The sequence below is a fragment of the Carassius carassius genome, chromosome 25 (assembly GCF_963082965.1).
Source record: "Carassius carassius chromosome 25, fCarCar2.1, whole genome shotgun sequence".
In the NCBI taxonomy this organism is placed as follows: Eukaryota; Metazoa; Chordata; class Actinopteri; order Cypriniformes; family Cyprinidae; genus Carassius; species Carassius carassius.
In genome coordinates, this window is record NC_081779.1 from 2,749,308 (window position 1) to 2,821,396 (window position 72,089).

Sequence of the window (72,089 nt, forward strand, 5' to 3'; positions counted from 1 at the left end):
AGAAGTGCAAATAGCAATATGTATGTAAATAAATTTAATATATAAATATATACAAGTGTGCATATACAGTCATGGCCAAAAATGTTGGCAGTGACATAAATTTTGTGTTTTGCTAAATTTGCTGCTTCAGTATTGGTAGATCATTTCTCCATATCTTTCTATGGTATACTGAAAAACAATGATAATCATATAAGTTTTAAAAGCTTTTATTGGCAAAAAATATATGAGTGAATATTTGCAAAGTTTGAGGTACAGATGCAGAGACCATCGATGCAAGTGGTTCTAAATACAAGGTGCAAAAGAGGGAGGTATAAACAAAACAGATGCATTATACAGAGTAAGTAAAGAAATACTGAATATGCTATGTACATGATACATGTAGAGTGAAAATGGCATTATGAGGAAAAATGCTAATGAATATGCAAAACAGGAGGCACAATAATAATCATTGTTAACTTCCATGGGGACAGGTTACTTTTTTGTAATAGATATATATCACAGAGGATCACTGGAGATAAACATGTAGAGTTCTGAGGAATAACTTGGAGCTCACAGGGAATCAACAAGTAGGTCTGTTGTGTAGTTATAGAGAGACAATGCCAGAGGATGAGTGAAAGTGAGGTGTGTGCTTATATCAGGGGTTCTCAACTCTGGCCCTTGAGGTCCACTTTCACTGATCTATAATAGATTACAGGTGCATCTCAATAAATAAGAATGTTGTGGAAAATTTCATTTATTTCAGTAATTTAAATCAATTGTGAAACTTGTGTATTAATAAATTATATGCACACAGACTGAAGTAGTTTAAGTCTTTGGTTTAATTGTGATGATTTTGGCTCACATTTAACAAAACCCCACCAAATTAGAATATAGTGACATGCCAAACAGCTAATCAACTCAAAACAACTGCAAAGGTTTCCTGAGCCATCGAAATGGTCTCTCAGTTTGGTTCACTAGGCTACACAATCATGGGGAAGAGTGCTGATCTGACATCATTGACACCCTTCACAAGAAGGGAAAGCCACAAACATTCATTGCCAAAGAAGCTGGCTGTTCACAGAGTGCTGTATCCAAGCATATTAACAGAAAGTTGAGTGGAAGGAAAAAGTGTGGAAGAAAAAGATGCACAACCAACCCAGAGAACCGCAGCCTTATGAGCATTGTCAAGCAAAATTGATTCAAAAATTTGAGTGACCTTCACAAGGAATGGGAGGCTGGGCTAAAGGCATCAAGAGCCACCACACACAGACGTGTCAAGGAATTTACTAAACCACAGACAGCTTCAGAGGCGCCTTACCTGGGCTAAGGAGAAGAACTGGACTGTTGCCATTGGTTCAAAGTCCTCTTTTCAGATGAGAGCATGTTGCTTGAAGTCTAGTGTTAAGTTTCCACAATCTGTGATGACTTGGGATGCAATGTCATCTGCTGGTGTTGGTCCATTGTGTTTTTTGAAAACCAAAGTCACTGCATCCGTTTACCAAGAAATTTTGGAGAACTTCATGCTTCCGTCTGCTGACCAGCTTTTTGAAGATGCTGATTTCATTTTCCAGCAGGATTTGGCACCTACCCACACTGCCAAAAGCACCAGAAGTTAGTTAAATGAGCATGGTGTTGATGTGCTTGACTGGCCAGCAAACTCACCAGATCTGAACCCCAGACAGAATCTATGGGGTATTGTCAAGAGGAAGATGAGAAACAAGAGACTAAACAATCCAGATGAGTTGAAGGTCACTGTCAAAGAAACCTGGGCTTCCAGACCACCTCAGCAGTGCCACAAACTGATCACCTCCATGCCACACCAAATTGAGGCAGTAATTAAAGCAAAAGGAGCCCCTAACAAGTACTGAGTACATGTACAGTAAATGAACATACCTTTCAGATCAACAATTCACTAAAAAGTTTTTTTTTGTCTTATAAATTTTTTGTTGAGATGAATTTATTGAATACACGAATTTCACAGTTTGAGTTGAATTACTGAAATAAATTAACTTTTCCACGACATTCTAATTTATTGAGACCTTGATTAGCTCATTCAGGTGTGTTTGTTTAAGGGTCAGAGCTAAACTCTGCATTAAAATGAACCTGAATCTGGGTAGGGTTATATATCGCCACTTGTTGGATTGACATGCTCTTGACAGCGCTTCATATCATTTCAATTTTTGTTATTTTGTTATATTGTTATATTATTTAGGAAAATTTATATTTATAGAAATACTCTTGTACGTGTGGACTAAGCCATAGTGAGGTGCTGTGAGCAGTTGCGTTTGATGGCCAAGTGCATGGAGGTGAGAAACCAGGGGGATTATGGGTAGTGTAGACTGTGACAGGTGAGACAGTGACACCTTAAAAGTGACATTGTTTATTAATATTATTATTATTACATATTACATTTATTTATTTATTTTTGCATGTATCCCATTTGAGAAATTAAGACCACATTAAACTCAAGGGTGGGTGTTATGTCCCCAGCTTGTCTAGGGGTGTGAGACTAACAAATATATATACCCAGGATGGAAAAACCAAGGATAACTCAAAATATGTGTCAAGTTCATGTATTTATTTATTTATTTGTTTATTTATTTAATTAATTAATTAAGTCCTATATAAAGTAAACTACAAACACAGAAGCTCAATAAAAAAAAAACATACAACACAATATACGGTCTTCACGGCTCCCACTGCATTACTGAAACACACAGAGATTGTCCACCGCTCACCACGCCGACTTCCAGCTAATCAGGAACCTCGGTCCAACAGCTGCCTCCACAGAGTCCCTTGACCAACGGTACGGGGAGAAAACTAAGATCAACACCCAGCAGATCATGCTATAAACCACACAGTAATCCACACAGTAATCCACACAGTAAACCACACAGTAATCCACACAGTAATCCACACAGTAAACCACACAGTAAACCACACAGTAATCCACACAGTAAACCACACAGTAAACCACACAGTAATCCAAACAGTAAACCACACAGTAATCCACACAGTAAACCACACAGTAAACCACACAGTAAACCACACAGTAATCCACACAGTAAACCACACAGTAAACCACACAGTAATCCAAACAGTAAACCACACAGTAATCCACACAGTAAACCAAACAGTAAACCACACAGTAATCCACACAGTAATCCACACAGTAAACCACACAGTAATCCACACAGTAATCCACACAGTAATAACACAGTAATCCACACAGTAAACCACACAGTAAACCACACAGTAAACCACACAGTAATCCAAACAGTAAACCACACAGTAAACCACACAGTAATCCACACAGTAATCCACACAGTAATCCACACAGTAATCCACACAGTAAACCACACAGTAATCCACACAGTAATCCACACAGTAATAACACAGTAATCCACACAGTAAACCACACAGTAAACCACACAGTAATCCACACAGTAATCCACACAGTAATCCACACAGTAAACCACACAGTAATCCACACAGTAATCCACACAGTAAATCACACAGTAATTCACACAGTAAACCACACAGTAAACCACACAGTAAACCACACAGTAATCCAAACAGTAAACCACACAGTAATCCACACAGTAATCCACACAGTAATCCACACAGTAAACCACACAGTAAACCACACAGTAATCCACACAGTAATCCACACAGTAAACCACACAGTAATCCACACAGTAATCCACACAGTAAACCACACAGTAAACCACACAGTAATCCACACAGTAATCCACACAGTAATCCACACAGTAATCCACACAGTAAACCACACAGTAATCCACACAGTAATCCACACAGTAACCCACACAGTAACCCACACAGTAATCCACACAGTAAACCACACAGTAAACCACACAGTAATCCACACAGTAATCCACACAGTAAACCACACAGTAAACCACACAGTAAACCACACAGTAAACCACACAGTAATCCACACAGTAATCCACACAGTAAACCACACAGTAATCCACACAGTAAACCACACAGTAAACCACACAGTAATCCACACAGTAATAACACAGTAATAACACAGTAATCCACACAGTAAACCACACAGTAATCCACACAGTAATCCACACAGTCTGCCACGAGCTGCCCAGGGAAAAAGAACAACCACCCCAAGAGCACTTCACTGGCTCAATTTATACACCCTTACTAATTGCCACTGATCCGCTTCAGCTGTGGGATTCTCACCTCGTCAACCTCAAGATAAGGGACACCTGCTGAATAGAGACAGAAAACACCAACAACACACACACAGACCTCATCGGTCGTAACAGTGGGCATGTTTTTTGTGTGTTTTTAACGGGCAGGACGTGGTGGTGAATGAGCTTATCGAAGCAGGAGCTGATGTCAATCAGGTGAATTTTTGTGGGAAGTCGTGGCCTAATGGTTAGAGAGTCGGACTCTCAGTCGAAGGTTTGTGAGTTCGAGTCTCGGGCCGGCAGGAATTGTGGGTGGGGGGAGTGCATGTACAGTGCTCTCTCCACCCTCAATACCACGGCTTAGGTGCCCTTGAGAAAGGCACTGAACCCCCAACTGTGCCGCAGCATAAATGGCTGCCCACTGCTCTGGGTGTGTGTTCACAGTGTGTGTGTGTGTGTGTGTGTGTGTGTGTGTGTGTTCACTGCTCTGTGTGTGTGTGCACTTCGGATGGGTTAAATGCAGAGCACGAATTCTGAGTATGGGTCACCATACTTGGCTGAATGTCACGTCACTTTCACTTTTTAATGAGAAGGGCTTCTCCCCGCTGCACTTCACCGCTGCGTCCCGCCAGGGGGCGCTCTGTCTCCAGCTGCTCCTCATCAACAGAGCCAACATCAACAGCAAGGTCCAAACACACACCACCTCTCATCTTCTACATCACTATATGTCAGTTTATGACTTTAAATTGTATAATTCGATATGTAATGTACAGGCAAAACTAAAAATGTTAAATTAAATACCTTACACCAGCTACACAAAAACATTTGTAAAATTCAGATATTTGCCTTCACAGCCACTTTTGATAATTTTAATGCATCCTTGCTGAAAGAAAGTATTAATGTCTTTCAAAATGGAAAAATATCTTATTTACCCCAAGCATTTGATAAGTAATGTATTATATGTCAGATTTTGGATTTATTCAACCCATAAATGTAATGTGACCGGCTACAGTTTATTTATATATCAATCACATTCCTGTTTAAAAGTGGACTGTTTTTGCCCAAACTAAATTGCAATATGAAATGTTATAGTGCTACTATTTAGACTTAAAGTATCCTGACTGAAACTGATGCTACATTAACATGAAATATAAGGTCAGATGGGATGATTTTCTTTTTGTCTGGCCGTCAACATCCGTGATGGGAAGGGGCAGTGAGTTTCAGGACTTCTCTATCTCAGATGTATGGTTGAATGATCGTGGGATTGTTCATCTGATTGTGTGTGTGTGTGTGTTCAGGACTCCTCTGATGCTGGCCGGTGGACTCTCTCTCTCTCTCTCTCTCTATACATGTGTATATATAAAAAAAATTAAAAACAGTTAAAAACAATTTGTACTGGACTTAAAATGGAAGTAAACTGGGCAAGCATCAATGCAATAATGCAATTATTAAGAAATCAACTACTGTCATGATGGTTATGAAATTTAAAAATTAACAAATAATTTGAAATAATAAAAAGGTAAAAAAGTAACTGACTTACAGTTGAAGTAAAACAGGTGGTTTGACGGTTATCTTTTTATAATTTGCAGTTTGTATTTTGTTACAGTGTTGTTTTATTCTTTCTTATTTTTATTTGTAATACGTATTATGCCACACATGTTGTTTACAGACCTGTTCTGAACTTGGAACTGTATGGTGTTTATTGAATATTATATTTAGATATTTATTTGTAAATGTATTTTAAATTAAAATAAATAAAATTAATTTATTTGTTTGTTTGTTTGAACAAAATCTAAATTTAAAAATGAGTTTAAACGATCTCCTTTCGTAATCCATATTATGCCACAAATGCTGCTTACAGCATGATGTTCATTTGTTTGTTTATATTAGCTTATATATTTATTTATATTTATAATAAAATTTATATATTTTATTTATATTTTTTCTATTTCTATTTCTATTTTATATATATATATATATATATATATATATATATATATATATATATATATATAGTTTTCGTAGTTAATAAACAACAACAACACTGGGAGACGTCATACAATTTAGGGACTTCTTTGCTGTGGCTCAAGGTGGCGCTAGAGTTTCCTTCATATCTCTGTATATATATATATATATATATATATATATATATATATATATAAATATATATATATATATATATATATATATATATATATATATATATATATATATATATATATATATATATGAGATTTTACATCCCGGTAAAGGGATGAGTTTTGCATCCCGGTTAAATATAAGTATTTAATGCCAAAAAAAAAAAAAAAAAAAAAATATATATATATATATATATATATTTTTTTTTGGAGGGGGGGGGATACTTATATTTAACAGGGATGCATTAAAATTACCAAATGTGACAGTAAAGTCTTCCCATTAGAGGAGTAAATGACATTTAAAATATATAGAAATAATTATATAAAATGAGTAGTGTTTTTTTTTATGAGTGAATCATTTAAATATGAATTAAACTGATCTTTTAGAGACAATGAATGAAATGTTTTTCATGTTTTCAGTTTTTCCTGCTTAAACATTTATTTGAATAAATTGTGTTTGCCAGGTTTTGCCCCACACCGGTCCCTTTCAGACTGGTTTGACTTTACTCTTATCCCCGTTTGTGCAGGAAGATTTTATAGTTTTCCATCATCCTGGATTTTTTATTATGAAAGTGAAGAGACGTGATATATATATATATATCAATATATAATGAATAATTGATTAAGTCTATTTGTTAAAAAACAGTGAATCATTAAGGAAACCAAGCTGTGTGATCTTTGTATGGAACTATTATCAGAATCAGAATGAGTTTTATTGCCAGGTATATCAAGACATACGAGGAATTTGTTTTCGTGACAGAAGCTCCGCAGTGCAACAGAATGACAGCGACAGAACAAAAAACATATAACAAAAATAATAAAAAATACAAATAAGTAGGTAAGGAATAACAATATACAAATTGCCAATTGTATGTGCAGGTATATTACAGTAAGCAGTTATGTATGTACAGGTATATTATGTGCAAAATTTGAAGTGTACACTAAGTATGCGCGTTAGATAAATAAGTGTATGTGAATATAAATATAAATAGTGTAGTGTGTTCCACAGTTATTATCAGCTGTTCATAAGATGGATTGCCTGAGGGAAGAAACTGTTCCTGTGTCTGGTCGTTCTGGTGTTCAGAGCTCTGTAGCGTCGACCAGATGGCAACAGTCCAAAGAGGGAGTGTGCTGGATTTTTTACCAGTTTTTCAAATGACTTCATGACTACAGACGTTAAAGCCACAGGCCTGTAGTCATTTAGTCCTGTTATTTTGGATTTCTTTGGGATGGGGATGATGTTGGAGCTTTTGAAGCATGAAGGGACTGCACACAGTTCCAGCGATCTGTTGAAGATCTTTGTGAAGATGAGGGCCAGCTGGTCAGCACAGGATTTCAGACAGGCTGGTGTAACACAATCTGGGCCTGGTGCTATTTTCCTTTTCCTTTCTTATGGAATGGTATAAAATCGGTTTATATTTTATAAGTTTATAAGACGTTATATTTTAGTGTATTTCACTGAGACCTCACATAAGTCTGGATGTCCTGTACAGAGCACATTCAGGGCTTTTCAGAGATAGCAAATGTTTGGAAGTCTCCGCATGACAACCCCCTCTGCTTGGTCTTTTAAAAATGACTGACATTAATTTAGTGATAAAATTGTACATCCTTTTGGAAATATGATCGTATTTTGTAATGAACATTTAAATCTGATTAATTTTCAAATTTATTGCCATAAATCAACATCTCAGGAAAATGCTATGGAGTTTCAAACCAAAATATGACTTTCTCTTATGAAACATGATTTTGATTTCATACATGTCCATTGTAGAGGACGGCAGGACTAAAAACATGTTTATTATGCTTTAACATTAGACACAACAAATGAATAGGAAAATAAACTATATATATATATATATATATATCAATATTCTTATGAAATATTAGATATTATTATGGAAATTACACTTCTTGTTCAACATGCTGTCCCAACAGTACTTTCATATGCAAATTAGGTACAGTGTATTGATAACATCGTGTTTAATAGGAAACCAATTTTATGGAAATTTTACACACATATTGCATAAAGTAAAATGGTATATCAAATAATTTTGTTATATATTTTATAACATAGTTGAAAATCATCCTTAAAAACTCCTGAAACCTAAAAATTGATTGGTGATTTTAATAAAAAAATATTTTATTTTATTTTTAGAAATACTGAGCCTTGGTTCACATAGCATATAAATAAAATAAAAATTTTCAAAAATGTTATTTTCCCTTTTTTTATTCTTTTGCTCTAAACAATGTACAGTAATGGCATGACAAAATGCTAAATTCACAATTTTTTTTTCAGGAGGATATACACTTAAAGTAACAATAATTACAGTAATGAGAGGTGAGGCTCATCCATAGGCTGGTTGAGTCCTCAACGGAAATACAATGTTTAGCCTTTACAGTCTATGTATGTACAACTAACATAGAGCCAAGCTGTTAGTTGGATCTCTTGTTGACTCCAGTTTCGTAATAAACTGGACACAGTTTTACAGTAACAGGGATTTAAAGTAATCTAATAGTCAATAACATCAGAGAAAATCAGGATGAATTCAGATGTAGCAACTCATTAGTCCGGTAAAATTTATTATGCCAGGTACATAATCATTTCAAAGATAATCTACACAAGACATAAAATTCTCAAAGACAAATTTAAGAATAAAGGATGCATACCTTACTTCAGAAAATGCATGGGTCGCACCCTGGCCCTGTTTATTTCTATCTTCTAAGATAAAGTACAGTTGTATGTTCCTCTTAATGTATTTGCATGCATTTGTATAAACATATTTATAACAAACAAAAGCACATTGTTGTTAATGGGTTTTCAGGAGACATTGCGTCACTCGTAAACCACGATTCTTATGGTTGGCATGAGCTGCATCTGCACACATAATACATAATGCATCCTTTTTTTTTTAAGATGATTTACATTAGCCCTTTCCTCTCAATATGTTTGCATGCATTTGTATAAAAATAGTATTGGCTTTTATGCCACAACAGCATTAAACAGAACAGAGAGATATAGACAAAACCTCTACAGGAAAAAAAATGACATCAAATCTGCATGGAAAGTTTCAAAATTAATAAGTACTAAAATAAAATATCTATAAATATAAAATGAAAAAAGATAACATTAAATCACATTTTCTTGTTTTTAATTAACCTATGAGATTTAAGAAATGTAGAAAAGTGGGCCGCGAACTACAGAAAAGTAATTTCCTAAAGTTTTATTTTTGTAGTAACAGAAGAATCAAGGTGCTTACCTATATTAAAGGGATAGTTCACCCAAAAATGAAAATTATGTCATTAATAACTCATGTTGTTTCAAACCCGTAAGACCTCCGTTTGAACACAGTTTAAGATATTTTAGATTTAGTCCGAGAGCTCTCAGTCCCTCCATTGAAGCTGTGTGTACGGTCTACTGTCCATGTCCAGAAAGGTAAGAAAAACATCATCAAAGTAGTCCATGTGTCATCAGAGGGTCGGTTAGAATTTGTTGAAGCATCGAAAATACATTTTGGTCCAAAAATTACAAAAACTACGATTTTATTTTAGCATTGTCTTCTCTTCCGTGTCTGTTGTGAGAGAGTTCAAAACAAAGCAGTTTTTGATATCCGGTTCGCGAACGAATCATTCGATGTAACCCGATCTTTCGATGTAACCGGATCGTTTTAAACGGTTCGCGTCTCCAATACGCATTAATCCACAAATGACTTAAGCTGTTAACTTTTTTAATGTGGCTGACACTCCCTCTGAGTTCAAACAAACCAATATCCCGGAGTAATTCATTTACTCAAACAGTACACTGACCGATCTGCTGTGAAGAGAGAACTGAAGATGAACACCGAGCCGAGCCAGATAATGAACGAAAGATTGACTCGGTCACTTTTTTTTTGCAATTTTATCACGGTTTATAAAATCAAAGAAATCGCTTGTGAAGCTTCTCAGTGAAGTACGGCTCTGTGTAGTAAATGTTGTTCCATCTGAGAGCATGTGAAAATACAATATTTAATAGCATGTTTTTACTCCAAACTGACTTCATTCTTTTTTCTTGGTTTAGTCTTTGACTCTTTAGCAGAATTAATGAACAACCAAAAATCAACGAAACTCTGTGTGTTGACCTTCAAAAAATTGTATGGTTCTTATCATTCAACTGATATGCAAATTTTCTTATTTCTGGCATGTTTCACTTTGTCATAGATCATCCAGGTTAACAAACAACCCATGACTAACCAATTCCTATATCGACCGAACCTAAAGCTGATGCAAAACTTTACACCTTCTCAAATTTGCATGACTATTGAAGATCGTTTCCATCACTGAATAAAAAATTTAAGAAGTGGGGAAAAAAGGTGACTGCATCTCAGAATTCAGATTTTATCCCCCCTCACAATTGTTTACATCTTGCAATTCTCAAATGTTTTTTTCTCAGAACTTTGTGTTTGTGATGCAACAAAAAGTTTTAATAAAAATCACTATATGTTTAATTTATACAGTGAAAACTATGCAGTTTTTTTATTTTACATTTGATTAATTTATTCAGTTTCTGTAGTTTTACTTACTTCTGTAAGGCAGACCTACCTGATTTTTTGTTGTACCTGATCTTTTTTGTGTTGCATATATTCATCCTATTGTTTGTAGCTTCTTTATTTTTATTCTATTACTGATTCTATAATTGTCTTCAGTAAGCTTTGGGAAGTTTTTACTTTGGCCTATGTATATTAAGCTATATTATTTTGTTCAGTTATTATAAAATATTATAAAATATATCAAATATACAATTTGTATCATAAATGAAAAAATAAATTAATAAATGGAATCTAAAATGTTGGTATAATAACAACCATATTTCCATATTGTGATATATAGCATTATCAAGAAATAAAATTACTCATATGCCCACAGCTATATAAACATGCATATCCTTTTTAATAATTATATATAAACACCCTTTCTTAAAGGATTAGTAAAGTTCCAGAATTAAAATTCTGTCATCATTTGCTCACCGTCTACTTGTTTCAAACCTGTACGAGTTTAACAGAAGAAAGAAACTCGTACAGGTTTGAAACAAGTAACAAGTTTGAGTTTAAATTCTGGAAGTGAACTATTCATTTAACCCGTTCTGCAGGTGGAAGGTTATTCAGAAATCTCAGCAAAGTCAGTAAATGTGTTTTTGCCTTTATTCTTCATAATTCATTATTCATCATTATTCTTTTATGAAGTCTACATACAATCTTAGATATCTATCCAATCTATTTAAAGAGTGTGTAGATAGTTTGCGGAGCAGCAAATATAAGCAAAATCAGTAATCTGACAAACGCTGACATAGAAGTGCTAGAAACTTGTGCAGTCACTGTCACAGGTGCATCCTGCAGGTTTTTGCTGGTTAACATACTGAGAGAGCTGATGTTCAGATCAGGTGGAAGAGTTTGAGAGCCACGCTGGAGATGACCGTGTAGATCAGAAGTCCAGGCAGCCCCACGATCCCCTTAGGTGAAAGAGATGCTGCAGCAGATTTGTTATTGTAGGTTGTGCCACTGGTTGTGGTGCTGTTTGTGCCACTGGTTGTGGTGCTGGTTGTGCCATTGTTAAGGCCATAGCTTGCAACCATTACAGCCACTAGCAGTAGAAGTATTTGAGTTTTAGAAGCCATATTCAGGTCTCTCGCTATTTAGATGGGAAAAATAATTAAATTAAATTATAATGTTCCAACTTTTTAGATGCTTTATTCTATATTAATACATTTAATACAGTCACCTAGAAAACATAGTCATAATTACCGTTTGCGATGGTTGATTGTTCTCTGTCGGTCGATTCTCTAGATGGATGTTAGTGTGAATGCCAGAGGTGAGCTTTGGCTTTTATTTGAATATTATACATTTAATCAACACCCTTGCAAGAGGCGGAGACTGTGATATAACTGCACGATGGAAGTGAATACATTTATTATTATTATTATTATTTGTATAATATCTTCCCCTTAAAAGGAAAGTTCACCCAAAAACGAAAATTCTGTCATCATTTACTCACCCTCATGTCCTTCCAAAGCTATATGACTTTTTCTTTCTTTCGTAGAAAACCAAAATATATATTTTCAAACTTTGGATCCCATTGACTTCCACTGTATTGACAACAATAACAACAACAACACGTTTTTCAAGATATCTTGTTTTGTGTTCCACAGAAAAAAAAATACAAATATTCATACAGTTCTGGAAACACATGAGGGTGAATAAAAGACACAACATTTTTCAATCACACTTAAATAATGACAAAGAATTTTTCTTGATTTTAAAAGCAACAGTAGGTTTTTTTTTTTTTGTATTTAAAGAGTTTAAAATTGGTTGAATGATTCAGCTGGCAAGACCTAAAAATGCATGCAAAATGAGCTTTATGCAAAGCTTCTTAAAGACAAATTAATCCGTCAAATATGCAAATATGACGTGTCTGACCTTGAAACAGCTTGAAATCTGAAAATAACAAAAGAGAATAAAAATATAATTGTATAATAATAAAATCAGGTTTACAATATTCAAAAGGATATTATGAAGTAAGGAAATATGTGAATGACAGAAGGGAAACAAAATTGATAAATGTTTTGGTAAAGCAAGCATTTGCTCTACAAGACAGCTTGGACCATGAGACTTGAAACTAAACAAATTAATTATAGGATGTCAGACTTGCATGACTGCATTTAATGCTAGCTGATTATCAACCAGTAGCCTAACTAACGTATCAAATGTACACACATAGAACAAATAAACATTACCACATCCTAGCAGGCATAAAAACTGAGATATACTTTGGGCTTATATAGATAACATACACTGGAAGAGAATATGAGGATAAGCTGAAGACAGCGACAACAGATGCCTCCATTGTGTGGAGTTAAGAGATATTGTACATGCAACTATAGTTTAAACCAATACAGAGATGTTTTTATTGGTCAAAACTTCCTTTAGAGAAATATTACAGGCACTGGGATGAAGCTTTCTAGTGTGCATGTGTCAGTAACCAAATGGAGTATACTTTGAAAGTAGTATACGGAAGTATATTTTGGGCTTTGTACTAGCCTATTTTAACCTATTAGCTTTATTTCTATTCTGACCCAAGGATAGCTTTAAATGTGTAATGAACTTAACAAATCCTGGAAGAAGCATTACCTGTTAGATGTCGCTGTAGATTTAGCAGCACAGTACTGTAAAAACAACACCACATTTCTACATTACAGTAAAATGCCATATTGTATGGCTTCTGGGTAATTTTGCCTGAGTGGAAAATCTCACAGTACATTAGTGTTGCTGTAACCTTGCACACATAAGCCTATTAACTTACCACTGTATCTTCTGTCTTAGTTGCACCAATTGACAATTGAAATGCAAAATATTAACCCAACTGGTTGCATTGTTACAGAAATAGCCCAATAAATGTGAAGAATAACCCAACAAGCGATCCAATATATTTAACCCAGATATTGGGTTATATCTAAATGCAAAGTGTAAAGCGCACGGCACAGGTACACTCCGGGCGTGTCCAAATCCACTTTTGCTATTTTAACGACGGAAATGGGGGTAACAGTGTCATCTCCCATTCCCTTCAAGAGTGATAGGCGCTCGTGCTGTGGTGGATCGCTATTTACATGGCGGAATTTGTTGCCGGAAAAGCTGAACACTTCTCAAGCAAAGAAACCGATCTGCTCGTGTGCAAAGTTAAAACTCGCGAGCAGATCATCTGCAGGACAAGCAGGAATCCACCAAAGCTTCCAAAGGTGAAGAAAGCGTGGGATGAAGTAGAATTTCATTCATCATTATAAGTAATAATAGGCTGAATTGCAAATAGGTAGCCTAATTCTAATACACGCAATGGCAAACCATCATTACATTTTTATATGTAGCCTACACAATAATATTCTTTTACACTGTAATCCTTTTGTTTTTAATATTTGGTATGTTTGTGTGATGAGCAAAGTCAACGCGCACTGCGGACCCACCCAGAGGTGCATTTTCCACCAACACGCTCTTTAATAACAAAAAATATATTGCGCTATTGACTTTAGACTTTAGACCAGGTTTGAGTTGGTCTATGTCGCAGTCTATTTTCAGCTCCTTAGAATAGCATTGCGCTAGCAATGCGCCTGAACACACCTCTTTTTTAGAGCAGCGCAAATGCATTTTAATTAAACGACGTGGCGCTGGACGGGAAAATGCAATCGGCACCGGACTGAAACTAGCAAACCCACTTACGCTGCGCCTTGCGTTGCATTGTGCCGGGTGAATGATAGGGCCGACTGAGTACAGTAAACAACCCTACGTTTTGGAGTGCAGGAAATTATAACTTGATTAATTTTTATTTCCTGCTAGCTAAATTTCACATACATAAAAACATACTGGCTAACTCTTTTCTTTAGTTGAACTAGACAAGTATATGGAGACTATCTAAATATCTGTTAATCCAAAAGCAGTGAAAGCTGTATGTGCCCTTTAAGACATATTTTTTTTCCTGTTAACCTGGCAACACAATTTTTTCTAAATACTGTCTTTCTTTCTTTCTTTCTTTTGTTTATTTTGTTTTTATAACTTTATTGCCTTAATGTTTTGTAGCTACAGATTAATAATAAACACTTGGGCATCAGAAGCAACAAAAATGTGGTTGGGTCCAAAATAGTGTGTTTAACTATAATTCAATGCCTCGTCTCGTCGATGTGTACATCTGTTTTACCCTGGTGTGTCTGTATGCTACATCCTGGCTATGCATGACTCATATGTGGATTATTAAAGAACAGTTTATTGTTATATTGTTTGTGTTCATGCTTCTCTCCCACATCACACCCATGACAGAAGACCAGACTTTATAAAGCGCCGTCTTTCACCACATTTTGTTTTTTTGTTTTGGTCAGTTTTTAGTTTTGTTAATGGATGATCCTGCAGAAGGGGAATCACTCTGAAGACACACTGAAGACTCGTCACCAAACCTGAAACACTACCAGGATAGCTGCCTCTGCTCGTTTTATCAAACTGGACCAAACACCACCACACAAGTGGAGCTGTCCAGAGAGGGTCCTCGAGAGAGTCTCGACACCTTCATTGAGTGGTTGCTGGTGTCCTTCAAATCACCGCCCACCGTGGACATCACGGTTGACAACACCAGAACTACTCATGACCCAAAGGGCAGCCATCACCTCTGACGGAGAGCCTGCCACGACCTATGAGCCATCGCCAGTGAATGCAACAGTGCTGAAGATCACCTCGGAGCCACAGCCCGTGAAGTCAGACCAGGTGAGAGAGCCAGCTACAAAGCTTGTCATGGGGGAGAGCGCTATGGAGAGTGTGGAGGGAAGCTCCACTCACTGCACCATGGCTGAGGGGGAGCTGAGCTCAATAGACTATAACTGGGATTTGTATGTAGATGTGCCCCCTCTTCTTCTGCCTTCATGAGTTCTCTGTCTGCGCGTCCTGGACTGTCTGCATCCCCAAGAAACAACCAAGGATGACGTTCCACTGTGTGTGGGTGGCGCACACCATCCCCAAACCCTTTACCCTTCTTGCCTCCTCATGCCATCCCTGTTTTACCATCCCCAGCTCAGCTTGGTCTCCGGCACCATCTTCTCTGCCTTAGCTCTCTGGATCCTCCTGTCACCCTGTCTTATTGGCTCTCCACCTTGGGCTCCTTCTCCACCTGCTCCGCCGCCATCATTCGGCCCCCTGGAGTCGTCAGCCCTTCCTCCACCATGGCTCCTCCCTTTGTCGGCTCCACTGTGGGCCGCCATCATGGCTTTGGCCTGGGTCCTGCTCTGGCTCCCTTCTATCGTCTACCTAGCTCCTCCCTCCATTTGTTCCTCCGTGGATCTTCCTGTCTCCTAAATGACTCATCCATTCCGTCATCACCACCCTGGACTTTGTTGTTTGTCCTCCTCCCGGTGATCCGGCCACCTCCTAAACCTCCTCCAGTATGTGTCTACCTGTCTTCCTGCCAGCACTTATCCATCCCACTTGTTCTTCTTTTTCCTCCTCCTAAGTCCCTCTCCATCCCATCCCTTTTCTCCATGGCGGGAGGTTGTGGCTTCTGAGAGGAGGTTGAACTGTCACCTCTGTGACCTTGTTTCTGTCAGTGTTTGATTGTGTCATCATGTCCAGGTGTGTCTCTCCAATTATCATCCCTATATTAGTTGTATTCTGTTCAGTGTTTCTTTGTCTGGTCTCTTCAATGTGTACATCTGTTTTAGCCTGGTGTGTGTATGCTACTTCCCTGCTATGTATGACTCGTATGTGGATCATTGAAGAACAGTTTATTGTTATATTCTTTGTGTTCATGCTTCTCTCCCGCACCACACCTGTGACAAAAACAAACAAAAAAACAACAACAATAATAACTGTGTATAGAAAGCGAGTAAAGAATTCTCAACTTTAGGCTGCTAAAATTTATCAGTTTAAGCTCGCAAAGACTCCCATTAATAAAAAAATCTGACTACACTGCGTAACTAATCTCTTAAAATGCATTTTTGTTGTTAATGATGAATCTGAATCTCAAACTGATCAGGGAGTCAGCCATTTTAAGGGCTGTCTCAAGCACAAAATCCTTCCAGTGCACTGTAACATCCACTCCCTTAAAATCCCACAATGCACTGCAAAAACTAGGGAGCATCGGCACTCACTATGCTCTTTTTCTGGAAACAACGTCACATTTCTGAAGCACGAAACAATGAGCCAACTTGATAAATAAAATGACTGGTGCTAAGAGATTTGAAAAGACAAATCGTTTCAACATAATTTCAACATAAACACACATTGCTAGACAGAAATTGATTTTAATTTTATTATTTTGGAATAAAGGCATCTTACTGTATGAAAACAACAGTGGAAAGAGGCTCGTGATGTGAGCATCTGTTTATTACACAAATAAGAACTTTGTGGCATGAAAACACATCGATAACATCATGATAACGAGATAAACGGTGAGTATAAATATATAGCTTTGAACTACGTGAGTCTTTACATTATGACCTGTGGAGTGGAAAACAGAGAGTAAGACGAGAGGAAATGCATTGCACTAATTCCGACAGAGTGAAAAACAAGTGCTGGCATCACACTATCCAATTTTCAGTCATTTACATAGTCAGTCGTTGGAGAATCAGAGCGTTTCATCCATCCTAATTCATCAAAATCGAGTAGTTTTGAATCAGCTAGTGAGAAGACAGAAAATATGAACAGTGTCTATTCACTACACATTTGAGGAAGACATCCACTCAGTGATGATGAAAAGTTCAATAGTTCTCGTCACTTCATAGCTGATGTCTGCATATCAGTTGTAATACTTCATGGTTTTCTGGGTTCAGACCAGTCTGAAATGAGCTCTCTGTAACACTGAGATGAGAATAGTTTCACAATGGTTCCTTTGATGGATCATACTGTCATCTCAGATCTGGGCCCCTGCACCGAAGGTTTGGTTGGAGCAGGTGGTGGTTTCTGAGTTTAAACACTGTTGAGAAGCAGCACTGCTGCTGTGTTTGAGGTCACAGTGAATGGATGAGTGTCTGTGTCGTTGTCGTCTGCGGTTTGGAGAGATAAACTGTGCATACTCTTCTCCAGGTGTGAGCTTTTCTGACTGCTGATGTTGTTTGAAGGGTCAGGTTTAACTTCTGCACCTTCTGCCCTCTCACCTGTAAGAAAACACAAAGAACTGATGAGAATCTGTCCATTTATTCAAAACAAATATAGGGCCTTATGTAGCTTTTTAATTTTTCCTAAATTGCGTGTTTTGCATTTAAAAATGTTTTCAATTTTAACCATTTTAATGGTTTAATCAAATTGTAATATTTAAAAGCATGTCTTATCAATTGAATTTATATGTAACGACTTTCTACTTTGATAAAATTTGGTAATTTTTTTTTTTCAAAAATATGAAATGTCTGTTTTAAACATTTTTTTACAAATTTAGCACCAAAAACAGCGGTAATTATATTAATGCATAAAGCTTTAACAATTTATTTATTATAATTTTATTAAAATTTGTGTATTAATCTTTTTTTCCAGTTACAGTTAGTGGTGTATTGTCATGTCAACCAAGTTGTAAGATTGTATAAATCATGTATAAAGGAATAAAAAAAGAAGAATTTTCCATTTCCATTTCATTTTAAAGTTTAGTTAACATTTTATAAAAAAACATTTATTTGTTTTTTTTTTCATTTGTTTATTTTTTGTGTTTATATAATTTTCTTTCATTTTAAAAGTATGAATTTTTAATTATTTCAGATATTTTAGTACTTAAACATAAAAAATAGAAAAGTTTAATTAAAATTAAATAAGTTATTATTCTTTTTATTTCATTAACATTTACTTAGATTTATTTTTAATTAGCTATAATATTAGTAATAATAAAGATGTTTTTTGTTTTTTTTAAGAAATTGAGGGGCAAATCTATTTTTCTTTTTTTCTTTTTTTTTTGTGGAAAATCTACTTTATGCCACAAATTCAATTGATCTTAACTTGTATCGAACCCGGAATATTTCTTTAACAAAACAAGATATGAGTAAAAAAATTGCTAGTTGTCCTGTAATTTTAAACTCCATACAGTCCTCATAGTTCAAGGTCTTTTGTCTCTCACCTCTCTCCTGTTCACAGTCGGGTGACGAGGCTCCGCTGCACTCACTACGAGGGCCCAGCACCGGAGACACCTGCTCAAAACCCTCCAGAGACCCCGAGCCCGGCAGCTGGAGCCGGTCAGGACTGACAGAGAGGGACAGCGGGGACGAGGAGGAAGAGGAAGAGGAAGGGTACGGGCAGGAGGAAGAGAGCAGAGGATATGAGGAGGAAGAAGAGGAGGAGGTATACGGACAGGGCAGGTCTAGTGGAGCAGACGTGGAGCTCATGCTGCAGGTGGACCTTGTCTCAGGATCGTCGTCTGATGGAGAGGCGTTACAGCTGTCCTCCAAATTCACAGATATCACTGAACAACAAACACAGAATGCATTTAGTCTCCAACTTCATGCTGCTGAATAGAGACTATAAACTATTCCTGTTGAAGACAAGTCAAGTCAAATCACATTTATTTCTATAGTACTTTAAACAACAGATGTTGTTTCACAGCAGCTACACAGTATTAAACAGGTAAGAAACAGAATCAATGATGCAAACTTCGTTAAATATAATGCAAATTCAAAATCTGCTCTAAAAAGACAACAGTTGAATTATTCAGCTCAAGTCAGATTAGTGTTGGTTCAGATTTGGTTCAACTGTGTAAAGTTTAACATTTCTGCAATCAATTATATATATATATATATATATATATATATATATATATATATATATATAGTTTTTTAAATAAAAAAATGTAATACAATAATTTTTATACTTCAATCAGCAAATTAATTTAAATTAACAGGTACATCCATGAAAATGAAAATGTTGAAAAAAGTTCTAATCATGAATATAATTAGTAACAATGCAAATAAAAAATGTTTTTCTTAATTTTCTTCAATTAAATATTTACAAATAAATACATATAATATGTAATTTTATATGTATGAATATTTTAGAATATATAAAACAGAAATATAATATTTAAATTATATAACATCACATTTAAAATGAATGAAAAATAAACGCTTTGATTTTGGGATGAATGTATTTTGAGCTGATAATATTTCACCTTAAATTCAAATAAATAACATTAATTTAAAATACAACTCAAAGTAAATTCAGATTTTTTACTTTGAACATCAATTCATAATCAGAGATGCAAACTTCATTAAATATTAGACTAATTCAAATTCAGTTTTTACAATAGCTCTAAAAAGACAACGCTTTTTTATTATTCAGTCAGATCAGAGTTCTTTCAGATTTTATTCAATAACTGTGTGAAGTTAAACAATTATTAAAACAAGTTTAAATATTAATGTCTTTCAAGACAAGAATTTTACACATGCAGCTGCCCTGAAAACATTTGACAAACATTAGTTTGTCAGGTTTGAAATGGTAAAATATGATATTTTTTATCTGATGCAATGAAATTCATACATTTGTCTAAGTTCACAATCACTTTTTTGTCTCCCTGTATTAGCTCAAAGGTTGTTTATGGCTGTCTCTTCAGCGTAAAACAGGCAGAGCTGAAGCTAATTCAACCTTGGTAGTAATGTGTGATCTCACATACTCGATATGCCGTCAGACTCCATTTTGAAGTTGGCGATGTCATCGGTGGCGGTCCCGTCATCTTCAGCCCCCACCCCTCGGCCCCGGGGCCCCATGGCAGACAGTCGGCGCCGTGCATGGATCTCATCAGAGATGGTCTCCAGATTACGAAGAGCGGTCCGATACTCAGCTTTGGCTTGGGTGAGTTTAACCTGATGCTCGTCGACCCGTCGCTTCAGTTGCTGTGAACAGGACACAAATATTTAGAATCAAAATCAGATCAAATCTACATGTAAAGTTCTGTTTCTAAAAAGAATATTCTTGCATGACTAAAAACATGAAAAAACATAAAATCAAATGCATTATATTTTGACTAAAGAAAATTAAGGTTACTTTAGAATAATTTGAGACATTTTAGAGACATTTTTAGTCAAATTTTTTTTCCAAATTTTCCAAATTTCCCCTCAAATTCACATTATTGTAATGTGCATGGATGTCTTATTTGTTTGTCTGCTAATTTATAATTACAATTATATATTTTTTATGGTGAATCTCCTTAGATTCTCAAGACTGTATTACATACTACATTTTTAATAAAATATAAAATATAATATAAAAATGCCATATAATATTAACAAAATATTTGAATATATTGAAATTAACTTTTCTAAAAAATATTTATAAAATATTATTTATCGTATTATATTTAATGGAAATATTTTTTAAATAATAAAAAAAATAACTCATTTCAAATTGTAATATGTCTGAATGGCTCATTATTTATTTATTTAGTAATTTCCATTATTCTTAAAGGTGATTCTCATTACTGTATTTACCTACAGCATTTTCCTTATAAAATCTGAAATATTTTAAGACATATTGGCCCGGTTTCACAGACAGGGCTTAGACTAAGCCAGGATTAGACCATAGATCAATTAGGACAATTAAGTAATTTTTATAAACATGCTTAAAAAAAAACATTACCGATGTGCATCTTAAAACTAAAAAGGCACTGATATATTTTTAAGATCAGTCAGTGCAAGTTTATTTCAGTGGAAACAGCTCAGACTTACATTTTAGTCTAGGACTAGTCTTAAGCCCTGTCTGTGAAACCAGGGGTTAATTTCTTTTTTAAATGTAATTCAATATAATTTTACAAATATTTCTAAAATCTTAATTTAATTAACTGAAGTATGTTTAAAATAATATTAAAAATACTGTAATGCAATGATTTATGTACATCAACATAAATTCAGTACAACAGATAAATCATTGGAATTTAAATCATTTCAGATTATATAACATATTATTTTATTCACATTAAAGGAATTAGAATTTAGGCTGAAATTTGTTCTTATTAGTCACGAAAAGCATAAAAATCACAATCTTCATTGCTTTAGATAATACATAAAACACTATTTATTTAATTGATTTTGGGATTAAACATTCTTAAAGTATTATTTTGTGCAAAATAAAAACTGGCGTACCTCGAGCTGTAGGTAATACTTCGCCTTTAATTCAAAGTACGGCCTGCAGAGGGAGAGAGAGAGAGAGAGAGAGCGAGAGAGATCAGAGCAGAGTGAGTGCACATTCCAGCAGCAGAAGCACATCTGGAACCCATTAGAGATGCATTACACTGAACAACACTTCCATCCATAACCCACCGACACACAGCAGAGCAGAGCCGAGAGCAGAGGCCCTCTGTGGGGCCTACAAAACACTGATTTCCATCAGGGAGAGGAAATAAAAATCATTTCATTCCCAATGTTTGGGAGTCTTTACTTTATGACTATTGCAACATGATTTGTATGCATGATCTCATTATTTAAGTGAGACAAACACTTAGAGTCTTGCCATTACGTGATCATATTCAGTTTGAGGACTTTTTAAATGTTTTGTAACAGTTCTGACATCAAGACTGAATTTTAAATACACTACTGTTTAAAGGTTTTGGGGTTGGTAAGATTTTTTTTTGCTTTTTGAAAGAAGACTCTTCTGCTCACCGAGGCTGCATTTATTTGATCAAAAATACATTAACATTTGTGAAATATTATTACTATTTAAAATAAGTGTTTTTTCTATGTGAATATATTGTAAAATGTAATTGATTGCTGTGATCAAAGCTGCATTTTCTTCAGTGTCACATGATCTTCAGAAATCATTCTAATATGATGATTTGCTGCTCAAGAAACATTTCTGATTATTATCAATGTTGAAAACAGTTGTACTGCTTCATATTTTTCTTCTGTAAACTGTGATTCATTTTTTTTTCAAGATTATGATGAAAAGAACAGCATTTATTTCAAATAGAAATCTTTTGTGACATTATAAATGTATGTACTGTCACTTTTGATCAGTTTAATGCATCCTTACGGAACAAAACTATTGATTCATTAAAAAAAAAAAAAAAAAACTGATCCCAAACTTTTGAATGGTAGTGTATGTATATCAAACCCATTGATTGCTGTCCTCTGACCTGGACTTGTTGATGGTGCGTTTGAGTTTTTTCTCCAGTTGTCTCATGTGGCTGATGGCGGCGTTGTATTTAGCTGCTGTTTCCCTGTGTTCGATTTCACTGCGTGTCCTGCTTTGCTCCGCCTCCATCACCTGGAACAGCCAATCAGATCAGTTCAGACAAAATGCACTGCATAGAGAATACAAAAGAACAGGGTCAGCTGTTTTTATCAGTAGTCTTTTCTTTCTGACCCTCTGGGTGGCGTGGTTGAGCATCTCCTGCCAGGCCGAGTCAAACTGCCGGCTGTCCTCCTCCAGCAGACGCTCCTCGGCCAGTGCGATGGTCTCTTTCGCGGCCCGGAGGATCTCGATGGCTCGCTGATACTCCTGCGTGGCTCTCTGAGCTTCAACTTGAGCCTGAAAGAGAAAAGCATCAGAGATTGAGGATGCTTTCACAGTTTTGGTACAGAGTGAGCTGTTTGCTTTCCAAACTTTTAAAAAGTGGCGTGGTGCACAAAGCAATCCGCTGTAATTTGCAGACTAATATGTGACTCTGGACCAGTCTTAAGTGTCATCATTCATCATGTGAAAGCTGAATAAACAAGCTTAGTAAGTTAGGATAGGACAATATTTGTCAGACTATTTGAAAATCTGGAATCTGAGGGTAAACAAAAAAAAAATCTAAATTATCTTAGCAATGTGTATTACTAATCAAAAATTATGTTTTAATATATTTACAGTAGGAAATTTGCAAAATATCTTCATTGAACATGAACTTTAATTAATATCCTAATGATTTTTGGCATAAAATAAAAATCTATAATTTTGACCCATACAGTGTTTTTTGGGCTATTGCTAAAGATATACCCCAGAGACTTAAGACTGATTCTGTGCTCCAGAGTCATATATATGATGCATGAAGCCGCTCACTTTCTTCATCTCCTGTAATGCATTTCCGACCGCTGCAAGCGTGCACATGTTAAGATGTTACGTAAGAGATGATGACGCTTCCTTAGTGTTGCCAGGATACAGTAGTAAACAGCTGCTGTCAATAATCACTCATTTTCTCATATTAATGACGCAGATGTACCACATAAAAGTGCCATGCACTACAATGTGAGAAATTCACCGTTTGATTTAAGTGACTTTATTACTCAGCTGCATGACTAGTAACTTGGTAACGCTTTGCAATAAGTTTGTTTGTTTACATTAGTTAACATGGACTAACAATGAAAAATACTTCTGAAGCATTTATTAATCTTAGTGAATGTCAGTTTTCAACATTTACTAATGCATTATTAAAATCAAAAGTTGTATCTGTTAATAATTATTTAATTATTTAACAAAATTAATAAATAATGTAAAAAAATATTATTATTATTAATGTGAGCTAAAATTAAAATAAAACATGAAATGTTGCTTTAAAAGAAAATAAGTGTTACCTGGAATGAAATGATATAAAAACAAGGCATAATTTCTTGAAGTACTAAAATAACTACAACTAAAACAGAAAGAAAATGTATTAGTTATAATATAGACATATATTAAAAAAGAACAAAATTAGTAAAAATAGTACAATTTAAATTATAAAACTGATTTAAAATATTAATAAAAACTATATCAATAATGCTAAAATAACACTGTAACTAATGTATTGCATATTGTTAGTAAACTCAATTTACAGTAACTAATAGGATCTTATTGTAAAGTGTCTTTCTACTTATTTTTTTTTTTTATTTCCCCAAACAACCCTTACAACATTATCAGTGACAATAATGCTGCACTTGAAATAAAATTAAGAAAACTTAAACTTATTTTATTTCAGCTAGTTGCCAAGGAAACATGTCTTATTTAAGTACTTAGTTTAAGTACTAAAATTACTATAACTACAACATAAATAAAAATGAATAAAAACTAAGACATACTTTAAAAAAAACTACAAAAAACGACTAAGACGTTGACTAAAATAAAAATTGAAAATATATATATACATCAAAATTTTATAAAAACTAATAATGGTTTAATAGTAATGTTAACTGCAGAGATGTCACATTCCTCTTTCTTGTCCGAGACTGAAATGAGATTAAATCCGTGTGATTCTTATCAGGGTTGACAGATTAGCATGATTAGCATTACAGCGGATCATGTGACCACTGAGCTTCTCATTTAGAGACGATCCCTCTTACATTATTCAAATCTATATTCTGCTATGAAATGCATAAAGAAAGCTTGGATAAGAAGAAGCTACTGTATATTTCATAAAGCTCAATCTCACCCCACTGTATCACTTCATGAGATTTCTCTTATTTTTCTCCTCTAAACCAACAACCTCAGCAACCTCCAGATTTTGAAAGAGTGTTTAACATAACATCACAGAGGCTTTCTATAGAGCTGAGAACAAAACAGTTCAACTCTGAAGAAACCAAACGAGAATTCTGTTTTAGTAAAAAACTTCAAATATTATTTAAAAGCAGCTTGTGCTTTTCTTTAGCACTAATATATATAAGCAAATTCTTTTGCACATGTATTATTAATGTATTATTTGAGCTGTGAAGTTGTCAGAATTTTAATTTTGTCTTTTTATATAAAATATATATCATTTATTTATTATTATATTTAATATATATATATATATATATATATATTTAGCTAATGCATCACGTCAGACGTGTCCAGAACTGACCTTTCGGAGCATTGTTCAGAACTGACCATTCAACACGATGAATCAATGCATGTACTGCAGTAAACAAAAGCTGCATTTAGTCCACTGCCAACGCAAGGGTGTGATGGCATGTCTGCGTGGGCACAAAGCTGAATAGTAATAGACTCATACACTAACCAGAAAGTGTTTGTTTAATTTCAGCTATTTTCAGTAGGTCTCATCTGTTTTTATTAAACAGTTTTATATTATATTTGTACAATATCTTAAAAAAGTTTGGGGTCGGTAAGATTTTTTTTTGTTCATCAAGGTTTCATTTATTTGATTAAAATGGTGAAATATTTTTACTACTTGAAACAGCTGTTTTCTATGTGAATATATAGTAAAATGTAATTTATTTCTGTGATCAAAGATGAATTTTCAGCATTCCAGTCTTCAGTGTCATATAATCTTCAGAAATCATTCTAATATGATGATTTACTGCTCAAGAAACATTTTTGATTATTATTATTAATGTTGAAAACAGTCGTGCTGCTGAATGTTTTTGTGGGAACTGTGATGTTTTTGGTTTCTCAGGATTATTTGATGAATAGTAAGTTCAAAAGAACAGCATTTATTTGAAATATAAATCGTTGGACAATGATGTCTTTGTCACGTTTTATCAATTTAATGCATCCTTGCTGAAAAAAAAAAAAGTAGAAAAAAAGTCAGTAGTGTATATTCTTCATTTTTTTTTTCAGTATGTGCTATTAAAATATCCATGACACAACACATGACCACATAATAATGCAGGACTGCATCCTACTGTCACGGCTTACGCTGCTGGAAGGAACACGGAGCCGAAGGATAAACGAAACAAGGCTTTATTAAATCCAACATAGGCATTATCCAAACATGGATCTTAGAGGAAGACACAGGTAAGTAGCAAGTAACTGGTGACTGGTAGCAAGTGGCAAGTAACTGGTAGCAAGTGGCAAGTAGACCCGACCAAACAGAACTGAAAGGACAAGGCTTTTGTACAAGGGATAATGGGGAAACACAGGTGGATGGAATCACTAAATTAACCGGGAAATAGAACACATGGAGAAATGAATAGACTCATCTGGGAACTAATCAAACCACACACGGAAGACAGAAACTGAGTCACAGGGGCAAAAACACACAAAATGAGTCCAGGTATATGACAGTACTCCCCCCTCCTGGTAGGTGCGTTCTCGCACCGTAGAAACAACAAAGGGAGGCATGGGTGGGAACTTGGGAGGAGGTTCCGGTGGAGGACAGCCTCCCAGGATGGGGCCAGCAGACAGGGACTACAGAGGAAGGAGCCAGGGAGGAGATGACGGAGGGAGGAGCCAGGGAGGAGACAGGAGGGATCTGGAGCAGGAGGCACCCAGCAGGACCCAGGCCACAGCCATAACGGCCCAAGGTGGGGCCGACAGTGGAAGGAGCCATGGAGGAGGAATGGTCGCCGACTCCAGGGACTCGACCCACGGCAACGGAGCAAGTGAAGGAGGAGCCCGAGGCGGAGACGGAGAGCCGAAGAGCCAGGGTGACGGGGAGGAGCCGGAGGTCCTAGGCGGAACAGATGGCTCTGGTGACTGACGCGGCGATGTGGATCCGGAAGGCCACGGTGAGGCCAGAGTGACAGAGGACTGAGGTGTAGCCGAGGGGATGAAGGAGCCTGACGGAGCCGGAGGGACGGAGGGATGAGGCAAAGCCGGAGGAGTGGAGTCCCGAGGCATAGGATGGACGACGCCAGACCAAGGCGGAGCCGGAGGGACGAGGGAGCCAGGCAGAGCCTGCGGACTGCCGGGCCACGGCGGAGAGGAAGGAGCTAGGAGCCATGGTAGAGCCGACGGGTCAACGGTCATATAATCAAATCTAGAATTTTACAAAATAATAAAATAAAATAGGGTGCTGGCTGCTATATGGTTTCCAGGGTTTTCTGCGTGATTTTCTTCCTGTATGTTCTGAAAAGACATGCAAATGTGCACCTGTGGGATTTTTTCATCTGTTTTACCACCATTTCTGTTAGTTGCAATTTAGTTTTAGAGGTTAAGTACCTTCATTTTAGTTTAACTAGTTTAAATGAGCATGTGTCTGCTTAAGCTACAGTTTCTTAACTGACACAAGCATTTAGACACTCACAGGGTGAAGTTCAGATGAAGTTGAGCTCTGTAACCACCGTCATGACAGATTAGAGTTATTCTCACTTGCGGTGGAGATTTTAAGATAAAAATTACACACTCCATCCGCCGGTCTCTGTTAAGTCTCAGTGTCTGGACTGAAGATGGGGCAGAAACACTCCTGGTAATGTTTTTGACAGGCAGCACAAGCATGTGATTTGTTTGTTTCCGGTTTGCTGACCTATTTCTTTCCCAAACTCGGTAAGACAGATGGGTTTTTCATGAGCAGCATTTATGTTAAATTAACATTTAATGAGCTCAGCAGCATCATCTGAAGATGTAGAATCACTTCGGCTCGGCCTAAACTCTGTCTGACCTACTGAAAACAGTGACCCACTTCTTCAGCTATCATAGCCAGTTCATCCACCTGAAGAGATGGAGAAAACTAGCTGCTACAGACACAATAATTCTCCGTTAAAGGCTGAAAACGTCCTCATGTTTTTATTAGCATTCACTAAAATACAGAAGTATGTTTACTTCTCCATCTCTAAATAATCTACAAACTTCCTCCTGCCTGTATTAGGATGACCACACTGGAAGGTCTATTTTTTGTGTTATATCATGACACATATGAAGAGTTTAATAAATCTCCCAGCATCCAGTACAAACCAGAGGGATTCCACAACCTCATCCAAAATGAGACAAAGACGGCTGTTTCCCATCTGCTCGAATGGCCTTTGGGTGGAGCAGAGGATAAACAATCGCAGAGGATAAACAATCCAGCTCTTTCTACTCGATGATTCATGATTCATGCAACCCAGGCCCTCTCTGTTTCTCTCTGTCCATGAACACTTTCCAATCATAACAAAATTCATTTGACATAAACTTTTATTTTCTTGCTATTCCAGAAAACTATGGTTCGGTGGCCCTGAACTGCAAAACAAAATCGATCAACAAATCAGAAAACACATATAAATCCGACAGAACTTGCATCAGTCAGGTGAGCAGCTGTGTTAATCTTTTTCAGTTCGAGTTGCACTACTTTCACAAGAAAACAGAACATTCAGCATTTCCATTGTTCTTAAACGGAACTCTAGTTCACTGAATATTACACTGCATACTGTATACGACTAATATATATAATATATATATATTTATTGCACATGATGCAGTATGCAACGATAACCAAATATATACATTAGTAGTATCACTTGTGCATACAGTATGTAGTACACTAGTATAACACTATGTTGCTTTTAGTGTTCCTGTAGCTCAATTGGTAGAGCACTGCACTATCAAGTGCAAGGTTGGGGGTTCGATTCCCCGGGAACACATGATATGTAAAAATTGATAGCCTGAATGCACTGTAAGTCGCTTTGGATAAAAGTGTCTGCTAAATGCATAAATGTATTTATTTTAATTTATTTATGACCTTAATTCAGTTACTATTTCAGATATGACAACTATTATTTGGATCTATTTGTCTAATTTTAAGAATTTTTAATTTTAAGAATAATTTTAAGTCAAGTGCAATGCATTATGGGATGCAGTATTCCATATATTGCCCTGTTGTAGCTGGTCATTCAGGTATTCCATGAATACTGAAAATGTGCATATTTGCACTGTATACTCTATAATGCTTACTGAACAAACAGTATGAGTAAAATGAGTGGTTTGATAGTAACATTTAATGTCAGTGGCTAATCAAAGTCTTACTGTCTTATTCTGATTCTTTAAGTGTGCAATTTGCAGCAAATGTAGTATGTTATCTGTGTATTCTATGCGTGCATAAAATGTGCACTGTAAACATAATGTATTCTACAGATATAGTACAATTAGTATGGTGTAATGCAGTTTTTAAGACCAGAAAATAAATATTTTAATGTCCAGATGAGAGATTAACTAAAAATGGTCTACATTTGCATACACAATGATGCACCAGCACTTTCAGTGGTTTGATTGGAGATTGGAGTTAATTTTAGCCAGTCAAATGTGTGTGTGTGTGTGTGTGTGTGTGTGATGTGTGTGTGTGTGTGTGTCTGTGTGTGTGTGTGTGTGTGTGTGTGTGTGTGTGTGTGTGTGTGTGTGTGTGTGTGTGTGTGATGTGTGTGTGTGTGTGTGATGTGTGTGTGTGTGTGTGTGCCCCTTTTATAACCTCCGTTCACACACAGACACACATATGCTGTGAAGATGAGGTCGACACGTGCTGCAGTCTGTCTAAACAGTCTATCTATCTATCTATCTATCTATCTATCTATCTATCTATCTATCTATCTATCTATCTATCTATCTATCTATCTATCTATCTATCTATCTATCTATCTATCTATCTGTCCGTCCGTCTGTCTGTCTGGTCAGCTGTGGGTAAGTGGAGGTGTGGTCATGTGCTGTGCTCTGATTGGCTGTGAAGTGGGTGTTGGCCCTCTGACTGAGAGACAGCTGGCACTGCCCGTCCTGACCGTCTGTCTCATCTACTGACATACACAGATCCTGGTGGTCTTTCAGAGTGATGACAGGACAGTTAAGACCACCTTCATTTGATTACCAGCAAGCACGCACACATTGATTAGCACCAATTTAGTGTAAAAAGCAGAGAGACAAACCGCACAATAATGCTTGAGGGCTTAACACCGATCACAGATAGTGATATAAAGCATAATAAGATTAATTCCAGCCCCTAATTCATATTAGCTAACATGCATAACGGTGTGTGTGCTGTACACATTTACTCCACCTAAACTATTATGCATTGCTTTGAAAGATTTTTGATAGATCGTTCATAGTGAGACCAGAAACATGAATGAAGAAAAGAATTGGGCCATTTTTGACTGTAATAACGCTTACGGACACCATAGAGATATGACTCCAATGACTTATTTTTTGTGTTTGCTTCTGCTCAAATGAATCGGGTTTTACCAGGAGCTTTTAAAAGATTAGCTGACGATGTCTTTTTCCTGGCAGCGTTTTACTCACTCATGACTAATCTCAGATCATTTTGTTTTAATGTGTGTAAAAATAGACTGAGAATATGAGCTTCTGACTGTCTGAAGATTTCTTACTTCTTACTAGTAAGAGTCCATCACTTCAAGTACACATAAGCTATAGAGTTTTATATATATATATATATATATATATATATATATATATATATATATATATATATATATATATATATATATATATATTTTTTTTTTTTTTATGAAGCAAGAATGAGGTTTCCATTAAAAAAAAATGAAGCAGGCAACTGTTTTAACATCGATTATAATCAGAAATCTTTCTAAAGCAGCAAATTATACAACAATATTACTGTTTTTACTGTGCTTTTCATCAGTTAAATGCAGCCTTGGTGAGCAGATGAGACTTCTTTTAAAGACAATAAAAATACATGTTTCGGGTTCTAACTTTCTGATATAATTTGTGATTATAAACACATTTCTGTTCATTTGGACTGCGTAATAACTGAGTTAGAACTCTCACCAAACTCACCTCCTGGATATAAAAAGCTCTTTTATGACTGTGTCAGAGCGACATTAGTGTTGATTTATCACTGTCACAAGGTAATATGGAGAATGTCATGGCTGGAAGCAGCAGGGATCTCAAATTCTTCACAGCAGACGCTCTAAACTACACACGCTTTCACATGCCACTAATGACAGATGCATGTTAATGTTCATATTAAAAACTAGACAGATTTTGTGTTGTCGAGTTATGGCGCATTGTGTTCTGAGGAGAAGAGCCTTTTTTATATGCATGTAGACACATCAGAAGGACGTAATGTTCAGTCTTCTCTCCAGAGATGTTTCTATCTATGGAAATGCCAAAGTCTGTTTGCAAACAAATTCCCCTGCGTCAGTACGCTGGACTGCAGGCCGCTCATTATTGAGATGCTGACAGCGCAGGCTGGGATTGGGGGTGGAAGGTGCCCATGTGATTATGAGAAGATAAACTGGGGCAAATGTGTTTTACTTAACATCTGCGCCTATGTTTATATTCTTTCAGATCATACTTTCTTTGATCAGTGAACATTAATAATGTAAATGTGCTGTTTTACAAAGATTACACTATTGGTTCATGCAACTTTACAATATAAATCAGCTCTTAAGTGCTTTTGCACTGCTTAAATAATGTAGTTTAATGTAATGTAGCAGACCATCTACGGGGCACAATAATAATCTTTTACACTGTAATCCTTTCATTTTTAATATTAGGCATGCTTGTGCGCTGCTGCGTGTCCCTGTGTGTGTAATAAGCAGAGTGTACTCCCGTTGTTCACCCACCTATAGGCACATTACTAACACACTCTTTAATTAACAAAAAAGTAAATAAATATTGCTCCACTGACTTTTGACCAGGCTTCAGTTGGTCAAAGGCGCAGTCTATTTCAGCTGCCTCAAAATAGAAACGCACCTACAATGCACCTAAACACACCTCGTTATCAGACCAGCATGCCCATGAGTGCATAAATGAGCACAAATGCATTTTAAGCTATTTAAACAACGTAGCACAGGATGTGAAAATTATAACATCGAGCTGAAACTAGCAAAAAAAATTTGCATCTGATAGTTTTTGGTGGTTAATATTTTGATGCATCCTTAATTTATTACTTCGATAGATGAGATTCCAGAAGACTGCACACCATGCAAACTCCAGCATAATAAATGACTAAGAACAAACTGCAGATGGACGGCAAGTTCAAGCTCACCTGACGCGCCGCCCTCCTGGCCTCCCAGTACGGTTTTGAGTCTTCTACAGCTTTACCGATCTTCTTTACCTGCTCGTCCAGCTTGACAGTGGCCTCCACTAGGACGGCACGAAACTTCTGCCGGGAGTCCTGCAGAACAAAGACCAGTAACACATTTAGGGGGTCATTAAATCTAAATTAAGATGCTCGGGTATATCAACTGTCTATCCGATGTTTGCATGTTCTCTGACACTGAATGTCGATATGCATGCCACAAACCTCACAAATTTGTCAAATTCAATGTGCAGTTCTTCAGATTTAGATGTAGATTAGTTTTTTTCTTCATCGGATTTGGAGAAATGTCACATTCCATCATTTGCTCACCAGTGGATCCTCTGCAGTTAATGGGTGCCGTCAGAATGAGAGTCCAAACAGCTGATAAAAACCTCACAGTAATCCACAGCACTCCAGTCCATCAGTTAATGTCTTGTGAAGTGAAAAGCTGCATGTTTGAAACAACAAATCCATCATTAAGATGTTTTAACTTCAAACCGTTGCTTCCAGCTAAAATACAACTCCATAATAAAGCTTCCTCCAGTGAAAAAGTCCATCTCCTGTTGTTTCTAACATCAAAATCAACCCACATATTTGTTTAGAGCTTGTAAACGGTGCTTGATCTGTGCACATTTCTCTCCTGATTATGACAAGATTACTTTTTCACTGGAGGAAGTGTTGTTATGGATTGTGGACTCATATTTAAGCCAGAAGCAACAGTTTGAAGTTAAAACGTTTAAATGATGAGTTTGTTTTAGGGGAAGTCGTGGCCTAATGGTTAGAGAGTTTGACTCCTAACCCTAAGGTTTTGGGTTCGAGTCTTGGGCCAGCAATACCACGCCTGAAGTGCCCTTGAGCAAGGCACTGAACCCCCAACGGCTCCCTGGGCACTTTGGATGGGTTAAATGCAGAGCATGAATTCTGAGTATGGGTCGCCATACTTGGCTGTGTGTCACTTCACTGTCTTACAAACACACAGCTTTTGGCTTCTCAAGTCATTAACTGATGGACTGGAGTGGTGTGGATTACTTGTGGATAATTGTGATGTTTTAATCAGCTGTTTGGACTCTCATTCTGATGGCACCCATTCACTGCAGAGCATCCATTGGTGATGCTACATTTCTCCAAATCTGATGAAGAAACAAACTCATCCTAATCTTGGATGGCCTGAGGCTGAGCACATTTTCAGCAAATGTTTATTTTTGGGTGAACTATTCCTTTAACACAACTTTGTCTTCTAATGAAGCTCATTCACACTCCTATATATTGCATAAAGCCAGCCAATCACATTTTTGTGTGCAGTATGCATCAGTAAACACTGCTCTCTAAGGTTCACAACAGTATTATGATGCATTATGGATAATATATTTAATTAAACTGTATGAACTACTGAATAAAAGACAGTGACAGATGGATTCTTGTCTTTGTGTTGACAGGCGTATTTAAGAGTGAGTGCATGCAGTCTATGAAATCTGAATAAATCTCAGTGCACTGAAAGGCTCATCATATCCAGGCAGCATGAACTGTGTGCTCAGGAATCTCTCTGAATTATATGCATCCATCTTTCAGTTTCACAGCAATGAAACGCTTCAATAATCAGCCTTTTGTTGCTTCCTGAGAAGCGCTGATTCAGCTAACACAATTCAGCATTTAACACAGTTAAGAAAGAATCTACACCCTGCTATCTAGACAGAAAACTCCCCCTCAGCAGAAAGAAACCCAACATCACGTTTGTTGAATTAGATGAGTAGAGGGCCAGTGCGATGTGAGTATGTGGTGTCCAGCTCTGAATGAATCTGTCGTCGGCTGGGTTTGGTCACTCAGATGACATATTTAAAAACACTGACATCTACATCCTTCCACACAGGACCTCGGTGACCAAAACCACAGAGGGACTTAGACTTCCTCTGACAGAAGGACACTTCCTGGTTCCTTCTGCTGAATAACCACGGACTTGTATCTGAATTCAAGGCTAATTATTAAAATGAAATATTTTTGTATCAAGATACTAATATAGTTTTTAATAATATATTGTTTTATTAATGTTTATATTTTCTGTTTTGTTTTGGCTAAATCGTGTGCAAGATTTACTAATTCGTTCCCTCAATGTACTAAAACGTGCACACGATTACAATAGCATTCCCTCGATTTACTATTTTGTTCACTCGATTTATAAATTGTGCGCATGATTTAGCAAATCGAGTGAACAAAATAGTAAATCGAGGGAACGCAATAGTAATTGTGTGCACGTTATAGTAAATTGAGTAAATCGTGCGCACAATTTATTTATTTTTTCTTGCATGTAATGTGCGGGGCTTCTTAATTTCATTATTTTATTACATAACTTTTTCGTGTGTGTGGATGTGTGTGTGTTTGTGTGTGTATTTTTGGTTTCATTTTTAGTTTTAGTTAACCATAATAACTTTGCTTGGCAGCCAACTAAAATAAGTTTATGTTGAAGCACAAAATGTATTATCTGCAAATAAATAAAAACCAAAATAAAAAACAATAATAATAAAATGAAATTTATTACACCAAACTAGTAATATACAGAACTAATAAAATAAAATTAATACAAATTAACTTAAATTATTAAAAAAATAAAACTCAAAATGTAAATGAAAATCTAAAAATGACAGCTAATTCTAAATATTAATATTGAAATGTAAAATATTAAAATAAAAAAATAATATTAATAAAATATTAATGAAAATATGAAAAATATAATAGTAAATAAAATAAATGACACTTGTCTACACTGGTTGAGACAAAACTAACAAAACCTTTTATGGACCACGGTAGTACCATGATATTCTTTGAAATACTTTGGTATAACTGTGGTAACTTCACAGTATTTTTTTGTCAGGGTACAAATGCTATATTGAGAAAGGAAATCATAATTCAGCTGAAACAAAACATGGAAATGGATGTTTCTGATGCCAACTGGCAATTTACTATTTCTGTGTGTTTGTCCTCTAGAAGAAAGTCATCCGTGTTTGGAATGAGAAACATTTTCCTAAACTACTCCTTTAGCTGTCGTGGTTTGTGGCTCTCATGACAGGAATTCCAGACTCGGGACAGGAGAGATTTCCTCTGTCTGCTCAGCAGATATAATGGGTGTCAGTCACATGCAAGAAACTTCCTATTAGTGAGTGCCGAAGCAGGAGGGTCTGAGAGTTTAGACATTTTCCCCTTTGGAATTACGCCTGCAAACATTTTTAGCGAAAACAGTGACACCACAATGTAAGCATGTGAACCTTACCTCCAGTTCGGTCTCCCATCTGTTGATGTTATCTGTAGACTGATTCAGTTTCTCCAGTTCACCCTGTTGAAGAGATTAAGTAATGCAGAAGGACTTAAGATCGCAGTAAGAAGTCTCTAGCAATAAAAGCAGGCCGACAGCAGTGTTATTCAATAACCCAGCACTGAGATTAAGCTCATATGTATGCTTTTCCTGCGAAGCTAGCCACACGCTGATGACACACATATGTTGTTTTCATTATAAGATTATGTGTTTATTTTTTTTCATGGGTGGAGGATGAAAAACCAGTTCATTTAGCACAACTAGCACCAGTGTTGTGGGTAACGCGTTACAAAGTAACGCGTTAGAGTACTCTAATTACTTTTTTCCTGAAATGTGTAACTTAACGCGTTAGTTTCGTGCGTAAGTATTCAGTAACTTTGTTATTTTTTTTAAAAAGTAATCCGTTATTTTAAGGAAAGGAAAGTCCCGACTGCAGCCTGCTTTTTGTCAGACAGTAGGCCTAGGTCTACTGTGCCACCTGCGGATGTATCAGCGGAGCCGCAGCTCTGTGATTGTAAAGTCAATGGCTGTGATACGTCTGTGCCCTGCGCCTGATGTGTGTGTGTTTTCTTTTTTTTTTTCGAACTCCCGGCAAGATGGCAGAGAGGACGGCGTTTGGTTTATGGACTGTGTTAAAGCGAATTTAGGCTTGTGACTGTGAGTGACACTTTAATAATAATAAGTTCGGCTATTAAGCGATTTGTCATTTGCCTGTGTGGCAGTGAAGGATTTAATTCGGTGGTTTGTTATCATTTTTGTTCGACAGGCAGCTGTTAATTTCTGTTAGTTCGTTGGCTGGCTGGTTGTTCATCATTTCTAAATGGATTTAAATCTGCAAGCCTGTTTAAGGTTGTGTTTACAAGTAAGCATACTTGTACTTTGATAACTGCATTATTTAAAGTTAAAGAAAAATCAGGAGTTATCTTGTGGTGCTCATAATATACAGTAGCCTAGGCTACCCGGGCTGGGTAGGTGCGAATTTGATTAATAATATGTTCTGTGATAATAAATAAATAAAACGCCATGTGGAATAGCCTATTGCTGACTGTCTTTCCTGTTATTGTTATCCTGCAGTGTTAATTTAGTCGGATGACTGACGTTATTCATTGTCGGGAGTCACGACTTCTAGGTGCATTTAAAGGGGCCGGGGGCTGTGTCTGTCATGTGTGAGCCGCTGCAAACGGCTTTTAATTTTTGGTAACGCATGAGTACTCTAACGCGTTACTTTTATGAATAGGTAACGCTGTATCATAACTGATTACTTTTAATTGATGGTAACGTTGTAACCTAACTAACTAACTACTTTCCAAAGTAACTATACCCAACACTGACTAGCACACAGTCTAACACAGAAAAGTTCTTCACTTTCAAGAGAAATGCATAATTTAAAATGAAAGTACTACTAGAAGTGGACATGTGAAGCAAAACATTGCAAGAAGACAAGTGATAAAATAATAGATACAGCATTCAAAAAGAAATATCTGGACACTGAAGTCATGCTTGAAAATGTCTGCATGTCACTGAATGAGAAAGTGACATTTAGTGCATTTAAGTGATTTTAGTGTGTGTATATATATATATAAATGTGCCGTCTGAAACTTTCATCTAAAATGAGCATTTTTATCAGGCTCCTATTTTTATGTTCAGTTATTTTACTATAGTGGCATAGAAAAACAATTATACATTGCCATTAAAGTAAAATCACTGAACCTATACATAGGAGTCTGGAAAAAAAATTAATTTTAGGAGGACATATATATATATTTATGTGTTTGTGTGTGTGTGTGTGTGTGTGTGTGTGTGTGTGTGTATGTGTGTGTGTCCTATATATATGCATGTGTGTATAAATGTGCCAGTGTATACTTTTAGGACTTTTAAGTGAATAAAAAGAATCGTATTATTCTCACACCTCATAAAGCAGACTTAATTCTGCATGCGCTGCACGTGAGCTCAACTGTTTCCTATAGAGAGGAAAATGAGTTCTAAATATGACGTCAAAGTGATTGTCAACGCGGTAATATCCTCAATATAACAAACAATGAAACAATGTAACAGAATATAACAGAGATGACATAACACACTGGGGTTCCTTCTATCAGATCTAACAGCAGCTGCTGAACTCTTTGAACAAACAGAATCTCATCTGATCGGATTATTAAAGCTTGAATCTCATCAGAGTTTGATGGCCTTGTCCAACTTCAGTTCTGATTTCGGGAAGGTTAAACAGGACTGAAGAATAGCAGAACAATTTAAAACAAGTACTAACATATAAACGTCCAGTCGGGTGGACGGGTGGTTTTATCGATGTGAATTCGAGATTTTTTGCTCTGTACCTGAATCCTAGGGTCAACCTCCTCTTCCTCCAGAGATTCCGAGTCTTCATCAGATTTGTTATCTCTCTCCGTGTCGTTCATTTCGACAGCAGACGTGATTCGTTTGTTACTGGCCGAACAAAGCGAGTCTCTCTCCGGGATAACGGGCTCAGATGATCCGTGCGGAGCCGCGCATCTGCGGTCAAACCACCGGTAGACTATATCCACAACACGCGATTAAAAGAAAAGCACACGATCTTTCCTCATATCCAACAGACACTGAATCTGCCGAGACACAAACACACACAAAACACCGGCAGACACGAGAATGAGAAGCGGCTCGAGCTCTGAGATCTGGCCCGCCCCCTCCGAGACACACACACACTCTCTATCCTGAATGAGGGTCACACACACACACACACACACAAACACACACACACACACACACACACAAACTAAGGCAGTGTTATTTATATACTACAGTAGGCTATTTATTAATATATATATATTAGCATTACATACACTTTTTTTAATAAATAATTTAAATAGGCATTTTATATAGGCATGTGTTAAAAAAGTGTTCATAAATATTAATTAAAATCCTTTTTTAAGCACTAAAAGACATGTCAAATATAACATTTTTGGAACACTAATGTCTTTTTTTCAACCCTGTGTTTGATGCATTAAAAATAGTAAAGACGCTGAAGGCACTAGACTTTAAAACTATGAAATCCTAATAAACATTCTGTCTGTGTGGGTAAGTGATAAAGTTGAATGTGACTCAGGAAAATATGTCTTTGCTGTTGTCTTTTCAATCAGTTTGCGAAAAAAAAGGCACAGTTTTTTCCTGCTTCAATCCATTGTGATCTTATTTACAGTCAAAACAAAAATTCTGCATAAGACATAAACACAGGCACGCCTGCTTGCTTTTCAGGAGTCCTTTTACAGTTCATATAATATCAAACCTGTTTACTTCAGTCCTAAAAACGGACTAGCCTATATTAAAAATAATAAAAAATAGTGTTTCATTTAAAAATCAGATAAATAAAGAAATGATCAGATAAAGGACAGACATCAGCTTGTATTTTGTGTGATTAATCACGGGTTTATCCGTTCCCAAACGAATTCTGACCCTAAGCCTGCTTTGTTCAGAGGTAACACTACCAAACACTTGACTAATGGCGCTCTCTAGTGGAGTAGAATAGAAAAAACTGAAATCTCTACAAGTGTGTGGAAAATTAGTCACATTTCAAGGTTATTCGGGGTGTTTCAGTGTGTTTTAAATATAATACCACAAAATTTACTGTCTATGATATAATATATTTATAGAACAGAATATTTTTTTAATGGGTGAGTTGGAATAAAGTTGAACGCAAAGCAGCCAACAAAGCACATGTCCAGCATATACTTGACGGGGCATGACCTTTATTATGATTGCTGATAGATTTGGAAAAGATTCAGTAGGTATGAAGTGCAAACAGTTGGGAAAAATGCTGTCTCTTTAGAGATGGTTCCTTGTGAAGATGATGACGATGGGCGCATGTGTTGGCATGTGACGTCATCCTGCCAAAGGACAGGCGTTGTTCTCCGCACAGGAGGACTGAACCGGGTCCGGCCCTGCTGGTCCATTTCAGGAAGACTCCAGTACAGGCCGATATGAGACAGTGAGAGCGCAACAGAACCAGCATCATCTGCGAACACCATGACGACGCAGCCTTAGTGCTTAGCATCCGCATCCTCAGCATCATCCGCGGCTCAGGTGCGCTGCTGCGCGCGTCCGTCCGTCCGTCAGGCAGGATGGAGTTCAAAGAGCTGGTAGACACCGCAGAGAAATGGTGCTCCGGTAACCCGTTCGACCTGATCTTCGCCGAGGATGTGGACGAGAGGCGACTGGACTTCTACGCCGAGCCCGGGATCTCGTTTTACGTGCTCTGCCCGGACAATCTTACCGGAGGAACCGACAATTTTGTAAGTATGACATAATCTAGTAAGATTCTCGGGGGTGGAGGGAGCTGTGCGCGTGTGTGAATGCTGTTGTGTTCGTAATACACTCGTTTCTCACAGAAAGTACTATGGTAAATAAATATGGTTTCTGCCCAAAATATATTTTAAATATATGTTGCATGGATGCTGTAAACATTGGAGCTCAATACAATGTATTTTTAAAATTGAAAATATATCCAGTTTCAACCTATACCGAGATATATTTCAAAATGTATTTCAGAGGCAAGAAAATACTGTGAAAATTGTGATATTGTTCTTCAAATGTATTTTTGTACGGCGAAATTATTTTTTTTTACATGCTTTTACAAATATATTTATATTTTAAAATAAAAATTTAATGAAAAATGTTATTCAGAAATATACAATAATATATATTGGTACAAAAATTGCAAAATATATAAAAATAAATGTGATGTGTAAGATGCAACATGCAACAATTTCACTTTACTTTAGAAGTTTACTATCCGGTATAGACTGATGGATGGCCTGGTCAGACAGGCACGGGTCATTATTGCAGGTGTTTTATCAGCACAAAGTTCTTATGCACACAGTTCACTAGACACTGTCTCAGAGGAATAAATAGTGCAGATAATCCTTTTTTTTTTTTTGTGCTGTAATGTAGTAAAAACGAAAGCTGCAGAGTTCTTGTGAATGTCTGTTAGATGCATGTTTGCTTTCCATTCAGGAATTGGTTTAAAAGTTTGAAATGAACCACGAGAGTTTACTGTAGTTCTCTTAAATCACACCACATGACCAGACCACATCAGACCGCTGCACCAGAGTCCCAGAGCTCACAAAAATATCAGCACATGCACTGCCAGAACAGGGATCTAATTACTCACACCAATCAATACACGGTTCTTTTGGATCACACACACACACACAGATTCAACTTTATTAATGGATAAAAACTACAGTGGATCCGAAGAGATAGAGAGAGAGAGAGAGAGAGAGAGAGAGAGAGAGCACTGTAAAAATCTTGATGGTTGTAGATTTAAAACTACAAATAAGCAGAATTTTGAACATTTTAAAACAAAGAAACGTTATTGTGCAAGTCACTAATGCTTAATTCTTCAGTGCAACATTTTCAGATTGTCATGTTGATAATATAATATGTAATGAAAACAATGTAAAAATAATAATAATAAAAAACATTTTTGATTTGGTGTAGAAACAACTTTCACTTAGAAACTGCTAGTAAATTTCACAAATAATTACAAAGAAAGAGCAAGTAATATCTTGAATTTAAATTTTGAAGTAGAAAGAATGAAATAGTACAACATGCCTGTAAATTTTTGTAAAACGTTGTAATTGTTTTATTTTTACAACTTCAAAAAGTTGACTTTAAAATAAAAAGAAAATGAAAAAAGAAGGATGCTGTAGCATAACTACTCACAACTAACTACAACTGAACTGAGTTTTGTTGAGCTCCTCTGGTTTGGCCTGCAGTGTTTCCTGTTCCTGGACAGATGCATAAATATAAAAGCCTGTCTCTCTGAAATCAGTAAAAGAAAGTTTTCTCTTCAGAGCTTCAGGCATTTGCTCACAACACAGCTTGAGCGGAGATCCCTGGAGAAAGACAGATTGTATAGAATTCATTCACCATATCAATATTAATAACCTTTAATAACAATTGTTGAGCGTTAGAATTCAGCAGAATTTTAGTTCAAGTTTGTGCATTCAGCAGCATTAGCTGTTTTCTTCTATTTAATAAAACTATAAGGTGTTACACACTCTGGAATTGTGTAAGCTTATTTTTATTAGAATTCTCTCTTCTACTTTATTCTATTCTATTCCCTCATTAAACATTTTTCTCATATGCAGTTTGGCAGAAGAAGATTATTTGGGCCATCTACTGAAAAATGGTGCCTTTTACTCGGATAAATATAACGGGACAAAGAGTTTTAGTGTCCCAGATTCTCTGCTGGAAGCTCATAATAATTCATTTTAACCATATATGGACCCATTTTATAAATCCAAAAGTAAACATATCTGTGAGTTTGAGATAAATATTTTTTTTTTTTACACATGCATATTTTAAGTCTGAAATTCTTCCTATTGCAGATGCTTTCTAGATGTGTAAAGGTTTTCATAAATATGTAAAACACTGTTTACTGTGCTTTGCAACCTCATAAAGCACAAATTTAAAATTTACTGTACATTTATGCATTTGGCAGGCACTTTTATACAAAGTGACTTACATTGCATTTAATCTAGATTTTTTTAGCAGTTCATGCACTCAGTAGGAATTGAACCCATGACTGTACTGTTGCTGGCAGCATGATTGAGCTTCAATGTAAAGTCTATATATGACAAAAATTTGGTTGAAATATGGCTGAATAAATATTTATATGCACATAAAATATAAAATTAAAAGATCATAAAGATCATAGTATTTAAACATCATCATCAACTGTAAATGCAAATCTTGAGCTAAATATTTGCTGCTGGTGAAATGATGTGTGTTTTCAGCATGTGTGGAGTGAGAGCGAGGACTGTCTGCCGTTCCTGCAGCTGGCGCAGGACTACATCTCCTCTTGTGGGAAGAAAACACTGCTGGAGGTACTAGACAAGGTCTTCAGATCCTTCAGGCCTGTAAGTCTCTCTCTCTACATTTAAGAATAATTCTAAGCACAATAAGCAATTATACAGTTCCTTAGTTTAACTTTGTAATGCATACGGTTTGCCAAGCAGTCCATATAAGCTGTGAATGCTCTGCATACCCAAGCCATTTGAGAGATTGGGATTTTTGAGTATTATCACTATAAATTCCCTTGGCATTTGAGGTGTAACATAAGGCTTACATAATAAAATGTTGGAAATATGCATGCAACTGACAATTTTCTGCAAATCTATACCAGTTACAGAGGCCTTTGGCGTTGGCGTCTGTGCTCTATTGTGATTATTGTTACATGGTTACATGGCATGCGGGAGATTTCATGCACAAGGAAAGCTGAATTGTCACATTGTGTTTGATGCAAAGCTAAAAATGTGATTAAATCAAATGAAAATAAGTTGTAACTGTATATTTTCATGTTTTCTCTAATAAAGCTTATGCTTAAAGTTAGCTGAAAACATATCTTCTTACATTTTTTGGCATAAACAAATTGTGTTGATGGTATTTAGCAACATGCTTGAGAAAATTAATCAAAGTAAAAATTTCTGAAGATTAAAATTTTTCAATTAATTTTCCCCACACTTGACAAATCTTGCCTGTGTGACGTGTACAGACGTTTTTTTTTTTATTTTTTTGAAATGTGACTGATGCAATCAAGGTTTTATAACCAAAATGATCTATTTGCAATCTTATAATGGAATCTTTGGAATGTCAATGCATGTTACATTTGAAAATTCAGTTCTCTTCTGTTCTGGTTTGATTCTATTCTATTCTATTTATTATGGAATGATTGTGAAATTATCCTGCAGCTCCTGGGTCTTCCAGATATTGACGATGACACATTCGATCAGTATCACGCAGACGTGGAGGAGGAACCAGAGCCAGACCACCAGCAGATGGGTGTGAGCCAGCAATAATGCCCAGCAGAGAGGCTCCTCGCTGGGCCACAGTCTCTGCATCGAGCCCTGTTCTCCTAATCTAACTCACCTGGCTCTTCTTCTTACATACACAAACACACACACACCGCACCATTAAACCCTTTAAAATCTGGACAGCTTTTCCTGCACCCTGATTTTAACTCAGATGATCATTATTTTGGTCTATATTATTTCACATTAACTTCTCATCAAATTCGAGCAGAGACAAAACAAATATCTCATTCCCAGCCTTTATAATTTATATATAAACCTGTCATGTGACTGGCTGTAGTAGATCAGAAACTTATGTTCAGAATGGTATGCTAGTGCACTGTATACTGCTGCACTGTTGGCACATGAGCTCATTACTTTGCATTTGTAATTCAGTGTCATGTAGTTCTCGAAAAATAAGGATGTTTTTGCATTTTGTATCCAATTTTGTGGTAAAAACATTTGAATTCTTGACAGTCGGTATCACACCCTGTTCATTCATCAGATTGGAAATGAAAGCTAAATTATGCACATTTTGATCAATTCTATCAATCTGGAATTTCTTGCAAACACAATTTACATGCAAAATAGTTATAGTGGTATACTAATATGATATTCTGAACATAACACTTGGGAATTTGCTTAAGGTAAATAATTAAGGAAAATCGTTTTTTTTTGTGCACCGATGAATTGTTCACTATGAGACCAGGAACTTGTAGTAAGAAAGTAAATATGGTCAATTATTTTGATTTCATGTTGATTGTAAAGAATCTAGATATCCGTGAATAAGACATTTTACCCCAGGTCTTGTGCTTTAAATCTCTCCAAAATACCTGCTAAATGACAAATAACCAAAGCTGATTGCAAGTGCATACAAAGTATCTGTGGTCAATGATCAAATGAAACAAGATCAGAAGGTAAAGTCTGATTGTCACTGGGGCAGAGGTGATGGAGTCAGTGTGTTTTTGGCTGGGTGAGACGTTTAAACAGACGCTTGATTAATCCTCTCTTTGCCTTTATTGTCTTTTGATTGTATTAATCAACTTCCAGTTAACTCTAGAGTTTAACCCGAGAAAGGTCAAACTGTGTATCTAAGTCTAAACTCTTAAAATAAAGGTTCTTCTGCGGTTCAACACTGAATGCAATTCTTATCAACATCCATTTTTGGCATCATAGGGTTCTTGAGTTGATATGGACTTCCTTAAAGGTGCTCTGTACGATTTTTACAAAGAGGTCTATCAGATGTTTGTATGCTATCTGGGTCATAATCTTTCGAGTTCTTGATGTGTTGAAGGGGCGTGACTGAGGCACACATTTTGGTCTGAGATGCGCTGCTCTCGTGCAACATCTAGTTGAGAAATCATAACGCATTTAAAGAAGGCGTTAAAGAACCAGAGACTGAGTAGTTGTAATTTTAACATAACATCAAACTTTAAAACCTGGATACCACCAGAACCTTTATTTTTAAGAGTAGGCTTATATGAGCTGATTCAGGTGACTGCTGTGTAATGGTCATGTGACCTCGACCTGTTTAAAGCATCATTTATCTGCTGTCATTTTATCAGTACAAACACATCCTGGTGGAAGGACAGCCACAGGAGAGGTCAGCACAGAAACAAACATGTTCCTCCAGGACGTACTGTGTGTGAATTTGCTGATGTTACACATGTGGCCGCTAAACTTCTTCTGCTTCCATAGTGTCTTCCTGCACAGCCCCAGTCTACAGTGAAGCGTAGAGATGAATTATACCAACATTAAATGGAAGTGTTACTGAGATCCAAGCTGCTGTTTTTATGTAGTTATGTAACAGCTCTGTACCAGATTGTGATTATTATTTTATTTTACTGTTTATTTATTTGTCCCATGATCTAAACTTATCAACTTTGCCACTTTTTGTGTAATTTTTTATTTCTTTTGCTTGACTATGTTACTTCATGTAACTTAACTTTTAAAAATGTATTTGTTTGTGTATAAGTATGTATGAATTTTTTTTAATCACCTGACTGTCTTCATTGTGTAACAGTGAAAGCTTTATACCGGATTTGTGATTTCTCTTTTATTTATTATTTATATTGTTTATTAGCATTTATCTATTGCTAATATTAGCACTTATTTATTTACTCCTTTGTGTGTGTAAATCCGTTTGTGGATGATATTTTCGTCACCTTTATAACTAATAATTTAATTTCTAAGAAGATTGTTCATTACAGTGTGGTATTTGGAAATATTGTTATTGATTTTAGATGAATGTTGATCAGCCCGTTGAGCCTGTAGAGTCATTTAGAATTAAACTGGAGTAAAATTCGTTTGGGTCAGCATGAACTGTAACCTGAAAGTCAACAATTAAATTTGAGCCTTATGAGTGTATTCTGTATTTCTTAATTTCATAGCAATGTTTTCATAACTGGTTAATCCTTGTGTTTTTCTCCACACACCAGTAAGCTGTTATTCTTCAGCACATCACATGAAACGCTGGAATTTGTTTTGATGACAATTTTAAATGGAATAGTTGTGAAGTTGCATCGTCCTACTCCAGTTCAGCAGGAAGCGCTCGCGCTCCGTGATAAAGCACGAGCAGAAGCAGCATCTCATGTGATCTTTCTTGGGCGTCTGTTTGAGTTGGTTTGCGGTGTGCTCGACTGGATTTACTCACATCGTCTGTCGGAAGTGTGCCAAGCTGTTTACGCTTTTCTCTTTTGCGCGTTTGGTGCATGTTTGGCATGCATCGGTCTCTATAGTTTTGCGCGTCTGGTTCAATTCGTGTCTCTTAGGTTTTGAAAGTTTTTATAGTATTATACAGTCAGTATGGGTCCTAAACAGAGCAGTCCGTCTGGAGGGGTTCGGATCCGGTCTTATTCCGGTTCCGATTGGTCTAACTCTGACGGGCGAGCTGCAATTCTGCGCTATTACGCGGGCGGTTCGACGGGACAGATCGGTGAACGGGTCCAGTATTCATCGCAAACACCCGGTTCGTTCATCCAGAGCGCCGTTATCCCGACCGGCGGCCGGAGAGATGAGCCAGACGGGCAGAGGACGCTTCTGATCGGCTCCTTACCCGCACACCTCACACCTCACCTGCTGGGGGGTAAGACACTGGACACACTCCTGCTCATTAACATCATAGAATGCATTTCACTATGGGCTTTTCTATATATTGTCATTTAATGAATATTGTTGATCTCACATGAAGAATTAACTTATTCTATAACCTTATCACAATTACAAGTATTGTGATATGTATTATATTAATGACAATCTGGTTAATATGTTCATATAATGCCAATAAGTCGATAATAATAAAATATATTATAATTATGTAGCTTATTAGTCTTATTTGATAATATCATGCAATAATCACAAGCTCACATGTGTATTCTGATAATATATAATGCGTTATTGACCATAGCAATGTAAAATATAGCCACATTTTAATATATAAAATATATGCATATGCAAAATATGAATAATCACAAGTAATCACAACTTTTACTGCTGATAGCCTATATTATAATGTTGCTTTTTGTCCTCAAATCACAGTAATATATTGTAATATTATAATTAATCTCGTTGATATATATTTTTTGCTAGCACCTGACCACTTAATACTAGCACGCATACCTATTCTATTCTATACTATTCTATTCTATTCACTGTAATTTATTTAAAATAAAAAAATATATCATACATATATTAACTTGTATTATAATGTAGATTATTGACCACATATTGTTGTTCGGATAATGTCAATAACTCCATAAATGTACTGTATTACAGTTTATTTTATTTGTGTTATATGACAATATCATAGTTGTATGCATTATAATATATAATAATGAATCATTTTGACTTTATATGATGTATTATCTTATTATATTGCCTTATCTTAATCAAGCTCATATGTGTTATTGTATATTATAATGTAACAGTCATTATAGGTCATACAGTATATACTTCAGAATTTAATGCAGATTATTGATGAAATCATTAAATTATGGTACAAGTACATAATGATGCCAGTAATTCAATATATGTCCATAAATTTTTATTATAATGTACCTCACTGGTTCTATACGATTACCTGATTATTATGGGAGCTTATCATAAAAAGGTCATGTGTGCACTATACTGTATTTTTATTTGATGAAGGGATAGATGTAGCATGATTGAGTGTTGTTTTATGGCTTATGTGTTGATGGTTTTATCATTGGTAAATGTGTGTGTTTCTGCACATCATGTTCAGAATGGCCTGCGATCAGAACTGTACGGACACTGTTGATTTGTTGTGGTTGTTATATGGTCTCTAAACACAGAGACTTCCTTATCCAAAAACAAGACTTCATAGAAATGTGGTCCTTTAACCTTCCTGATGTGTTTTTGTGGGTTAAAACGGGTGATATAATGCTAATGAATGAATATTGTATGCAAGGTCTGTCTTTCAGGATTACATTGACTGAGAACATGAAGGTCAACCTGCAGTTTTATTATTTTAGTGAGCTTTGAGGGGCAATAAACATCAAACATTAAGAGGGTTTAGTGAGAGGTTCCAGACTTGATCTTACTGCGATAATGACAGTTTGTATTAAATAAATGCTTGATAGTTGGTCAGATTGATAAGAATCAGGGAGGAAAATTTAGCTTATGGGTAACAGATGTGTGAACATGAGAAAAACGTCATATTTGTCAGCAAGACATTTATGAGCCATATTTCCTGTTGAAATCCTTTTTATGAATACATGTTTCCGTTAACTGAATCTTTTTGATGTTATGATGCATAGTCTGACATATAATTCTATAAAATAATTTAAAGAAGAATAGCACCCTTAAAAAAAATTCTGCTATTGTAGTTGCAGAGTCAAATAGAAAAAAAATAGAAAAAAGACTGATAGAATAGTGTGTTGGAAGTGTCGCAGTGTTTATATTTTTCATGGAAATCAACTCCCAAATGGTGTACTTATACTTAGCTGGGATAGCAAAGACTGAAGGGACATTCTGCTCTTTGTGTCAATGCACAAGATTTGGGTCAAACTGGAGTGTGAAGGTTAAAGTGCAGGAAGCATGTGTGTGTCATGTGGCTGCTCCAGATGCAGTGTGTTCAGATCAGTGTGTTCTTCGTCAGTTCACATGCTGAGCTTAAACATGAACATTTGGACAATATAAGTTACAGAGAACACAAACAGAATATGCATTAACCAAATTTGACCAGAAATTTCTTAAGTTAAATTCCTTAAGATTTTATGCATAAAAACTTGATCGACTCAATGAAAAAGACCTCTCAGAATAATTAGAGTGCAAAGATTTTTCTTGCATTTTCTGTGACAGGAGTTCAGAATTTTGGGATTGTTGTTGTTGTTGTTGTTGTTATTATTATTATTATTTTTTTTTTTACAGTTTTTCTCGATAGCTCAAACACATTTCTTGAAATGGTGGCTTATTTTCTCAAAACTCTAAACACAAATCCATAACCTCTCACCCAATTCCCCATACTTCCTATTTTCAGGTCAAAATGAAACTCTCCACTCAAAACCATTCAATCTTGCTGAAAAAAAGAATCTTTGCCCTCGGACATGACATGCATCCCCTCAACAACAAAAAATAAAATAAAAAATACACACTACAACACAGTCTTACACAATAGTGAGATCAATTCATAACACGGTTGCAAAAATCTTCTTTTGGCAATCAGGTATTATTTTACAGCTCAACATCTCTTACAGAATATACAACATAAACAGAGCAGAAACATACTAAACGTAACAGATACATTGAAATTCAACAGTAAGCTTTAAGAAAATATTATTTTCTTTACTGTAAAGAGATCTTAGAGTACAGTAGATGAAAGCACTAGAAAAGAAAAGGTCAAATATCAAAGAATTGAATATGAACACATCTCTCATTTCTGCAAATATACAGTACATGTACAAATCAGTTCAACATTTATGAGTTTGAGGGTGTACAACTTTTGAGAAATGTGTCTTTGTTTCGAAAACTGAATGAATGATTTGGAAAATTGGACCAAATGAATCCGTTATAGTGTGTTAGCAATTGAGAAAAACTGTAATGCGACATCAATTTTAAATGGTTATTTTGTGATGAATACTGCCAAAAATCGACTATTATGAATTGAAGCTTAACAATGAAACATTAGGTCCCTATTTGACTTGATTTTGTGGAATTGTTCCTGAATTGCGAATTTCAGCAAAAAACTCACTTCATGCATAATAATAACTGATCATTCATTGGTCAGTAGTCATCATGACTCATGTACATCCTTGTCAAACAATAAATATTTTCAGTAGACATCTTACCTTTGGGTAATTTAAGACAAGTTGGAGATGATCCTAAAATTAGAAGGTATGAAATGCTTTAAGGGCATTTCTTTTTTTCAGGAATTAAAATTCTTAGGTTTATTGATTCTGAGCAATCAGTAAAAAAAAAAATGTTCTTGGGAATATAAAATCTTCCTAAGTGTATTTTTAAGGTGGAAAATAAGAAATCAGTTTCAAAGAATTGTATTCTTAATGTGTCATGAATCTGGCCCCTGGTCTGATCTGATGTGTATGCCATATTAAACAGTAGAGAGTGGTTTTATTGGGACAGCAGTGATCCTTAAGCAACCTTTGTTGTCATAACTCAAGCACTTGTTTCACTTTGACCTTTAACCGCCTGCCAGAGGAGAGTCAGATAGTGTTCCCTTTGATTCCTCTGGGCCACACACACATAATGCACACAGCTCTGTCTTATACTGGCTTCTTGTAAAAGCTGTTTATGTCTGTAATCAGTCTGGAGATGCTGTCATGTGTCAGAGGCTCCTCCCCATCAGTACACAACTGACTAACCTTTATTTTTATTTTATTTACTTCCTGTTAATGTTTTGTCAGTACAGACTGACACTGATTAACAGGTGTGTGCGTCTGTCTGTGTGTGTGTGTGTGTGTGTGTAACCAAGCACTTAAATGCATTTATTCTCTCAGTGATAACATTTGCCCTGCTTAAATAGTTAGTTATTGATGGGTCAATGCATTAGTGGTTGTGAATAAGTTCTCATTATTATTAAATGTGAATGTGCAAAGAACAGGAAACATGTGCAACACACAATCACACTTCATTTAGAATATAATTTGTATTTTATTTTTTTGGTTTTCTGTATATGGCCATCAGAAATGCATTGTAATTAAGCTTTGAGCTCATTGCTCTTTATTGTATTCTGTTGCATAATATTTTGCATTGTGGAAAGACTGGGGTGTTTAATGCACAGAATAAAATGCAGCCTGTTACACAGATTTATTTTCAGCTTGTTGGGTAAAACGTTCAGTGCATAATATATATTGTATAGGAGTAAGAAAGGAAGAAAGACATTTTTACAGCCATTTTTATAGGCACAGGAACTAAATGCTGTGTGATTCTAATCAAGTAACATACAGAATAAATTCAGGAAAAATACACTTACCAAACACAAGTATGTGGATGACTTTTGTCTCTTCTTTTTGTTTGTTTCAGCTGGATTTGACTGTCCCATGTGCTCAAAGTTTGTCTGTTCTGATGAAATAGATGTTCATCTACTCAAGTGTTTCTCTAAACCCAGACTCCATTATAACGGTAAGAATAATCTTCACTGCAGCTGGTCACTGTTTTTCTGTCTAGTTAAAATCATTGGCCTCTTCCTGCAATCTTGAGCTCTCAAACAGAGCTGAAGCTATTGAAAAATATCTGAAATAATCAGGAAACTGAACTTATTTCATGCTGGACCGCTATCAGCTCCACTGAAAAACAAAATGAAAATGCAGGTTTGTTTTGTTGTGTAAATGTGGCCCGTTTGTCATCAGCTGCTTCTCTGATGCTAATAGTGATGTTGTGATGTTTTCTCTGTCTGTAGATGATGTTTTGTCCCGGGACTCTGGCGAGTGTTCGATATGTCTGGATGATATGGTTCAGGGGGACACCATCGCTCGACTGCCCTGTCTCTGTGTCTACCACAAAGGGTATGAGAAACATTCACTAACAGTCATACACACACATACCTGCTGTGGAAATCAGCTCATCTTCTGCTCCTCCAGGTGTATTGATGAGTGGTTTGAGATCAACAGATCGTGTCCAGAACATCCCACAGATTCACATTAAAACAGGTCAGTTGTTAGACAGTGGTGCCACCAGAAACCAACAGTTGAAACAAAAAATTACAAAGTATTTTTTTCTATCTGCAGATGATCAAATAAAGAAGAGCAGCAGAAAAGGGCTCAGCTTATATTTTCTCCATGATCTGACTCGCTTTGACACTAGATGATGAATCCATCACTATCTGAGACATATATGGACCTAAAACCTGCTGTGCCGAATCAAAATGAAATGTTGCTTATACTTTGCACAGTTCTGTTAGCAGACCTGAAGGCTGTTTTACAGTAATGTAGCTGCCATCTTTACCCATGATGCTCTTCGGAGATCAGATGGTGGACTGCAGTACTGCTTCAGGTCAGAGTAACATAACAGCGGTTTCATGATCAATAACCACAAGATGAAACACATTCTCCTAACAGGACTTTCTGTTCAACTGTTTTAAACCAAAGGAAGAGATGTTTAGAAAAGAAATGAATATAGAGGACGATGACCATAGAAGAACATGAAAGACCTAATCAAATATATTTTCTGTACACATAGATTTTTGAAATTATATTTAAAATAGATGAACCAGTTGTAAATATTTTTGATAAATGCTGTTAATTTTTTTTCCCCCAATGTTATTAATGTCATGTATAAATAAAATCAAAGAGCTCTGGAATGTAAAGTGTCATTTTTTGCTTTGTTTCTGAATGACTATTATTCTGTCCAACAACATTAGGTGTTTCTATTAGTGTTGTCACGGTACCAAAATTTCAGTATTCGGTACCGATACCAGTGAAAATCCACCGTTCTCGGTAACAATTTCGGTACCAAAGCAAAACACAAAAATATGCTAATTAAAAAAAAAAAAATTTAGCACTAAAAATAAAACCAATGCCATTCTTTATACTTATTTACAATTGTGTTTAAAGTTTTTCTACAAGTTATATAATTATGAAAAACAGTAAACAAGTTTCACCCAAATTTAATTTGTCTTTTAATTTATGAAATTTAAATTTTATTTTTGGTAAATAAAGGGGATTTGCTATTAAAATTAAAACATGGAAGAAATATTGGTATTTATTTCTTTAAAAAATAAAGTTTTATACATATTTTTCAACAGTAGTAGCAGTATCACATACATTTTACTAAATAATAGTAATATTTCTAGCACAATGCCTTTATGTAAAAATTAACTTTTAGGCCTAATGAATGCATATTTGTCATTTTAACTGAACTTAAGACTGGTGGTGATGCTTAAGATATTTTTGGTCATTGAGGGTTTCTGTAAAAAAATAGTAATAGATCATATTAATTATTATTAAAAGATAATACTACTAATTCTACTATCATACTAATGTATATACAATGCACTATGAATTGATGAGCTGCTGGGTTCATGAATATTAATCTCGTTGTCTGCGTTCGGTCAAAATGATTTGCTGAAATCAAAACAGGGACGGTAAGAGATCAGCGCCAGCCAATGAAATTGCCATTTGCGCATTAGCTCCGCCCACTACCGGAGAAACCGATATGTCTTCTTTTTTTTTTTTTTTTTTTTTTTTTTTTTATTTAGTCAGTTCAAGTACAAAAACATTTCAGTACAATACAAAAAAAAAAGAAAGGTTACAAAGTATTAACAATACAGCTCAAAATATTTTACCAGAAAAACAAAAAAAATAAAAAAATAAACATAAACATAAGAGCAATTACAAAAATATAAGTATAACATATCAGGGCAGTTATATGTATTTGAAAAGCTTTAATATTTGTATTGTTTTTATAAGCTTTTTATTTTGTGATCTCATGTTTAAGAGAGTTTCAAAATATATTGTTAGATCAGTGTTATAGAAGGCAATATAGGAGGGTTTCTTTTGAATTATTTTTGTCTTATGAATATAAAATTTCGCCAAAATGATAAAAAGATTAATTATATAATTTTGTTTTTCAGAAAAAGATGGGTTTTGGAAACAAAGTAAAATGTCATGAGGGTCTAAATTAAGACATTTGTTCAATTTTTTTGTCATATCCATTTTAAAGTCAGTCCAAAAAGAAATAGAAAAAGGGCAATATAAAAATAAATGTTCAATGTCTTCAAGTGATGTATTACAAAAAGTGCACTTATCACAAACAGCGTGAATATATCTACTAATGGTTGCATTTACAGGATAGCATCTATGAATAATTTTGTACATTACTTCTTTGACTTTATTAGAAATATAAACTTATAGGGCATAGTCCAAATGTTGCGCCAAGATATACAATAAGGTTTAAGCCACTTTGATTTACATGGAGGACTGGATCCAACATTAAAGGAGTTTCTTATAAAGTTGTTATTAAAACCTTTATCAAATAAAGAGAGACCATTTACAAAGAGTTGAGGATTTTGTAAAGATGTATTATTGATATCTACATCTGAAAATTTGTTTAATATTAGTATGCCATTAGGAATAGCCTTAATTACTTTGTTAAATTCTTTTTCATTTACAAATAAACCATATTTTGAAATAAAATTAGGGTAGGAGTAAAATTGCCCATTTTTGTCAATTAGTTGGCTAACAATTAAAATGTTGTGTTGGACCCAATTCTCCATGTACAAAGATTTTTTATTATGAATGATATTACTATTGTTCCATATAAAACACCTACTGGGAGAAAAATTGTGTTTGTACAAAAGGGACCAGAAAAGTAATGTTTGTTTATGATAGTTAGCTAAAGCAATTGGAAGTTTACCGGTCATATAAGGACACTGCAACAAAAAGTTTAATCCCCCAAGTCTCTTGAACAAAAAATAAGGGACTATATTAAATATACTTGTTTGATTTTTTAAAAAGTTTTTAAGCCTATTTATTTTTAGAATTTGGTTAAAGATATTAAAATTAAGAACGTTTAATCCACCATCAGATAGTTTATTAACAAGAACGCTCTTCTTAATTTTATGAGGTTTGTTTTTCCAGATGAAATTGAAGAGTAATTTATCCATTTGTGAGCATATATCCTTTGGGGCACTAAGTGAAGAGAAAAGATATGCTGCTCTTGAAAGACCTTCTGCCTTACTCAATAGAATTCTCCCTTGAATAGAAAGATCTCTTGCTAACCATGAGTTATATTTCTTTTGTATTTTTTCAATAATAGGCAAAAAATTGGAGTTAACCATTACATCAGTGCTTTTAGAAATTTTAATTCCTAAATAGGTTACCATACTTTTAACAGGAATATTACACACAGTGGATAGGTTGTTGTTTTTAAGTTGTAGGATCTCACATTTAGATAAATTTAAATTCAATCCAGAGAATTTTGAGAAGCTATTAATCATGTTTAGAGCCAAAGGTACCTCAGAACTATCACCAAGAAAGATTGTTGTGTCATCAGCAAGTTGCGATATTTTAATTTGTCTTTCATGAATTTCAATCCCTTTAAAAGGGTGTTGGTTTATCATATTGCTTAACACTTGAGCTACAACTAAAAAAAGGAATGCAGAAATTGGGCAGCCTTGCCGAATGCCTCGGTTTATTTCAAATCTGGGAGATGTCCCATTAATAAGTTTAATAGAGCTATTACTACCATAGTACATCGTTTTTACACCTTTTATAAAATATTCTCCGAAACCAAAGAATTTTAAGGAATCAAATATAAATTTATGGCTAACTGTATCGAAAGCTTTTCTAAAATCTAAAAAGAGTATTAAAGGGTCACCATTTAGTAAATTGCTATATTCTACTAAATCAATAACTAAACGAATATTAGAGGAAATATGGCGTCCTTTCATGAAACCACATTGAGTTTCATCAATTATCTCATTTAAAGCATTTTTCATCCGTTTTGCAAAAACTGCTGCCATTATTTTATAATCATTATTTAATAATGATATAGGTCGCCAATTTTCTAATAATAGTCTATCTTTTTGAGGTTTAGGGATCAATGTGATGACGCTTTGTCTAAGTGATGTAGGTAAGGATCCTTTGTTGATGGCCTCTTCATATACTGCTAATAGGAATTTAGATATATCGTTTATAAAAGCTTTATAGAATTCTGATGAAAGGCCGTCATTTCCGGGGGATTTGTTGTTTTTTAGTGTCTTTATACAGAACTCAATTTCACTTAAAAAAAGATTTTCAGAACATTCAATTCTACTTTCTAAAGATAGCAATTTTGGATTTCTAATGGTTTTAAGAAGAATTGAATTATCTTGGTCTTCTCCTAATGAATATATATCTGTATAATATTTAGAAATAAATGTAGAGATTGTGTTTAGGTCTTCAGTAACAAAGTTATTTATTTTTAATTTTCTAATTAGGCACATTTCTGCATTCCTTTTCTCGAGGCTAAAAAAATATTTACTATTTCTTTCACCTTCTTCCATCCATTTTCTTCGAGATCTTACAAAAGCACCTTTGGCTTTTTCTTGATAAATATGGTCTAATTCTTTTTGCAAATTATCTAAAACATCATTATTGGATGGGTGTGTAGATGTTTGAGTTAAATTGGAAATCTCTTTAATTATATCTTGAATACGTGTTCTTTTTTTCACTGCCAATTTTTTCCCAAATTGAATACTGTATTTTCTTATTTCAAATTTTAATAGTTCCCATATCTTGCCATATTCCTTCTTAATATTTGCCTGCTGCCAGTATGTATTTATTAATAATTGGATTTGTTTCACATAATCTTCATGGTATAAAAGTGAATTGTTTAGTTTCCAATAGCCTACATTTCGAGAGTTACACTGGATATCTTCAAATTTAATACTTAAAGTTAAAACTTTGTGATCAGTAAGAATAGCTGGGGAAATTTCAGTTTGTAAAACTTTTTGTTCCAAGTCTAAGGAAATTAGCCAAAAGTCAATTTGCGATTGCAGAGTCATTTGTTTATTGCTCCATGTGAATTGTCTAACAAGGGGGTGTCTATATCTCCAAATGTCCATGAGAGCTAAATTATTACAAAAATTCTGGAGGATGTTATTTTTATTAAAGACTTTGGAGGGGAATCTATCTAGAACATTATCATGAACCATATTAAAATCTCCGCCAATAATTATTTTTGCCATTGGAAATTTAGTTGAGAAAATATTGACATTTTCTTCTATTGTGTCTAACAATTCACAATTTAAAGAAGAAGAGTTGTAACCATAAATATTACATAATATAAACAAATGACTGCTAGTTTCAACAACTATAATTACCCAATGCCCTTTAACATCACATTTGTTACAAATAATTTTTCCTCTAAAGTTGCCTTTCAAAGTGCTTACACCAGCTGAATGGTTGTTTCCATGAGCTAACCAGAGATCATCTCCCCACTGATTCTTCCAAAATAAAACATCTTCCACACTTGAGTGGGATTCTTGTAAAAAATAAAATCTGCCTTCATTTCTTTGCAAAACAAAAATATTGCTTTTCTTTTAACAATATCTCGAATGCCCTTTACATTAAGTGAAATGAGTGATAACTCCGTTATAATATAACAAGTTACAACAGGAGAAAAAATAACAGAAGTATGAGGAGGGTTTGGTTTATCCTCAATTTCAAAAGCAGAACAAATTTACTATAGCCCAATATACGAACATTATATATGAACTAAAAAACGTTAAGTTTGAACAAAAAAAAACAACAACAACCGTGCATGCGTTTGTGGCCATACATCTCAGATGTCTGAGGATCAGTTACCGTAGGCTACTTGTTCAGCTTATCTTTTGGCCTTCTGCATTCAGTTTAATCTCAATACCTTCAATGAACGCCTTGGACCCGACATAGTAGGCTTTTCTGTTATCTTCGCGTGCTTTCTTCACATGTGGCCATAAAAGCGATCGTCTGTCTTTTTCATCCTTGGTCAGATCCTCCACGAAGCGAAGCTTGTGTTGTTTCAGGAACTCGTTGTTTTTGGCATTCTTCCAAATGGCATCACGCACAGACCGTAACGTGAATAAAGCAATGATGGCACGAATCCTACCCGATTGCGGTTTACCAAGCCTGTGAGCAATGTCAATGACTTCAAAACCTTTTTTGCAAGACTCAGGGGCAACAACGTTACAAATTTCTACAACTTTTGCCTTTACATCTTCGTTTGGTTGCTCAGAGAGGCCATGTAGACGTAGGCACCAACGTCTTTTGTAACGTTCAGCATCGGCGACTCTTTCTTCCAGACTGACGAGAGATTTTTGTTGTTGCGTGAATTTCTCACCCAGCTTGGTTTTGTCCTCCTTAATATCTTGAATCTCCGCATAAAGATGATTTAAGGATGTTTTGAGTTCCTCGATCGTGTTGGAGTTGGTAATTATCATTTTTTCGAGTGAGTCTGCCCTTTGATTAATTTTCAAGGTGAGGGCCGTGATGATATTTTCCTGCAACTCAGATAGGGAAGGCTCACCTCGGTTTTTCTTCGGCATAGGGCTGCTCAGTGGAGTGTCAGGAGCGGGAGGAAGAATTACTGGCAGGTCTCCTTTAGCTGAATCAGCTGAAGATGTGTAATCAGTTGCGTAGAAATGGTCTGAGATCGCTTTCTTTCGTTTGTCTTTGGCGCTCATTTTAATCGCTTGTCGTGCGTCACGCGGTGACGGATCTAGATCAGCAACTTCTTAGTATTTTTTCCAAGCGAAAAAATAAAGTTTGCTATTACAGTATTATAGACTATAGTTTCAAGTTCGTTTTTTGAAAGATTTAACACACGAAGAGTCTTCACAGAAAGAGGATAAAATCAAACCCTTCAGAGCGTTTCAACATACGTCTGTCTTGGTGGCCATCTTGTCTCGACCCCCCACCGATATGTCTTCTGCTTGTTCGAAAATGAATATGAATAATTCTAAATGAACTCCAATATTTTGACAGGAGAAGACAACAAAGAATAGTTTACATATAGCGTGTCGATTCAGTGTGGTAAGACTCTCGCTCTCTCTCTTTGCATGTGTGAGAAATAGCGCTATCAGTAAAGCGACGGTGAGTCTTGCGCCTTCACAAAGAGTTTACAGAGCATCAATTACAGTGCGGTATTAAAATAGAAAAACAATATTTTAAACTGTAATAATATTTACAATATTACTGCTTTTTATTTATTTTGTTCAAATAATTGCACGAACAGAAGAGACTTCTTTAAAACACATAAAAAGTCTTACTGATCCCAAACTTATGAACAGCAGTATACGGAGATGAATTAAAAAGATGCATTACTGGTATTGGATAAAACTTTAAAGCTTAGGCTTTAAAGTTTTATCCATCATTTAAAACTCAGTGTGATCACATGAACTACTGATATTAAAAACTGACCAAACACACAAATTTTATTCGTACAGTTTTATTATTTAATTCTGAAAACATCACGGAAGGATGAAATGATGAATGAAGGTCAATAGATGAACAAGTCTGATATGACGTTTGCATTCTATGATATTGGAAACGAAGTGAACAAACTCCAATAGCTAGCCACAGAGGCACTTGCAGGCAGGGTTGCCAGGTTTCCACAACAAAACCTGCCCAATCGTGTTTCAAATGGTAAAAATTCAAGTTTTATTGAGGCCAAATATTACATTATTGGCGTCGCTTCAATCCTGGACATGAAAAACAACCCACGGCAACATTGTTCAAGTAGCCCAATTCTGTGTGAATGCACATTTTAGAGTGGTCTTTTTTTGTGGCCAGCCAAGACACACCTGTTCAATAATCATGCTCTCTGATCAGCATCTTGATATGTTAGACCTGTGAGGTGGATGGATCATCTCGGCAAAGGAGAAGTGCTCACGAACACAGATTTAGACAGATTTGTGAACAATATTTGAGAGAAATAGGCCTTTTTTGTACATAGAAAAAGTCTTAGATCTTTGAGTTCAGCTCATGAAAAATGGGGGCAAAAACAAAAGTTTTTTCAGTTCTCTTTCACTCTGTTCATGCTCATCTCTGGCTCTTCTTGTCTTCTTTCACGTCATCGTTTGCTGTCACTCTCCTACAGGGTTGGTGTTGGCATCTCTTCCCTCTATTAACCATTTCTCTTCTCTTGATGTTAATGAAGCTAGTGACACTCTTTGCTCCACTTTAACATCCTTCTCTTAACAATATCTGTCCTTTCACCTCCAGTCTCTAGATCACAGATGCTCTTCACAACAATCAATCAAGCTCAGAGCTGCTGAGAGGAGATGACACAGGACCAAGCTGACCTGAGCAACTATATCAGTCTCTCCTGTCACTTTCTCCTCTAGTGTTTCTGCTGCCGAGGTCTCTTACTACCAGAACAACATCAAAAATACTATTCACATCATTCTCATCTCTACTCTATCCTCCACTTTTTCACACTTCTTCTCCAACTGGTTCCTCTTTCTCTTTCCTAATGGAGATCAGGAAATATCAGAAATCGTTCATAATGTGTTACCCTGATAATGCACGTTACAGTACATAGACTCACAGATGAGATTACAACAGTTCAGAGATTGCTTTTTTTATAGCCATGTAATCTTATAATAGCTGTTTACTGACAAGTCCTAATGCTGTGCGATGTTTGCTCAAGTGACCTACATAATAAATACAGGAAAAAATAAATTTTACAAATATGATAAGTTGATTTTTGTCTAGTCTGTTTCAGTTGGATTTGACTGTCCCGTCTGCTCAAAGTTTGTCTGTTCAGATTTAATAGATGTTCATCTGCTCAAGTGTTTCTCTAAACCCACACTCCATTATAACGGTAAGAATAATCTTTACTGTGACACGCTGACCGCAGCAGGTCACTCTTTATCTGTCCAGTTAGATCATTGGCCTGTTCCTGCAGTCTTGGGCTCTCAAACAGAGCTGAAAAATATCTGAAATAACCAGAAACCTGAACATATTTCATGCTGGACAGCTATCAGCTCCACTGAAAAACTTGTTTTAATGCTGATATGTTTTGTTGTGTAATAGCGCCCCAGTGTGTCTACCACAAAGGGTATGAGAAACATTTACTAACACAGTCAGACACAAACATACCTGCTTCTGCTCCTCCAGGTGTACTGATGTGCAAAACATTCCATAGAAAAGCATTAAAACCAATCAGCTTTTGTGATTATTATTATTGTTCGTTGTGTGTGTGACTGAAATTTTTATATAAGACTTTAAAGACTTTTTTTCAATATTTATTAAACATTTACACATACTGATAGTCAGTCAGGGCGATAATTGTGTGGATGCAGTTGTTGTATTGAATAGCCTGTGTAATGAAAACTAGTTTGCATCAGGAAAAAATAGCAACTTGGAAAAAAAAACTTTGGACATTTTTATATGTGTTGTTATCATTGTTTTTTCCCGCCCAAAAAAAGTTTATTCATTATTTGTTCTGTTTTGATAGAGCCATTAGCTGAATGCCTAAGATTGAGTGCAAATAAAATCAGTGATGAGAATTTTAATTCAATTAATATTTTTGTTGTTGTTGCTAAATTAATTGTAATTCATGTTTAGTTATGTTCTTACCAGGTGGTGGATAAGTTGTATTTACAATATGTCATTATATGAATCATTAAGTAGGAATTAGGTCTGTCAGTGAATATTTTTATTTAATCTTAATAATTACATGCTTTTCTCATTAAATAATCTAATTAATCACAAATAATTATTTATCAATATTTGCTAAGAAAAAAAAACTCTAAATGCCCCAAATGAACATTTAAAAGATTAATTGTGCTTTTAGACAGTGATGTTGAATAGGCAACACAAATAAAGTGGCCTTTAAAAACGTTAATGTTGTATGTTTTAATTCTATGACTCTCCTCATTAATTCAACACATTCTTGTATTCTATCTGGAATATATTTCTAGCCTCTCCATCACATCTTGCTCTTCAAAGGGGTAGTTCACCCAAAAATGAAAATTCTCTCACCATTTACTGAACCTCTGTCATCCCAGATGTTTAGGACTTTCTTTCTTCACATGAACACAAGCAAAGGTTTTTAGTGCATATAATGCAAGGGGACAGGACCACTTCAGAAAAACACAAAGTGAACATGACGATCAAGATTAAAATATTGATATTTGTATTTTTGTTACATATCGTTTCACTTAAGAAGACAGTGATTAATTAACAGGGGTTACATGAGTTACTGTCATATTCTCATTCTGTATAGTTTTTGAAGTGTCATTTTTGCATGTCCCATACACTTGCATAATATAAAGATACTTTTATTTTATTTCTTCTAATGCTCTTACTTTGTGTTCATCTGATAAATGAAAGTCATGTAGGATGGCATGAGGGTGAAAAGGATGGAGTTTTTTAAAATCCCTTTCCCTGTATTTTTTAACTAAATATACATGTTTGACCTGTGCCGTTGCATTTTTTCATTCTCTCCCTTTTATCATTCTTCTGTATGTCTGTCAGAAAAAAAGTACTTCTCCTTTTTTAATACTTGAGTACAGTTTAAAGTTGTACTTTTCTACTTTTCTACTTTTACTGAAGTATGTTTTTAGCCAGATACTTGTACTTTTAATTGAGTAAAATTTTCACTGAGTACTTGTAGTTTCCCTTGAGTACATTTTTTTTGTACTTTTTACACCTCTGATAATCTCCTATTTGAGCTTGTATCTATAACAGGATTATTTGCCAAAACAGAATCATAATATCTTCTCTAAATGAGAGCTGAACAAAGCCTGTACTCTTGTCTTTTTCATAACACGTTCATGAACTGGATGAGCTGGATTTTTTCTCTCCTAACAAGACTGTCAACTTCTGCTGCCAGAAGTGAAAGCATTTGAAGAGTTTTACCGTGTGCCTGTTTACAGCAGGACATTATATGATGCTTTAAATCAGAAAAACATCAGTGTTAAATAAGTATTAAATAGTAATATTTGTAGTTGCCTCTACAGGAATTTACATGGTGGGGAAACACTTGAAGAGAAACTACGAACATGGGAACCTGTGTGATTTTGATCAAAGTGATTAAACATTAGTCAGGTGAGCTGCTTTTAACTGACTTCCTCATTAACTAAAGTAACCATGAAAGAAGAAAAATCTTAAACATGGAATTCTCATGTCAAATGTTCTTATTAATGGAGATGTAGGTCATATATGTACAGAGTAGTAAAACATCACTTTTATCCAAATGTTATAGAAGAAACAACTTTGAAAACAATCAACCTCACTACCCAGAGTAACAACAGTGGCTGTGGGTTATATTAATAGTAATGTAATACATAGACATCTGTTTACATATGTGCATTTATTTTGTTAATCAAATTACTGAAATATATGATTTTGTAATGCTTTATAGGAAAAAAAAATATTATCCATTTAACACTTATTTCATTTTAAGCATTTTAATTAAACATTTAATAAAAAGGGTAAACATAGGAAACAGCAATCATGATGGAAAAAAAACATATTAAAGTGTAAACGTCAAGTAAATTACCAATGACATTTAAAAAGATTGTGAGTGTTTCTGACTCATCAGACGTACCTGTGCGGCTACATTCAGACTGAATCAGTCATGGAGGACAAAGAAACATTTGACAATCAAGAGTTTTCTCCAGGATGCAGGTAATTCAGAGTATTTACATGATAACTTTATGTTATAGAAAATACATTGTCTTATAATGGGGCAGTTGTGCAAGTGTTGAGAAGATATTCTGAGTGTTTTTCCTCATATTTCTACTAATGAGTTAGGATACAGTGGTCTCTGTAATTGTCTTTGTGCGGTGTCATCACTCTTCAACATTTCTAAAGCTTCTCTTGTATCAACAAAATTCTGTTTGAAGTTTATCTACATGTTATATCAACTATATGAATTATAGTCTTTATCCTATTATTATCTCTTTCCTGTTCCACAGGCAGAGGTCAAACTCACTGGAGCCCGGCTGTGTGTCCATGAGGATTGGCCAGTCTAAGGAAAACATAGGAACATTTAAAGGAAAATGCACATCTACAGATCTGAGGTACAACCTTTTTTGTCCAGATAGAAAGTTAGATAGATTCTCTATGCTAGGTTTATCTACATGTAAAATTAAACAAATTGATTCCTTTCTCTGCTCTGTATTGTTTTATCTCACCGTCTTTTTTTTTGTTATTTTGTTTTTATTTAACTCTGTTTCACAGACCTTTGTCCTTGAGAAGTGATCGTTCTAAAGACAACATAATAACATTTAAAGGAAAACACACATCAGCTGATCTGAGGTATAACATTTCATTCTGTCAGGTGGATTGTAGTCAAGGATGAATAGCTGTAGGGAGTTAAAGACGGAAATCCCCAATGCCTTTTTTTTCATCTGTGTAATTCAAACCATCAACTAAAGCCCTGCACAGTCCTCAAATCTTGTTAAATTTTTAGGTGCATATCCAAGTGTGAAGTGTGGAAGCTAAAGCATGCATTGTCTTTTTATTTAACTCCGTTTCAAAGATATTTGTCCATGAGAAGTGATTGTTCTAAAGACAACATAATAACATTTGAAGAAAAACACACATCAGCTGATCGGAGGTATAACATTTCATTCTGTCAGGTGGATTGTAGTCAAGGAAGAATATCTGTGGGGTAAAATAAGCTATTTTTAATTAATTTATTTTATTTTTAATTAATTATTTCAAACCATCAGCTAAAGCACTGCACCGTCTTCAAATCTAGGCCCTAGCCTGACCCTTGTTCGTCAGCTTATGAAAATTCTCAACCTGCTGTTTCAGTTTATTTTTATTTTCACGTACCTTCAGACCGAAGGTCTTGAATCTGTGGCAGCTTTCATTGGTCAAGGCCCGCCTTTGAGGCCATTTGACCGACATGTCAAACAACCAGTTACAGTTCGTTTCGTTCATCATCACGTTTCAAAGCGTGGAAATGTCGCCACAATAACAGACCGCTGTGTAAAACTCTCTGACATATTTTCAAGATTCTGTGCCTCTCATATTTCTACTTATGAGTTAGGATGCAGTAGTCTCTGTAACATTTTCCTTGTGCAGTATCAGGCCTAAAAAAAAAATTCTGACCGACCCTGTCAATTTATGTGCGACCCAAATTTATTTTATGAGACTGGGGAAGAACGGTCTTTCACACATCGTTAATTAAATTACAGTTTCCTTTAAATGCTGTTTTACACTTAAGTAATCCGTTAAAAACCATTAAGTATTGCATCAAAACCCTTTAACTGTCAATTCCTAAAGTGAGCTATAACTTAAGGTTAGGAAATCGTAACATTAAGAGAAACCCGGGGGGAGGGGGGAGTAAACAATATATCGCGGAACAGAGAGGGCAATGACAACATGCTGACAGACAGGACATTAACATTACCAGCTTACTTTTAATATGAAACAAAGTCTCATTTGGTTATTTCACCTTTCAAATGTGATCATTTTTTAAAGAAATGTAAACAATAAATACCGTTTTGTGGCTCTTGAATGTGTCGAACAGATCGCTGTAAGTTAGATCATCAGTTAAAACTAATTGATCGTCTCTTGCTTCTAGTTAATTTATAGCATCAAAATCAAATAAACCACATAAATGAACATAACAAAGAATGTTGTTTGACTACAAAAAGATGTCTGTACACTCCGTTTTTCAAGTTCAAATCCTCCATGTTAATCTACTATGAGATCGCCTGTCAAACTCCCGCGAAGGCTTTTTGTGTGTGTGTGTGCGTTTTGCGTGTCTATGGCAACAACAGACTTTAAACGGGAATACAGAATCACTGTCGTAAAAGTACCGGTACACACATTTAAAATCAGCGCGCGTGTGTGTGTGTGTGTGTAAAACTGCCACTGGAGAAAAAAAAAATTAATTAAAAAAAATAATAAATCCCTACCGACCAATGACCTCAACTGACAACCAACCGGAACCAAACTTTTTTTTTTTTAGGCCTCATCACTCTTCAACATTTTCTAAAGCTTCTCTTGTATCAACAAAACTGTATGAATTATTGTCTTTGTTACTCCCCTCGAGTTTTAATAAAGGCTCAAGTCGTTCCTGGGTTTTAACGGGCATTTATTTGGTGACATAATCTTCAAACATGTCTTGACATGTTCCTTTATTGCCATATATTACCATATTGCCGTCAGAACTGGTATAAATAAAACACAGAAAGCATAAATTAACCTTAAATTCGTGACATACTTGCAGACAATAAACGAAATTACAGAAAACAAATAAATAAAACAAATTTATGCCATGTAAAATAATATCTTAATTGACTTGTTACAAACACAGTCGTGTAATACAAATAAATGACAAAGACAGAAAATATACCTCATTGGCCGCCTGAACCCGAGAGGGTAAACTTAAGGGGGGTATTCATCTTCACACTTCACCAACAAAACTTATGGATAACTTTAAAATCTTCTTCAGACAGCAGGCTTCGCAAGCCGCAGCACATCTCTCTCTCTATGATCTTAGCGAGTGCACCCATGCAGCGTCCCCATAGCAACAAACTATATTTCCACACGGAACAAAAAATAAGTTCCCTCCTTTTTACACAAAGTTTTTAAACAAAAAGAAATAAACATGAAATTATTATTTATTGGCCATGAGACATCATTTACTTTAATCATATGATTTTTAACCTTATATATTTATATTTATATTTTAACTGTGAACCATATTTAAGTAAAATATATGAGTTGCCTTTGACGACAGCTACACTCCCACCAAATCACTTGTGATTTAACCAATTAACTATGTGTGAGCGATTACCGTAAGTTAAAGTTATGTTAGTCAGCTTCAAGTAATGTGACTGTCTTGTGGATAGGTCTCTCCAGATAGACTGGTTTGCTGAGTCTCTTTCCTTGGTCATCTAATGCTGAGTTGCTGATCAGCAACTGGACCTTCCGCACACATCCATCTTCAGCTGGATACACCGTGGCGACTTTAGCCAGCTTCCATTCATTTCTGGGTGCGTTATCGTCTTGTACAATTACTATATCATTGACTTTCGCATTTCTCTTTGTCTTGTGCCATTTCTGTCTTTGTTGTAAACTCAGTAGGTACTCCTTTTTCCATCTGTGCCAAAATTCATTGGCAAGGTATTGGACTCTACGCCACCTCTTGCGGAGGTAAAGGTCTTCCTTTACAAAGTTTCCAGGTGGAGGCAAGATGATTGAGGACTTCATTGTCAGAAGCAGGTTGGGCGTAAGAGGCTGGGGACCAGTTGGGTCGCTGAGTAAATGTGCTGTCATAGGTCGGCTGTTTATGATTGCCATCACTTCATAAAGATAGGTCCGTAAGGATGAACTGTCGAGTGTTCGGGATGACTGATCCAGTATGGATGTTAACACACTTCTGATTGTCCGGATTTGCCTTTCCCAAACTCCGCCCATATGGCTAGCAGAGGGAGGGTTCATGACAAACTCGCAGCCTAGTTGTTTAAGGCATTCTTGATCCATTTCCTTTACTGCTTTCAGGAATTCACACCTTGCTCCAACAAAATTGGTGCCCTGATCTGATTGGAGTTGACGAACGTTTCCACGTAGGGCAATGAAGGCACGAAGTGAGTTGATGAATGCATCGGTTGATAGATCATCAAGTAACTCTATGTGCACTGCACGAGAACACAAGCATGTGAACAATAGTCCATAACGTTTCAGCTCTTTTCGACCTTCTTTGATGTAAAATGGACCAAAACAATCCATCCCACAATACGTGAAGGGAGGAGTTGTCTCCATTCTCTCACGTGGCAGGTCTGCCATTTTCTGCTCTTCTGTGTGACGTCTAAACCTTCTGCACTTGACGCAGTGGTAGATGACTGATGACACAGCTTGACTACATCCAAGGATCCAGATACCATTTGATCTCAACTCATTTATGGTCATGCCACGACCCTGATGTTGCACTTGTCTGTGATAGTGATCGATCAGTAACCTTGTTATGTGACTGTTTTTTGGTAAAATGACTGGATGTTTGATGTGTGGATGCATGGCAGCATGCTCTAATCGACCTCCCACTCTAAGAATGCCCCTGTGGTCCAAGAAGGGATTGAGTCGGTACAGCCTACTGGTTTTGTCTTTGGTCATCTCCCTTTGTGACTCAAGAACATTGATCTCTTTGGAGAAGACTTCCCTTTGTATAATGAGCATGATGGTAAGCTCTGCATCCTGTCTTTCCTCGAGACTTGTGGCTTCATTGGTTCTCTGTATTGTACCCTTAAACTCCTTGAGAAATCTTTGGAGTCTGGCAATTGCTTTCACTAGTCTTGTCCAGCTTGAAAACTTAAGGAAGCGATTAGTGAAAGAATCTGTTGTGGTTGAGGTCTGGTGCACAGTGACCTTGCGCACTTCTGGATCTTTGGCATCAAGTTCGCTCACCTTAACCTCACCGCTTGGAAGCTCTTCCTGCCAGAGAAAATCTGGACCACTAAACCAGTTGGAAGCAATGAGCTCCTTTGCCTTAAGCCCTCGTGACGCATGGTCAGCGGGATTGTCTTCTGACATCACGTATTTCCACTGGGTTGGGTTTGTACTTTCCTTGATGCGCTGTATGCGGTTAGCTACGTAGATATGAAACCGTTTTGCGTCATTGTTGATGTATCCTAAGACGACGTTTGAATCTGTCCAGAAGAACTCTTGGGCGTCTTCAAGCTCCAATTCTCCTCTGAGCATGTCACTTGTGCGTACTGCTACAACTGCTGCGGACAGCTCGAGTCTTGGCACAGTGGTTACCTTTGTGGGGGATACTCTGGCCTTGGCCATGACTAGGACGCAGTGTATCTGTCCTGTTGTGCTGGTTGCTCTTAGATAAGTACAGACTCCATAACCCGTGACACTTGCGTCTGAAAAATGGTGGACTTCATACTTGTGAACTGTTTTGAAATCAACTGGTAGGTAGCATCGCTCAATCTTGACATTGGCTAAGTTCTGTAGATCCAAAAGCCAGGACTCCCACCGTGGCCTTAGTTCACTTGACAGTGGCTCATCCCAGTCAATCTTCTCACGGCACATTTGTTGAAGTATTTGTTTCCCGAGTAGGACGAAAGGCGCCACAAAGCCAAGTGGATCGAAGATAGAGGCAACTGTGGACAAAACTCCTCTTCTGGAGAGAGGGCGCTCATTCACGACTACTCGAAACTGGAAATGGTCTGAGGCGACACACCATTTGACGCCTAGAGCTCTCTCAATCTGTTGTTCGCCAAGAGCTAGGTCTTGTTTCATTACTGTCTCTGCACAGTCTTCCTTTGGGAGGGATGCCAATACTTGTTGGCTATTTGATATGAACTTATGAAGTCGCAACTTGCCTGTATTGCAGAGTTGTCTTACTTCATTTACCAACTGGATAGCCTCTTCTTCTGAGTGGACACTTATTAGGCCATCATCCACATAGAAGTTTCTCTCAATGAAACGGATTGTGGCATCACTGAAATGACCTTGCCCTTGAGCTGCAATGTACTTGAGGCCGTAGTTTGCGCAGCCGGGTGACGAAGCGGCTCCAAACAAATGAACACGCATACGGTAGACGGAGGGGTTGGAGTAGAAGCTTCCCTTATCCCACCACAGAAATCGGAAGTAGTCTTGATCTTCTGGCTTGACATGGAATTGATGAAACATGCGTTCTATGTCGCACATCACCGCTACTTGACCCTTACGAAACCGACACAGAACACCTACCAAGCTGTTGGTCAACTCTGGCCCAGTAAGCAGAAAGTCATTTAATGACACACCTTCGTACTTTGCCGAGCAGTCGAACACGACTCTTATTTTTCCAGGTTTCTGGGGGTGGTAGACCCCATGGTGAGGGATGTACCAGGAGGGGCTTTTGTCCAGTTCGTCAAATGGAACCTTTTCTGCATCTCCACGTGTTATTGTTTCATTCATGAATGTTGTGTAGTCTTTGTGGTATTGCGTGTCTTTCTCAAATCTTTTCTTTAGACATTTGAGTCTGTGTTCGGCACAGATTTTATTGTCTGGTAGATTTGGTCTGTCCTTCTTAAAGGGCAAGGGCAATTCGCAGTGACCATTTGCTTTCATTTTCACTCCTTCCTCCATTATGGAAATGAAACGTAGATCCTCTTGGGAGAAGTGAGAGTCCTCCACGCGGCGTTCATTGAAATCGGACTCCAGTACTTTGATCACATCTAGTGGTGTGACTAGCTCTTTGACTTGTGTACGACAGACGTACATGACTTCATTTGGTAAGGAGGTTGGTGACTGAACAGAAGGTGTCACTTCTTTGACTATAACTCTGTGGCTGCTTCCTATAGCGTCACCATAGTCCACACAGGGATCAGTACCGCCGACTATAGTCCAACCAAGGTCTGTTCTTTGAGCGAATGGTTCATTGTCCTTCCCCGACACCACTTCTCTGGGTATCAGAGCTTGCGAACAGTTGTACCCTATAAGCAGGCCGACATCACACTCTATCATGGGAGCGATCTCTTCAGCAAGATGCTCTAGGTGAGGCCATGCTCTTGCTATCTTAGGTGTGGGAATATGACTTAAATTGGCAGGGATAAAGTCTCTTGTGTATGTCGTTGGGAGAGGAATTCTCTTAGATGTGTAGAAGCCTCTGACTTGTAGCCCAAATAGCTTTTGACTTGGAATGACTGTGTCCCTGGATGACAGGGTAGAAAGTTTCAACTGCACTTGTTTCTTTTCTGTGACTAAAGCGTCCGCTTTTTCTTGAAGAACGAATGTGGTGTCGCTCTGACTGTCCAGAAGGGCATAGACAAGAACCTCGTGTTCTGAATCGCTTGTTGTGGATAACCAAACTGGAATGATTGTGGATGTGAGATCACTGTTAGTGTTTTGTACAACACGGTTGGATATAGCCTTGTTTGGTGTTTCTGTACTTGGTTGTTTGGTTTCCCTTATGTCCTTTTGTTCCTTGTCAGAATCCTTTGTCCTTTTGACTTCCTTGTCACGTTCCTGATGTAAGCATGTTGGATGTTTTCCTTTGCATGTGTTACAAATACTTCTCCTTTCACATTTCTTTGAATGGTGTCCAGGGCTGAGACATCCAAAGCACAAGCCCTTTGTTTGTACAAACTTGACTCGTTCAGTAATTGACTTGTCCATGAACTTTCTGCAAACATGAATTCCATGGTTTGGCCTTTCACAGAAGATACACATCTTAATGTCTGGTTTCTCTTCTGAGCTGCTTGCTAGCACCTTTGCACCAACACTTCTGGTCTTTGGGGTCTTTGTTTTTTCAGAGTCACTTGCCTTTAGTGCATGAAGCGACGTTACTGGATTGCACGCTATCTTGGCCTCTCTTGTGACGAAGTCGACAAAGTTGCTGAATGTTGGAAATGACCCGCTTTCCTCTTGAATCTCAATGACTTTTCTATTCCATCTTGCTGTCAACCAATCAGGAAGCTTGCTGAGCATTTTCTGGTTTTCGCTGCAGTCGTTGAGAACTTCAAGATTTTTAATCTGGAACATTGCTGCTTCACAGCCTCTGAGAAAGTCTGAGAACTCTCGTAGTTCAGCACAGTCCTTTGGTCCTATCCTTGGCCACGATGTGAGCTTATCCCTGAAGGCTTTGGCGATTACAAATGAGCTTCCATACCTTTCCTCCAGAATGTCCCATGCTGCAAGATACGCTGTGTCCGTCCCCAACAGAAAATAGCTCTCAATTGCTTTTCTTGCTGATCCACCAATATATTTGCGGAGATAGTAGAGCTTTTCATTTACTGGGATGTTCTTCCGGTCTATCAGGGTTTGAAAGGACATTTTCCAATCTTTGTATTTGAGTGGGTCTCCAATGAAGACTGAAGGTTCTGGTACTGGTAAACGGCTTATGTTGATTGACTCTGCTAACGCTCTGCTAATGCAGTAGTGCTATCTTCTTGTGTAGCATTGGTTGCATGTTGCCGGCTTGTGGCCTCTTGTGGCACAGTGCGTTGTTGCAGGTTAGCAGTGGGTTGTGCAAGGTGAAATTCAGGCAAACTAACCAGGTAAGATGCAGCTTTCTTAGGCTTAGACTTACTGTGTAGAAGGTCTGATATTTCTTCATCTGAAGTTGATTCTTGTTCGTAAACTTTCAGACGTGCTTTGGCGGCTTCCATTTTCTTGACAGTTTCAAAGCGCTCTATCTGCCTTCGCTTTTCTTCTAATATCTTTTGTTTTTCAGCATTTTCTGCTTCTTGTTGTGCAAGTCTTTTTCTGTTTTCAGCTTCAAGATTTTCAAGTTCCCTTTGCTCACGCTGCATTTCTTGCATCACTTTCAAGGTGGCTTCAATTGCAGCCAGTTCTGCTGCTGCTTCTTGTTTCTTCGCAGATGACTTACTCGAATGACTTGAATGTGTGATTGCACTACCCGCACGTTTGGACCTGTGAGATGCTGCTGATTGGAACACTGAGCCAGCCTCACTCCAGTGAGTTGACCTTTTAGCTGGGTATTTACCACTTTCCTCTTCTTTAAGGATCTCTGTTGCTTGTTCTATTATCCTTACAGAAACAGCATGACATGTGTCTACTCTGCGACGGGTATCACTGTCAGGAGTGTCGTAACTGCGCAACTCGTGATAGGTTTGCTTTACTTCTCCTGAAGCATTTTGAACCCTTACGATGTGATCCTGTAAGCTTGCAGTGCTAGGTGCATCAAGTGCTCTCTTAGCTTGTTTGGCAAC

At 36.3% G+C, this 72,089-nt stretch overlaps 3 protein-coding genes and 1 long non-coding RNA gene across 4 annotated transcripts; 2 read left to right on the top strand and 2 right to left on the bottom strand.

Moving 5' to 3' along the window:
- Positions 1 to 11,442: 11,442 nt before the first annotated feature.
- LOC132104615 (uncharacterized) lies at positions 11,443 to 12,651 on the bottom strand. The gene is made up of 2 exons (XR_009423559.1): positions 12,061 to 12,651; positions 11,443 to 11,947 (listed from the first exon to the last, which is right to left on the bottom strand). It is a non-coding gene; the product is annotated as an uncharacterized LOC132104615 (long non-coding RNA).
- A 4,500-nt stretch (positions 12,652 to 17,151) lies between these two features.
- Positions 17,152 to 38,356, bottom strand: sh3bp5a (SH3-domain binding protein 5a (BTK-associated)). The gene is made up of 9 exons (XM_059508972.1): positions 38,015 to 38,356; positions 35,640 to 35,702; positions 32,345 to 32,473; positions 23,110 to 23,274; positions 22,880 to 23,010; positions 21,891 to 21,933; positions 20,426 to 20,645; positions 18,881 to 19,222; positions 17,152 to 17,936 (listed from the first exon to the last, which is right to left on the bottom strand). The coding sequence occupies exons 1-9, from the start codon at positions 38,093 to 38,095 to the stop codon at positions 17,749 to 17,751; spliced, it is 1,362 nt and encodes a 453-aa protein (XP_059364955.1). The 5' UTR covers positions 38,096 to 38,356; the 3' UTR covers positions 17,152 to 17,748.
- Positions 38,357 to 39,551: 1,195 nt separating this feature from the next.
- Positions 39,552 to 45,889, top strand: mturn (maturin, neural progenitor differentiation regulator homolog (Xenopus)). The gene is made up of 3 exons (XM_059508973.1): positions 39,552 to 39,961; positions 42,470 to 42,592; positions 43,424 to 45,889. Exons 1-3 carry the CDS (start codon positions 39,791 to 39,793, stop codon positions 43,529 to 43,531), a joined length of 402 nt encoding a protein of 133 aa, XP_059364956.1. The 5' UTR covers positions 39,552 to 39,790; the 3' UTR covers positions 43,532 to 45,889.
- Positions 45,890 to 46,101: 212 nt separating this feature from the next.
- Positions 46,102 to 52,301, top strand: LOC132104616 (E3 ubiquitin-protein ligase znrf2-like). The gene is made up of 5 exons (XM_059510174.1): positions 46,102 to 46,607; positions 51,020 to 51,118; positions 51,396 to 51,501; positions 51,577 to 51,645; positions 51,724 to 52,301. Exons 1-4 carry the CDS (start codon positions 46,328 to 46,330, stop codon positions 51,638 to 51,640), a joined length of 549 nt encoding a protein of 182 aa, XP_059366157.1. The 5' UTR covers positions 46,102 to 46,327; the 3' UTR covers positions 51,641 to 51,645; positions 51,724 to 52,301.
- The last annotated feature ends 19,788 nt before the right edge of the window (positions 52,302 to 72,089 follow it).

What these genes read in the sequence shown, in the direction of transcription:
- sh3bp5a (XM_059508972.1), bottom strand. Translation starts at nt 38,095, where the DNA reads ATGAACGACACGGAGAGAGATAACAAATCTGATGAAGACTCGGAATCT. An exon ending in GATGGGAGACCGAACTGGAG is followed by an intron (nt 32,474 to 35,639) that starts GTAAGGTTCACA and finishes TTTGTTCTGCAG; the next exon opens with GACTCCCGGCAGAAGTTTCG. An exon ending in TCAACCACGCCACCCAGAGG is followed by an intron (nt 23,011 to 23,109) that starts GTCAGAAAGAAA and finishes TGGCTGTTCCAG; the next exon opens with GTGATGGAGGCGGAGCAAAG.
- mturn (XM_059508973.1), top strand. Translation starts at nt 39,791, where the DNA reads ATGGAGTTCAAAGAGCTGGTAGACACCGCAGAGAAATGGTGCTCCGGT. An exon ending in CCGGAGGAACCGACAATTTT is followed by an intron (nt 39,962 to 42,469) that starts GTAAGTATGACA and finishes GTGTGTTTTCAG; the next exon opens with CATGTGTGGAGTGAGAGCGA. An exon ending in TCTTCAGATCCTTCAGGCCT is followed by an intron (nt 42,593 to 43,423) that starts GTAAGTCTCTCT and finishes ATTATCCTGCAG; the next exon opens with CTCCTGGGTCTTCCAGATAT.
- LOC132104616 (XM_059510174.1), top strand. Translation starts at nt 46,328, where the DNA reads ATGGGTCCTAAACAGAGCAGTCCGTCTGGAGGGGTTCGGATCCGGTCT. An exon ending in CACACCTCACCTGCTGGGGG is followed by an intron (nt 46,608 to 51,019) that starts GTAAGACACTGG and finishes TGTTTGTTTCAG; the next exon opens with CTGGATTTGACTGTCCCATG. An exon ending in CTCTGTGTCTACCACAAAGG is followed by an intron (nt 51,502 to 51,576) that starts GTATGAGAAACA and finishes CTGCTCCTCCAG; the next exon opens with GTGTATTGATGAGTGGTTTG.